The sequence below is a fragment of the Centroberyx affinis genome, unplaced genomic scaffold, assembly GCF_046629955.1.
Source record: "Centroberyx affinis isolate AG114_WGS23_722 - 3 ecotype Tasmania unplaced genomic scaffold, CSIRO-AGI_Caff_v1 ptg000129l_1, whole genome shotgun sequence".
Taxonomy (NCBI): Eukaryota; Metazoa; Chordata; class Actinopteri; order Beryciformes; family Berycidae; genus Centroberyx; species Centroberyx affinis.
In genome coordinates, this window is record NW_027278829.1 from 145,843 (window position 1) to 217,220 (window position 71,378).

Sequence of the window (71,378 nt, forward strand, 5' to 3'; positions counted from 1 at the left end):
TACGAGGAGGTGTAGTTCACGCCTCCCGGCCCCCGCACCCCCCCCCCCGCTATCAGATGAAAGGATCTGGATGTGGTTAAATTCAGAAACGGGGGAGACAGTCTAGGCTTGGCATGCATGATTGATGTCGAGTTTTAACATTAGGCTTCATAAGGTGTAACAGAGGAGGCGGCATGAAGTGTAAGATTGTATGTGAGTCGTGCATGTGAGGTGCTGAAGGAATTGAAACTATTTGACACCTCTTGGTTTTAAGTGGCTACCTATTGGCCTTTTTTCTGTAATAAATATCTGACCATGGCGGGAAGAAAAAAAGATATGCCATTCATTCGTGTTACGCAATGCTGTGGTAACCCAGTCCTTTTCTATATCTCTGTCAGACTGCCTGCCTGTCTGACTGACTGTCTGTTTATTTGTATGTCTGCCTGTCTGCCTTACTTTTTGTCTGCCTGTCTCTGTTTTTTTGTCTCTCTGTCTTAACCGTTCTCAAAGAAATCACACACTCACATAGACAATTCCTTGCAGACTTTCGTGTTTCAATTAACGTTTGATTGAGTTATGAAATATACAAGTCTTGGAACCAAACCATGACAAAATGACATACATTTTCCTTGTTTGTGACATGACTCTACTCAGATTTCTGTGTCTCCTACATGACATCCTATTAATTTTGTTTATATCAAGGCAGGTGGTTGTCAGTAAAAGTCATTTCGTCAATCAATTTTTTTCGGACTGACTATTTTTCAAATGAAAAAATAAGTTGCTAATTTTGTCAGTGCTCTTTCTAGACACTGCAGGTTTAATTGCTAATTGTTAACTGGGAATGAATGCATTTGCATATTAATTAGTTAGCCCATTTGCATTTTTAATTTGCTGCCTTCAAAGGGGGTGAGATAAAAGGTCGCACAATTCTGAATAATTTAAATAATTTATGCTCCATTGGTGAAAAGAAGCTGAACAGAAGTGTTCTGCGGATATTAACCCCTGAGAGCTTTTACCGAATAAAGCACTCCAAAAATTGTTTTAACAAATCTAATTAAACGGAAAAAGGTCTGAACACACAACCACCCAGAGCACTAGGAGCTAGAGTGTGTCCTCGGGAACAAAAAAAAACGCTCAGGAGAGAGTGATAGAGGGAGTATGGATATGGAGGACGAGACTTCCAGCCCTCCATCCGGATATGAAGGCCTCTCTTAGTCTTTTCATCATTCAGATTGATCAAATACCCCTACAGGAATGCTGATGAAGTCAGTACTTGCTGGTAATAGTAATTCTCTCTGAAGTTAAGCTGCTCTTTCCAATGTGTCGTACTCCATAAGCAATCAAAGAGATGCATGTTCTGTGGTGGATCCTTGAAAGTTACCCGTGACTAGCTGAATTTCAACTAGACATCCAGTTCTTCATCCTAATGCATCATCAGCACTATCACAAGTAAATCCATCAGATCATCAGAGGCATAGTCAGGGATGGCCAAATGCCAGAGAAAGTAACTACAAATAGTAATTGTAGTCGTGTGTCCCTCACTCTAATTTTCTTCGGCTCTACCAACTACTGAAGTGTCCATTCTTTTCCATTTTTGGGTGCAAGGAGCTGATATTTTCTCTCCCACATCTTCAACCAGGTCCCGACTGCATTGTGAGACTGTCTCCTCTCCTTTGTCCCAGTGATCTTAATTACAGGCCCTGGGCCCTGAGCAGAGAGGCCCATTTAAATCAGAACACATCCAGCTTCCATTATGGGCTTGGCATTTGGTCTTTGTGCCCATGCTCTTAAATTACATGCTGCCAATCCTAGTGGGCACGGGCAAGATGAGGAGCGGAGGATGGGTGAGAGATGAGGTGAAAGGGGGATGAGAGAAAGGAGAGAGGGCTGAGAGAAACAGAGGAGGGGGCCAGTCTACTCTCTGCGCTTGTCGACAGATAGCCCCCCCCTTCTCCCCTCTTTATCACCAGATAACTTATGTAAAGTAGCAGATGAAACCCATTCCCATTCACGTCGGCCTGATTGTCAGAATAAGCTTGCATTCCTTTGAAAAGTGATTGACCGCCTGAAAGGGTACAAATTAGGGGCCTGTTCGTCTTTTCTTCTCCGGTCGTGGGGCTTATTTGCGGCAGATTCACCCAGGCCCAAAATTAAGTGAACTCAGGCAGGGATGAATGGGAGAGCTCTGATTGAATAATTGATTTCCTTTGTGCGGCCTGTGTTTAAGAGGGATAACTAGACATCCTTTGGAGTGTAATGATTGTAATTACTGCGATGACTGGTCATGTCAAATATGACACAGGAAAGGACTGTTATTAACCTTTATTATCCACATAGAAAAAAAAACTAACCCAATATCCTCTTGTCTCTCCCGTCTGCGTATGGGTTTCACCTCTGGTGGAGGCATGGCTGGCGTAGGTTGAATGCATGGATGAACTCATTCCCTGTCTTCTACTCCTGGCCCATGAAAGGTAGATGGGTAATTGACTGTGCAATCGGAGTCACTGATGTGTCAATGACTCACACAGCTAGTGAGCCTTGGGGTAACTCTCAAAGTACAATACATTATAGCTCCAGAATTTAAGTGCAGGAGATAGGAGTTATAGCCTCATTCATGATATCTGTCAGATTCCCATATGCCTTGACCTCTCAAGCAGTGGGGCCTGAATTGCACTTTAATGCACTTGACTCATTTGAGGGCCTCAGTGAAACAGACACTCATCACATAGTGATCAGACACAGTCTGCTGAAGTTGCTGGACGTGTGATCCATATGAATCACAGATACCACCAATGCATTAAGATGCCGAACCAACTTCCTGCCCAAACAGCGAGGCACAATCCCAAGCTTATACTCCAGTCCCATCCCACGCCATTCACAGACCCATCTAGCTCCAGGAAAAACCTCTCCTCTATCCCAGCACTTACTGCTCCTCTCTCACCTCTCACCAAACACCCCAAGCCTCGGTGCCCTTCGGATGAACCTCCAGAGTCAGAGCTGCCAGCCTTGCCAGCTGTGGAGACAACTGCAAACTTCATTTGCATATGAAGGCCTTAATTAGGTACCACAAGCATTTGTACAGGGGGAAGTGTGGCCAGTGAGCATGAGGTGGTATGAGACATGGGGAAGTGGGCTGGGACTGCAGTAGAGGTGCGGCAACATGGAGCAGAGGGTTGTGGCACAAGACATTGAGGGGAAGGAAACAGGACAAGCGAGGCGTATCAGAGCCAGTGCTAGATCAAATTGTTAAGTATACCAAAGAACTGAAAGTATTATTTTTTATTTGACGCCATAGGCCAGCTGACAATTCATATCTTTTCAGAAATGTTTTGGGGTAACCTTAGCCCAAATGGCCTCGAGATATTGCTGTCATTCATTTGCATTTACTTGCATCTTGAGTCCGAACACAAACCATTCAAAACCTTGGAGGAAATCTTGATCACATACCATGCGGCAAGAAGCAGCTGGTTGAAGATGGGTTTTGATGGGATGGCTCCCTCCTAAAGTATACACAACAGCGCTGTTCTCCACGTTTGTGTGGCTTCCTCTTGCACGTCCAAACCAAATCAAAATTAAGCGTGACATGTGGATCAAACAAACCCAATAAACAGCATTGTGGATTTACATGTTTGATATGTGTATCATTCCTATTCAGAAATGTCATTTTCTAAGATGTTCTAAGTTGATTTTAACAACAAAACTGAACTTTTGCACATCCATTTTTCACATATAACAATATTTTAAGGAGGAAGCCACCGCATCAGAACCTGTCTTCAAAAGTAAATGCAAATGAATGACAGCAACATCTGGAGGACATTCAGGCTAGGTAAACTGAGTGACATGAGTAGGCCCTTGCTGGCCCTGTAGGGGTAACCAGGCTATTGTTTTTGGGTGGGGGACAATTTGGGTAGGGACAGGCTAGGATAGACATGGGACTAACAAATTTGGAGATGATTCCTTCCTCTTTTTAAGAGACGACTGTAAACTGCAACATGCAAAGTTTTTGTTTGATTTTTATTTATTTATTCAACATCATTACTTGCACACCAAGGCACTTATTTCAATAACAGGATGTAATGGCAGACAAATGCATACATTACAAAAAAACAAAAACAAGTAATCACCACAAATTATGTATATTCAGAATTTTCTAAATGAAGACACAAATCCTAGTCTGGGGTTGGTTGCGACTCTGCCATCTTGCTATTTGTGTTCCTTAATGACTTTCTAATTCCTCATCAGTGGGTAGCTAGCCTCCGCGCCAGGCAGGCAGAGAGGGCAGTGGCAGGGTGCCATCCTGGAACAGGTGCTCATCCATGTTGTGCTTATGGTGTCCGTAGGCCTCAATTATATCCTTTAGCTCGCTTTTAAATTGGGTGCATTTAAGTCGCCTTCTTTTTATCTCCTCTTGCTGCTATACAGCTGTAAGAAAAGAAAGAATTGGTACATTATGGGGAAAATTAAGCAATACTGTTGCCTATTTTAATTGCTTTTAATTGCAGATTTTTTAAAACTGGATTACTGTTGGATTTTATCGGACTATCTCTCAATTCCAGGGGGATCATTTGAATCTACCTGCATGTTTCTGGGTAGTATCTGCCGGCTAGCTCGACTAGCTCAGTTTTTAGCCTTGTTCTTAGTCTACCAGTAAGCTAGCGAATCAGTTGAGCATCATGGTCTACGCTGCAGCTGTAGCCCCGTGTAGTAACTTCCTCAAATTAAACAAGGCATACAAGAAAATTGATTGTCTCAAGAAAGATATCTGGCGAGGCCCAAAAATGAAGCACTTCTCAACTTCATTGACATTGCTACTGCTCAGGCTAAGCATCTCAGCCTTGAACTTTTCAATAGCCTATGGAACTGATGAACAACAAAATGCTCTACTTCAATGCATTGTGTAGAAGTCACTTGGGGGGTGTGCCTCTTCCGGGCGTTGGGCAATTGGCATTCCGGGTGATGGCCGTTGGGATGTTGGGGAACACCCCAACGCCCATCACATAGACAGCTGTCTCCTCCTGCTGCTATTTCCAATACCCATGTTCCTACTACAACTGCTACCACCCGGCTGCCTCTGCTGCTGCTTCACCAGTGGCCGCTGCTCCTGTAACCTCTGCTGCTTCTACCGCTGCTAGTGCCTCATCTACCGCCTCGCCTGCTGTTACGGGAGCCTCTGCCTCAGTGAGGTGACCAACACCAACCCCACTGTCTTGATTGTGGGTGCTTTTATCTTGCTGCAAGTGAAGGCTTGTACGACCCAGGCTGTTGTTGAATGTTTTCCAGGGGCTCAAAGTACACCCTAGTGTATACAATAGTGAATCATGCTGGCACAAATGACATTTCTTGTGAAAATCAGGCTAAGAACCTTGGTGTGATTATTGACCCCAAACTGACCTTTGAGGCATGTTAAGCATATAAAGAAATCTGCTTTTTTATCAACTTCCGTCCAAGGTACGTCGGGTGCGGGTGTTGAGAAACTAATACATGTTTTTATCACTAGTAGACTTGACTACTGTAATGCCCTACTCTGGTCTCCCAATATCCACTATCAATCAATACTATCAATTGATTGCTTATCAACTGTTACTGAGTACTGATCCAGTTCATCATTTTTACTGAACTAGACCATTATTTAGCTTCACTTGACACAAAATATTGTAAAATAATCTTTTTTTCTTGATTTATGAGATCTAACATTCTTTTGTTGGAAAAGGGCAGAAAATCAAGTTGCTATGCTTTTGTTAGTAGTGGATCTTGGTATCGGATTTTAGTTTTGGGGAAATTCTCCAATACTGATGTCCTATTTTAGCCTGGTATCCGCGTGATGCCCAATACCAGTGTTGATGTTTGCATCCATACCTAAGACGCACCCCACTGAAACCTGCTTTTCCATATTTCCTCATACACGATCCAGAAATTCGACTGTTTCCAGAAATTAAAAATAACCCGCAACACCAAAATGTTACTATTAACAACTAACTCAAGTGCAGACAAAAAATCTTGAGAGTTGACAGCCTTTGCCTAGAAAGAACTGACGCGTACACATCCTGGTAAGTCTGTCTGTCCGCCATGACACTTCTCCTCCACCACACTGGTCAGATCACTCAGAGCAACATAACAGTACACATCTACTGGCCCCCTCTGATCTCACCCGGGAAGGAGACAACACTTTCATATCAATAGCCTGTCATCTCACAATGTGGTGTCTTTCCCTTTGAAGGTACAGTAGCATTGTTGCAGTTGCTCAGATGTGAAACTCTAGCTTTTATCGCCTGTTTTGTGCAAGGAGGAGAAGAGGCGGAGATGAAGGAAGAGATTTCTTTTTAACTTGGACCCACCAAAGTAGAAAGATGCAGGACGTTGACAGGTGTGTGAAATGGGTACTGCTGGGTCAAACTAGGGAACTTCAGAGACCAGTTTAGAAGGCTTCCCAAAGTCTCTCAGAAGAGAAGGAGAAATAGACGGTCCTTGTCAGTGCTGCTTTCACCTTGGGCTCACTGCCAGCAGAAGGAGAACTATTAACACACTTTTACCTATCAGAATTGAGTGTTCAAGGCTACTTTGTATGGGCGCCTGTCCATTTGATGTGATTGTATGCCTGCACATCAGGCTGCCATATGCTCTAAAGCACATGCTTTTACTGTGGGCTATTGTTAGTTCACACAAAGCCACATAAGGCTTGCTTACTTGCACTGGTACCGGCCCTCTACCAAAGGGTCTTAAGACAGAAGCCAGAGAGATTTCCTTCTTGTCCTGAATTACCAGCCAGCTGTAAACTACAAGTCCCATTCCACAGCAGGAGGATCACTCCTCCCATTAGCCTTGGCATGCTGCCGACTACTACTGTGAGGTTGGTGGTAGTCAGGAGGCCCGGTTGGGACGAGGCCCTCTGTCACTCATGGCGACACATGTCATAAACTCATTGTCTTGCCATCAATCGGGGGACCTAACCATCTCCTCAGCAGATGGAGGCCCAGCAGGAAGACAGGGGGCCATGCCCTGAGCCTTCGCCCCACACAGAGTGCACTCGGCACGGATAAGAGGGGCCAGAACTCTAGGGGAGCCCCATACCCTAGACTGGACCTCCCATGGATGCACCTCTGGATGAAGTCCTAATGTTGTCCGTGATTAATGAGAGAGGAATGTAAGTGCGCCACCGCTGCTATTCAAGAAAATAGGCTTGCTTTTGATGTGGACATCTAGCCTGTACAACGGCTGTAGCAGCAGTGGCATTGGCCAAAACAAAGCAACAAAGCAACAAAGCTAGCGGTTCCAATCCCAAGTTCTGCATCTTATTTCCCTAAACAGCTTCCCTTCTATCTCAGCAATTACTTTGAAGCTTTGGTGTCATAACTGCATTTTTCAGTAAATACATAAGGGTCTAAAGTCAGAGTTAGCATGGATATGAAGATAAACATACTTCTTCCCATATTTAAGAGTGGAAACAGTGATAAATATGGTCTGGAAGGGATAAAGGTGTCTTGCCTTCCCAGAATAGGGATATGTAATGATATTCATAAAGAGACCACCTACTGGGGGCACAGGAAAGACTGTTCCTTAGCAACAACATACACGCTCTTACAAGCTACGTCTTGGGAAATTTTGACCGGATTGGGATGCAAACAACAGAAAACCTTTAACTAGGCCATGTTATCAGTCTGCTCCCTGGGCTGAATATCTGGGTGTCTCGTCTGACAGAAATCCCCCCAGCTGATGATACATATTTCAGAGATTTCATCTGGCTTTTATTTCAAATGATTGTGAACAACTCCGCTGCTGCGTTGTATGGAAATATGCAACTTTAATACATGGCGAAATGTCCTTGTTTGAAGAATGAAGATTCTTAGTACATTTCTTTGCAATATCGTAGACCTTTATTTGTGAAAAAGTACAATACCTCGTCCTTACAAATAAGCCTAAGAAAAAGTTGAACTGAGAAGGAGCATTGTAAGAACAAGAGAATACTTCATTGAAAAAGTGATCTATACAGGTAGATTTACGCACCATAAGATGAGTGGTCTTAGTTCGGCTCCATTTTAACATATTCCACATGTTAAGCACAAACAATCCAGACAAAGTCAAAAACTGTTGAGATACATCAACAAAATATTGAGTGAATTTCGTACACCTTTACACTTTCAATACAGTGAACAAAACTAAGCTTGTGTTGCTAAATCAAACTAAAGTCTTAACCTCTTCAATAGTCCTTAATTTCCAAATGTTATGTGACCAAGCAACCAAAAAGAAAAAAAAAATGAATTGGTTTTGTTCACAAAACTTGTATATCACATTTCTTTTGTAATACAAATCACATCATTAATGCCACATTCAAAAATCCATCAAGGCTAAAGCTCAAGTCTTATACTCCACACAAAATTATTCTTTTTTAATTCTCTTTTTTATATTGTACAAGACAAGACACAAAGTTACTGTACAATGGTTGTATACTTAAAAGGTCATGAATCGGTCAGCCATACTATCTTATTCCCATTCTTTTGCCAACACTCAGCATTTGACATAATCAGAGCATTTATGAGACTTATAATTAGGGTCTTCCAGTTGATGAGGAACCTGTAATAGGCCAGGTGCATCAAAGATGTCTGTTGCCTGGCTGATGTTATTAATCTGTGACGCCCCTTTCACTACTGTGCATGGTGGGATTAGCTCACTGGTTTGTTAGATTACCGAGTGTCAAAAATGTTGTATTCGGTGAAAAAAACAAATAATAATGAGGGAAGAAATCTACTCAAAACCATGTGAAAATATGAAACTAGCTTGAAGATGCTTGGCGTTGGCAAGATATTTCACAACTACATATAAAGCAACCTAGCCTGCTTGCTAAATACTCATCTACCTTCCTCTTATGATGCTGTTCCACTGTGGTACAGGTCTGGAGGACTGTATGATGTAAAAATAGACAGTAGATACTTTAATGTACGAGGTCCATCTTACTGTCTGGCACTAGAGTCCCCACAGATGTGAGCACCATTTTGGTCAGTTGTGTACTCAAACCTGAGCTAGTTCCATTAATGGTGTTAGACTGTGTGATTTTTGGTGCAACCAAATCTTGAGTATACTCGCTACTGTCCCCTTCATCCAAAAAAAACAATTAACATTGAATAACCAGCGATGTTCATTTTTTTCCTGTCATAAATTATAGTTAATCGAAGACAGCAAATTACCTAAAAGCATCATTGTGCAAAGAGTTCACAGATGTCCGTCGACAAAACATTATCTTCCGGTTACAGCGCTTTCAGGAAATTTACCCCACAACAGCGACAAAAACATCTCAGTAAAATCTTTATTTCTAACATTTTTATAACGCATGTCTTTGTAGATCATCCTCACAAAGAAAGCACAACATTATTAAGCAGAACCTTGTCACCATTATCTGGTCTCCAAATCAATACAATGAGAAGGGAGAAGGAAAAGTGTGAGTAATCAAAAACACAAATTCACACCGGGGTTTTCTCATATCATATGACATCAACATAAGGGCATCATCATTCTCCTTTCCTTTAAGAGCCAGTCATTTGCGAAGGAAGGGATTACTGAAAATAAAGATGCTCCTTTAACTGTAATCTGGTGCCAGTTTTGCATTTTCATCAAGTGAATTGGTCTTTGAACAGTGTATTTGTGTAACTTCTACCCATTGCTCCACTGTGGTTGAGGAAGAGACCAGCAGAAAGGCTTCATTGCCCTCTTGTGGTGACTGTTGTGTTAATAAGAGATAAGACATTCATCCAGCCCTCAGCTCATTTGTCTGTCAGTCTGTCTTACAACGGGCCATCCATGAATCTCAGTGTGTATATGCGAGGATGCCTATCATAGAATGGGGGTAGACTAGGAGAGAAGAGAAGGGGGGAGGCAGGGGAAGGTGAAACAAGTTTCTATGCACGTGATTCTCTGTTTCTACCTGCTAAGGCGAAGCTTGATGGAGTTCTTCACCACGGGAATGGGGTTGGTGGGGAGGAGAGGCACATCAGACAGGTCGGCAGTGGACAATCTCTGAGAGGGCAGGGGCAGACAAACAGTGAGATCAGTTACAAAATATGAACAACTTCAGACCAGTATTATATAAACTATGGATCAGGGGAACCAGACGGGTCGCGGGCCCATTTCTGTTGGATTCTAACATGACAAGAGTACTAGTATGTTTACAAGTACAATACTATTTGAACAGTGTAATCCGTAAATCAAGCTATTGAGTATCAACAATACCTGAATTTGTGCCCCACTCTTCACTTCACTTGGAGATGAAGGCATGTTCTCAGTCACCTGGAAAACATTTACAACCACATTAAAACACATGACCACAATCACAGAACTATTGTACAGTAATTATAAACGACACCACTGAAAGAGTGACAGCTTCTTTACCTCTGCCTCCATTGTCATGCTCTCATTCTCCTTTGTTGGCTCGGTGAATGGATCCTACAAGGAGGTGAACAAAAAAAGAGACAGAACATGATTGAGTCCTATCAGGATCAAAAGTCAACATGGACATACACTTTCCATTGTGTTTTATATGTTTTAAGTGTTTTGTATTTTTTTTTACAATAGTTTCCAAGAGTTGAACTTCAGGTGTGCTTGATTTATCTTGCCAGATATTTTAACTGCCTCATGAAACAATCACTTACAACATAAGACAAATCAAGCTCTGACTATGTTTTCATGTATGAAAATATAATTAAACTACTATTTTGCTCAGGTCTTGAGGAGTGAATCATAAAACGTACAGATACAAAGTTTCTAGCCAGTCCTCAGATTTTAACTACTACCTCTGGTATGATGACAGGACTGAGCATGACACAGAAGACACATCCAAAGAAAACTAAAGAGCAAATTGTCTTATTGACTTAACATCACAGAACTACTTCAAGCCTAGTTTACCGGACCTTATCAGCTTTGAACTGCTTGGCTAGCATCTCTGACTGGGGAGAGCCTGGTGTCTTGGTGGCTGGAAGGGGGGTCTCGCTGAGTGGGAGACCACTGGTGGACCCTTCAATGCATGTGCTGTTTGTCTCTGACACTGACTCCTGTAGCGAATCACAAAACAGATTTTATAGATACAAAGTTTCTAGCCAGTCCTCAGTGTTTACTGGTTTTGAACAACATCTTACAGCGGGTACTACTTCTGTTATGGTGACAGGACTGAGCATGACACAGGAGATATATCCACAGCAAAATACAGAGCAAATTGTCTCATTGACTTGGTGTCACAGAACTATTTTAAGCCTAGGTTACCGGACCTTATCAGCTCTGAACTTGGTTGCCGTCTCTGACTGGGGAGAGCCTGATGTCTTGGTGGCTGGTGGGCTCATGCTGGGAGGGGGGGTCTCAGTGAGCGGGAGACCACTGGTGGACCCTTCTGTGCATGTGCTGTCTGTCTCTGAAGCAGACTCCTGTAATGAACCATAAAACAGATTATAGATACAAACTTTGTAGCCAGTCCTCAGTGTTTATCTGGTTTTGACTGACATATTATGGCAGGTACTACTTCTGTTAAAATGACAGGGCCAATATATGAAATCCAAAGAAAATAGAGAGTAAATTGTCTCATTGACTTAGCATCACAGAACATCTTCAGGCACAGTTTACTAGACCTGATCAGTTTTGAGCTTCTTGGCTGGCGTCTCTGTCTGGAGAGAGCCTTGTCTCTTTGTAGCTGGTGGGCCCATGGTGGGAGGGGGCGTCCGGCTAGGTGGCACTGTGGCAGTGATGGAGCGCTGGCGGCTCACTGTGGGCTTTGCTCCCTCCGCTTCTATTGTGGCCTCTGTGGCAGGTCCAGAACTGGCCCTAATGGTGGTTACAGAAAACACAATGAAAGTTAACAAATCAAGTAGGCATCTAGCTTAAAGTTTAAAAACACACAAATGACAATGAAAAAGACTCTGTACAATGGTTACACAAATGACAAGTATTTTGAATTCAAAAGCCCTTCTTAATTTCACATTTTGTTGTTTCAAGAGCATAAAAAGCAAGATGCAGGCCATGGGAATATCCTTCAAACAGCCTTTGAGGCATTTTTTACAACATCTAACATAATTTATCTTGTCAAGCAGTGGAAGACACTAAGGAAGTTTCCACATTTTGTAGCTATCCTACATTAGTATTAAAGAACGTTCCAAGTAATTCCTGACAGGGTGCAACAACAATGCAGCAGCAGTTCAGCAAGGAGTGCATCTGTGGCAACACTTACCCAATAGGGCTGCAAGGGAAACCCAGTATGGCACCCTTATTTGGGGTGGAAGAGGGCATGGCTGTAGGTGAGGGAACAGACATGCTGTTGTCGCTGTCAATAGATAGGTCAAGACTGCTGTCATTCATCTGGCGAAGCCCGTCTGTGGAATGCTGCAGAAGACAAGGAGCGGGAACAGGACAGGTAACTCAAACAACTATTAACACAAAACTAAGTGTTGTCAGAAAAAGAAGCATTTCTGAGCGATAACATTGATATTTAAGATGATAACATGAAGAGAGAAGAAAGAAACCTTTCTGCGTTTGAGATTAGGCAGCAGCTGGTGAAGCTGTTTCCTCTTCACATGCATGGCTGATATCTTCATCTCCTGCTCAAACATCTTGCTGCTAATCGCCTGTCTGTAGACTGCAACCATACAAAATGAAAAGGAGAGACGGAGGAAGGAGAGTGTTGTGATTTATATAATCTATTCACACTACACCATTTCTCCACTTTATGCCAATGCGCTAACTCTACTCAATTAAAAAAAAAAACCCTCCTCACCAGTGTCAGTGAAAGACTGGATGTCAAAGGTCAGGTCTATGTTCCGGTTTTCAGACCCCTCCAACTTTTTAAAGACAATCCCAATCACCCACATTGTGCTCAACTCCTCTCTAGAACAGATAGAAAGACAGTTCAATGAGTTGCCAAAGTAAAATGAACTCAATTTCCAATCTAAGATATAAGTTTTGTGCAAACAAAGACTTTTACTGCAAGTTCAAAATTAGTAAAGTAAATAGGGTAAATAGGAAGTAAATAGGAAGTAAATAGGAAGCATAATGAGAAAAACAAAAAAAGCAGGAATGGGCAAAAAGAAAATAGGAATCTCTATTAGAAATGAATATGAGTTGCATGACTCAAAAGCCCAAGAGAAAAATCCCTGCTATGATTAAAAAATAACCATCAAGTCACGTGTCCTCACTTGTCGTTGCCTTCCTTGGGGCCAGGGAAGGACTGTGGATTGACATGGGCCAGGGTAATGTGCTCGTTTTTCTCTAGATTTCCCACCAGGATTCTGATCTTCGACTCTACTAGGCCAACCCTGATGGGACAGACAAAACAATATTTTCACCCAGAGGAATGCACTGATAAACAGTTGGAAATAAAATATTAAACTGTTTTCTCACTCGGAGAGCAGCATGGCCACAAATAAGATGCAGTCTCACCCAAAGATATGAGATTATCTACAAAGACGTCTTCATTCGTTCCAGTTTCACTCACACTTGACTACTGCTGCTTGCTTATTTTCATTTTCTTTGTTCTGGGTACTCACCATTCGAGGTGCTGCTTCTCTGTCGGTGCGCTTGCTAGCAACACAATGTAATGCCTTGGAACATAAGAGACAGAACAATGGGAACAGGGGTCACAGCACTGTACTTTTCTACACAAGTTGGAGCCTCACTACATCAATCACAAACTCTAGCTTTATCTACGGAGATAGTTGTGAATGCATTCCTGATCAATAGTCAAAGCAGGCCAAGCTACAGCACAATGATTAGCATCACTGTACACAGGGAGATGGGAGTCTGACTCATATTTTACTCATTAACCTGTAGTCTAACATTTCTGTATTATGTCTATAAATTTCAACAGTATAAATCTAACAATGCTAAAAGGCAAGAGCTACACTGATTGCTTCAAAATGTCAGTGGTTCCTGTACTGAATCTCTGCATTTGTGTATTGAATGCCAAGACTACACAACAATTAAAAGAATTACCATCGCAAACTGTATACAACTGCTCACTCCGACGTCCTTTGGCATGAGCTTTTAACCAGATAATTTGCCAAATCAAGGATATTGCCTGTGCTGACCTTCCTATCGCTAAATAAATAAGTCAATCTGAAAAAAGAGATGTGGATTTTCAGGCCACATTTGGAAAAATAAAAAATACTGAGCCCGGAACACACAACAGATTTATTCAAATATCACAATACAATGAATCCAATGTAAAAGACAGACGCTCCAGGCTGGCCTCAAAGTAGAATTAAATGAAGACTGTTTAGGAGCAGGATATTGAAGCAACTTATATTAAGAGCTCCAAGCTTAAAACAAAACTCTGAAGGCAAAAAATTCCATCTCCCAAACAATGCTGGAACAGACTATCCACTTCCTCTCTTTCGTTTGTTGAACAGGCTTCAGTCTATATGCTGAATTACTAACAATGAAGTGTAAAAACAGGTCTGCATGATTAATTAAACAATTGGCATTCAACTTCTCAAGTTAGGTAGAACACATGCTCAATTTACAGCAAGGAACCCAAATGAATTACATTCTGAAATTCAAAATAATTAAGAGTCCAATAACTGTTTAAAGCATGCAAAGTACAAAGGGCCTAATTGAGAAGGCTTTCTTTGAGTGAGAATTACAAAATAAACTCAAATACTGATTTATTGGGCTATAATTGACAATAAATACAGTTATGACAAACAAAGGAAAGGAAGTCTGTAAAATCAGACTAAGAAGAAATACATAGTGCAAATTGTGAACTAAATCATTTTATTTTGAATTGAATACAAGATAAGGTACAGGGGAAACCAGGGAATTTTAATATTTAATAGGATTTTTTACAAACAAGTGCCTACCTACCTTTTTATCAAGAAAAGTACAAAACATCAAATATAAAGTTGTGCTTACATTTGAGGCATAGTTAAGGAATTAGAATGATAATGGGCTTCAGGCACTGCTTGAAGTTAACATTGTATAAGCACTAATGATGCTTTGAGAATCATAGAGAGTACTTCGGCAAGAAAGCTTTGTTTGAGTTTTATCAGGAGGAATAAGGTATATATTCAAAACATCAAACTGAATAAATAGAAACATATAAACTGGGGTCGGGGGGGACTTACATATATTAGAAAGTAGTGCGTATGTGTGTGTATTGTGGAAATGGGATTCTTTATTGAAATATCTGAATCTCACCATGTGCGTCCAACAGGATAGGCAGCTTAATACATACTTGTATTTCTGAAAGAAGTTTGGTGCTTCAAATAGTTTGGACCATTCTGCTTTATTCTGCAATATTTCATCAGTGATGGCGAGACCTGTGGAGGAGGAAGGGAAAGCTTGTTTAACTCTGAGTAGAGCAAAATCCCAACTACATTTACAGAATAAAATAAATATCCTCGTAGCTATGAGTTTATGGTGCTTTTGGCCAAATCACTGTCAATTAATTCAAAACTGCAGCACAATAACTGAATTTGGATTGCCTGTTTGTGAATTAATCAATAATGACTTAATGATTTTGCATTAGAACAAACAGGAATGTTCTGAAGTTTCGTTAAATCAACTCTGTCATCGTAAAGTTAACTGGCCTCAACCACGAGGCAGGTGTGAGCCCTTGGTAAGTATCAGCTGAGTGACAACAGACCCTGTTTGAACTCGTCCACCATGACGGCTCGGGTGGAGGCAGACACGTTGTAGGTGGAGTTCTGCTGGGGGTATGCTGGGGTGATGATCGGCATCAGGTGGTAACGGTCACTTGGAGTAACCTGGAAATACAAAGGAATGCAGCATTGTCAGTTTGCAAGGTTACCTATGCATGCAAGGAAATTTGATGATTATTCAAACACAAACCCAACTGACATGACACTATATGTATAACATAAAATCTAAATGCTGCCATACATTTTGCATTTTCCAATTGTGTAATTATAGTGTTATGCGACTTTCCCATTTTATTTGATAAATCAACCATCGGTTGTTAGGACATAAATCATTCAGGATTTGTTTGTTTGATTTTTTTGCTGCTGTTAAGTATGTTTTTTAAGTTTTAAGCACATCTCTGGTATCATAACAACTTTCACAAATTTGCATTAGTCTTTTATGAACACCATCTTTAAAGAGTTAATTTACAGTATTGCATTCATTTGAAGGACAGTGATTAGGAAAAAGCAATTTTACAATTTTGGTTGATCCATATAGCCAACAAAATGTTAGCACCATTGTTGAACTATTATTACTATCATTAGGAACTATTATTACCATCATCACAGTACTGATAGGTTCTGTTACTCCTTACCCTGGGGTCCCAAACTGGAAGGTTGAGGTTGCAGTCCTCTGGCTGCTTTAGCAGAACTGGGTTTGGCCATTCCCTGCCACACAAATAAGATGTCAAGACTTGTTAAAAAAAAAAAAAAACATCTCTGCAGTGTTGTAGGTCAGAACTGGTCTCGGATTTCTTTTTGAGACCAAGTAAAATTATTGTCAAACTTTCAAACACACCTGATTTTACTTTAGCCACTGCTGGGTCTATAGTTGATGTCTGAGTAGAAATGTTATACTTTACATACTATACATTTAACTCAGTGCTCTTTGTCTAGAAAAAATACTGAAATTCTCTGATCCTGGTCTTGACTAGGACCCGTCTTTGGTCGAATAAGGTGATCTTGACTACAGCACTGGATCTCAGTACCAAGCTGTTTTTAATAAGCCCAGTTCACTTTGTTTTCATGTAACACAGAGACTAAAGATATTGGGACCACTCACCACTTTGAGAAGACCAGGAAGAATTTGTGCACGAGGGTGGAGGCTACAGCATTGGGGTAGAGCTGGCAAGTCCTGGCTACCAGCATGGCCCATGATACCCCACCCAGGAAGCCCAGGATGTTAGAGTAAATGTTGTGGCCTGGGGGAGGGAGGGTGTGGGGTATCCACAAAAGAAAGAAAGAAAAAAAAAAAAAGATTAAAACCACAACTTGATCCAATTTTGACAAAGGCCTGCTATAATATGCTACAGTCTAGTGCCAAGTCAGTGTTTTGAAAGTATGGGTGATAAATGTTGAATACTCCTAGATTTTTCAGTCATATTATTACTATTAGTTCAATTACAATATTTTGCTTGCAATTGGTATAAAACTGTGGAAAAGTGTAGACAAAAGTGTGGCAAAGCGCATAAGACAGTAACAAAGCAAAAATAGCTATACAGTCGAAGAAACCTGTGGCTTTTGTTTATCCCCCAAGAACACTGATTGGACTGTGGTTGCCAGGTAGCTAATGCAAGCAAGCCAAACAAAGTCACCATGGCAACATGAGCTGCTGAAAAAAATATGAGCCCCCGTAAAAAAAAAGAAAAGGCAACGACACGCAGGTTTCCTTTTTCTCAAACTAATCCTGTTGTGCGTGAAGGCCAGCACAGGTCAGTTTGGACTTTGTTTACATGCCATTAAGCTGGTTTTGTGGGGAGACAAAGACACAATAGTCCCTCCAAATAGGCACAACAGTCTTTTGAGTGACTACAGTCATGCAGATAGCTGGCTAAACTGACATAGTTCTGCACAAAAGACAATCTTCCAAACAAAGAATATTTGGTATTCACCTTACCTTTCCATTACAAAAGGAATGAACAGATTCAACTCACGTTTAGCCCACAGTTTGATGGTTCTCAAAGTGAGCCTGAAGTTCTCTATATTGGGCACAAGGTGGAGAATCTCATCTGTAACTCTGCAGCCTACAAGAAAAAAAACATAAAGCCATACATTAGCACAGGGATTATGGTCACACCAAAAACAGCAAAGCACAAATACACAGAATAATACTTTGTCCTACATCAAAGAAACTTAACTGACTTAACTGACTAAACAGCTACTACGAAGCTTGAAAGCTCTAGTCTCTTAGTAGTTGTTTTGTTTAATCAGATGGCAGTGCTAACCATTGAGACTCCTTATGCAGCGGATGTCCAGGTTTTTCAGCAGCCCATCGTCCCGAAGATCCAGATTTTCGGGAATGGTTGGCAATGCTAACCGGGCAAACAGTATGTCAATCTAAAACAAAAAAAGGAACGCAAAAACACAACAATTACTATTACTAGTTATATTACTATTACTATTACGATTAGTATTACTTTATTTAAGGCATTGACATTTGAGTTTTTATTTATTTCCCTTTCCAAAGTACCTCAATTGCATCAAAGGATAGTTTGATGACCGGGACAAATGCCTCTTCCACAGCCTAGAGACAGTGTGAACGACAATATTGTCAATTACTTATATAAGGAAGGAAAATCTTCTGTGACTTGTATGCAATGAATAATTTATATTACTCACCCGCAGGTCTTTAACCTCCTCTTGCTGTTTCAGCTTCTCATAGAAAGAAGAGAAGAAGTCTGTTCTTTCTACGTGCCGAGGTGCTACACAGAGGGCATCAATGTCAGCACCTGTCAGAAGAACAGAAATTCATATCAGTGTAGAATTGCTATTCAAATATACCAGTATGTTCTAAATCAGTATCTCCATCATATTCTTTCAGCCGTGGCAGCCCACCAATGAAAAAGCCCATGCCGACAGATGCGTTCCTTGTGAACTGTTAGCTAGCAAATCTATCACACGGCCATTTCATACACACAAGCCTACTGTGATTGTATGTGTACTAATATCATGTGCTGCTCAATTACATAGTTGTCCAAGGTAGTAAACTGAATCGCATGATTCAGCCGATGTGTCTTGATGAATGAGGTCTAATCACATTTTATGAATCACAGTGGTTAAGTTTCATACTATTTAAGCAATATCACTTGAGAAGGAGTGTTGTTCTACTGTATATCACACTATACGTATAAATATCACACTGTGTTGTGTTTTTATACTGTATATCAGCACAGCTTGACCAAATCACATCTGTGCTGATATACAGTATAACAGCACAACCTTGAGTGTGATATTACTTTTATACAACAGTTCTGTAAACAAAGCTTTTTAATCAAGTAATGGCATGAATTTACCTTTATTTTAAGGGGTTGTGAACCAAAAGAACAGCTGTGATAACGTAAGTAAGAAACTGTTAATTACCTTTTGTGTGTACCCCCAAACGATAGGAGCCAAATGTGAAGATCTTGCCTCCAACAGATTCTATTATTGAGGCAGGTAAATTCTAAAATAAAACACACACACACACACAATGTAGTATCTGTGCAATAACATGTTTTGGGATCATATATGCAATTACTTTTACACCAAGGGAGATATAGACGCTTCAACCAAACAAACTCCTACCTTTTGTTCACTGATCTCTTTAATCCACTCCTTAACCAGTGTGTTTAATTTACCCAACACCATTATTCTGCAAAACAAAACCAAACGTAAAAGCACATATGAAAACGTTCTGTCATAGCTCCGAAAAAAGGTTAGTATGGCCGCTTCCACCTGTACCACACGTGTTAACATCATTCATTGAGAATGTTGTTATTTAATTGTTTGCTCTTCTTGCAGCTGTAACCAACACCAGTAAGAGGATTGAACAATGGCATGATAACATCAAGGACACTGGGCCACAAAACCACACTGAAACCAATGTTTTAGGCTGCATATCATGTTGTTGTTTTGATTTCAACATTAAAACAGTGTAATAGAAAACAGATGGCTGTGCATTCAAGCTGTGTTCTTTCACACAGATCCTATGTCAGCCCAATGATTAGTTTCCTTTCAGAAAAACAAAAAAAACTTTCAGAGTAGGGTCAAGTTGCTTGAAAACCACCGATCTTGTGTCAGTTTTGGAACTGCTCGAATAATGACTGTGAGGAAGTGAGCCATGGAAACTGTCCAGCAGTCAAAGGAAGCTTCACCAGCTGGCGGTGCAACATACCTGTGCTGCAGCTCCAACTCCTCCTCAAACACACCATATGGTTTCAGGGTTTCAGTCAGCTTCTGGGTCAGGACCAGGTCAGCCTCCTTGGGCAGAGCCAAGCTGATGGGAGAAGTGATCCCATAGTGCTTGGGGATCTGCTGGGCTGCTGGAGCCTGGCTGGTGAATCGACTGAAAAGGGAGAATTACACGTTTTGCTTAGGTGTACTATAATGTTTCCATACAATAATCAAGTTGAAGACAACAACAAGCAAGTGCCCAAAGTGTAAACGCGAGCGTAATAAAGTATATTACAAAACCTAACAAAAATGGGAGGGGGTGTATGGAGGTGACTTATGCTCCCAAAATACAATGCTTTGTACTAAGTTATTTGATAGCTGATCTTAAACCACCAATTTCTGCTTCATACGTCCTTCCCATCATCCAGACATCATCATAGAAGTAATGAAACCGACGGCTTCAAAACAACAGTCGCACACTTGTTAACGTCATATCGGATTTCGCGAGGCACAGTTCGTGTTAAAAGTACGACAAGTTAGTAGGGGTTATCAGAACGCAAAATGCAGCAAGTGTCTGTCTAAGATCAGGGAACTAGCTAGCGCTAGCCACTTGACCCTTTACTTAGCGTGTTCAGAATTCAACACTAGCGTTAACGTTAGCTTTTAAGCTACGTTGGCTAATGTTTCAGTACACTGGCAACGTGTAAATGACTTTTGTTTCCATCGTTTGTTTTGCATATATTGGAGTTGGTCGTCAATTAGCAAACGGACTAAGTTAATATGAAGCTTGATAATATGCAATTCGCCGATGCCAAATCATAACATGCTAATGCCAGCTAACTCAGGCTCGGCGAGGATTGTGAGTTGAAGAGGCCCTGTACCAGTTCTGTTCCCCCCGGTTCATCTCCCAAAACTCTTGAAAGAAGCAGAGCAAAGACACTTACAATGGCATTGCGGCAATAATCAACCGCTCCGTTTACTCCGTATCATCCTCGTCGTCTTTTCTCTCATCAAAATATAGCTCAATCCTTGTAATACACACTCAAGCAGGGAAATCTGCACCTTTGTGTCCACCAAACATGGCGCGCGTGTAGCTTGGACTGTACTGGAACGTTAGGATGAAAGCCAATCAGCGAACGGCGTAACGTCACCGGGGGTTTGTTTGGGTTTTAATGCTGCATTCAGGTCATACCCGGAAGAACGGAATAGCCTCTCGTTGATAACTTGAAAGCGTTACACGTTTAACTAGTTAGAACGACCTAATCCAAAATCATCTTTATGTATTTGTTTATATTCAACCATAAACGAACTGCCTGACGATATTGGCCGGTTTTCGTAAGTAGGGTTACTTTTTTGGTGTGAATAGCTGATAATTTCGATTACCATTGACTGCTGACATCGGTTGATTTCCCGTTATGTTTACCGCTTGTATTGACACACACACAGTTCCACAATTCGTGACGCCAAGTGGGGGATATTGGAACCCGTAAAAATCCCGCACATCCTGTCTCTAAGATGTTGACTAGAACGTTTTTTCCTCATTCAGTCAATTGTTTTTACTGAAAATCCGATATGACGTGAATGCGGCATAAAGAGCTACGGTTTAAGGATCGAGAAGGACGCGAAAACAAAAATGGACATCGATCGAAAGTAGCCAAGTAAGACTGATTATTCGTCGTCTTATTTGTAAGACATTGGTGCAGCTAGCATTTAGTGACACAACTAGCGACAAACATCCGTGCATCCGCTCAATACTGTGTCGTTTCGAGCATCAGCTGCTAGCTTGATAGCTAGCCTAGTAACGTTTGCTAACTTGACGTTACTATGTATCTAACGTTATAGCGTAGTGTTATGACATTGACCACTAAGGCTAGTAAAATAGCGTTTGTTAGCTAACGTTAGCTAACCTGTTATCAAACCATTGTTCGTTGTTGTAACTCCAGCTGATAGCTGCTACAGCAATTCTCCTAATTCCGTAGATTCCTCAGCTAGCCATATAATGGATGTCATTGCTTGTGTTATCGGTCCTAAAGTCAAACAGCTGGGCCGGTGTGTTGTCAATCGTACCCTGATTTAGCAAGTACAATTGTTATAGTACCTCTGCGCCAGCAATAGTGCTTAATGGCACAATACAAAATGTGGAGTTTGGCTGTAATTGATACATTTTTTGCAAGTGATTTATGAGAGAGCTGTGGTGCTGCTTGCGCTGTGGCAGCCTGAACGGCCTCAGGATGTCGCTGCAAGTCCTTGTATTTAATTGCATCTTGAGTCAGAACGCGAGCAATGTAAAAACCTAGGAGGTAGTGATGGAAAGACCGATTCTTGTAAATAACTCGATTCTTTTGGGCTTCCATTGATCACAACTTTAGAAGTAATGCTAAATAGCTAATAGTATAAGGTCAGCTTAAATTAAACCGAGGCTAACTTAACTTTTCTTTGCTTTTTCATTAGGCTTGGTCAAGTCCAGTCTTAAATAATAATACATCTGAGAAACAATGTCTACCGTCATGAATAATTCGCAGCTATACAAAAAAACTTGTCTCATATAACAAGTGGAAATGGGCTAAATGCTTATTGACTGAAATACAGAATTGGCTCATTAAAGAGTAACTAAACCCCCACCTAAATCTGTGGTGAAGCCTGACACCTAATGGTGAAAAGTAGGGTACTGAACTGGTCATCTGCTATTGGCTGGCCTTTGGTGCCAGGTAAGGTCATCTTCTATAGAGTACAACAGTGGTGACATCACCTCGCCCTAAAGGCCAGCCAATTTTGTTATGACTGTGGTTGCAGATAACAACTGTCTTTGTGTCTTTGTGTTTTGTGTTTAAAATTGCAGTCAAACTGCAGGCACTGAACCGAAATTTAGATTTACCTCCTTTGGCCAAGTGAGTTGACTTGTTCACTTTATAGTATCATTCAAATGAATGATGTATTTGTGAATTGACCCATCACTACTTGAAGGAAATGTTGACCAAAAATGGTGTGACAAGAAGCGGCTGGTCAAAAATAGATTTTGATGTGATACCTCAATCATTGTACGTTGCTTTGGATGAGCGTTAGCTAAACCTTGTAGCACTCCCTCGTAGCACCTATGTCCTGTTGGACCAGAACTTAGCTTGTTGCACTGTCTCGTAGCACCTTTGTCCTGTTGGACCAGAACTTAGTTCTATACCACTTACTCTCGTTGTTCTCTCCTATCTAGAAACTTGCTTGTGTTGTATGCAAATCTCATGTGTAAGTCGCTTTGGATAAAAGCGTCTGCCAAATGTGAAATTGTAATTGTAATTGTAATTGTAAATGGCCAAAATGTAAATGTAGGTGTTTGTTGTCTGTTTCCATAACAGGCTGTCTGTGTCAGACTGCTGGCTGGCATTTAGCCAAGGACCTGAAGGGAAAGAGGTGAAGAGGCCAAAGCCCAGAATCATGGAGGCTCGGTTTGGCAATGTGGTGTTCAGCTCCAGCTTCGACTCAGGGAACCTGGCACGTGTGGAGAAGGTGGAGAGGGGAAACTCCTGCCCTCCTGCCGACACGCCCTCCACTGGGAGTGCCCCCTCAGGGCCTAACCTCACCCCTGACTATGAGTTCAATGTATGGACGCAGCCAGATTGTGCTGGGACAGAACAGGAGAACGGAAACAGGTAGCTGGCAGCTCTCCTTTGCTTGAGGCTGCCATTTTACACCCTTGCTACTAAGCATTTTGTGTCATTCATATGGGTGCAGGAAATGGTGTGAGCAATGGTACCTCATAGATAGTTGTCCGTTTGCTTGCTGCACAGCCTGTACACATAGCTCCATTGCTTATGGTGTCCCACATCATGTGTTTGTTTGTTAGGTCATGGTTTTACTTCAGTGTGCGGGGTGCAGTATCCGGGAAGATACTGAAGATCAATGTGATGAACATGAACAAACAGAGTAAGCTCTACAGCCAGGGCATGGCTCCCCTCGTACGCACTCTACCTGGCAAAACCCACTGGGAAAGGGTCCGGGACAGACCCACCTTTGAGGTATACACACACTCGGGCGGCTATTTGGAGGAGGGTGGGAGGAGGGCTAATCACCCACCACAGATACAGACACATATGCACACAAACATACACTGTGTCATGTGCTCAGTGATTTTACCTCATAACCACCACTTGTAGTAGTGGTAATTTTGGTCCTGGGACCCAGGTTTGCTCCTGGGCCCATTTCAGGATGATTTCCTTATTCCAGGACTTTTTTCTCTTATATGTCTTCTCCCTCTGTTATGTTGTTATCCAGATGGTGGATAACCAGTTTATCCTGTCATTCACCCACCGGCTGTTGGAGGTGCGAGGGGCGACCACCTACTTCTCCTTCTGCTACCCTTTTTCCTACAGTGAGAGCCAGGAAATGCTGCTGCAGCTGGACCAGAGCTACCCCAGAGCTGCTCAACTCAACCCCAGCAGGTAGAGCTGAACACACACACACACACACGCACACACACACACACACACACACAGTCTTACTTATGTCACTTTTGGGGTATTTACATAGACTTACATTCATTTCCTGGAGACTTACCCTAACCATAATCACTACTTGCCTAAACCTAACCCTTACCCTAACCCTAACCATAACCACTGACCCAAAAATCAGCTTTTTACCAATTGGGGACATGGCTTTTATCCCCAATTGCACAAGCCGTCCCCAATCAACTGGTCTTAAGTCTGGTTTGTGTCCCTGAAAGTGACTTAAGTCATACCCCCCCCCCCCCCCCACACACACACACACACACACACACACACACACACACACACACACACAAAGAACATGTTGTTTGGTACCATTTTGTTCATAAAATTATGTTACTTGCTACTACTCCGTCTGTCTATCTCTCTCTCTGTCTCCCTCGCTCTCTCGCTCTCCCCTCTCTCTTCCACTATTAACTTTCTCTCTCTCCAATTTCCATCCCCAACCCAGTGCACCGGGCAGTGTGTATTACCACAGGGAGCTGCTGTGCCACTCTCTGGATGGCAACAGGGTGGACCTGCTGACTGTGACCAACTGCAGTGGGATGCAAGAGGAGAGAGAGCCCCGCCTGCCCAAGCTGTTTCCTGACACCAATACTCCGCGACCTCACCGCTTCACCGGCAAAAGGGTATCGCTTGATCACAAACACCCAATCCCTAACTCTCCCCACTCTATCTTATCTGTCTGCTTATCTGCTTCCCCTTTCTCTCTGTCACATGTTTTTTTCCACCAAGTATTGCCTTTCGTAATGATTGACACCTTTATGTCTTTATAAGTGTTTGATAAGTAAGTACCAGCCTGTAAGTATATCAGTTATTATGAAAGTGATGTGGAATCTTTTAGCAATGCTCTCGGTGAAGCTGACTGAGTATTTGTGTGTGTGTTTGTGTTTTTTCCAGGTGTTTTTCCTCAGCAGTCGAGTGCACCCCGGGGAGACTCCCTCATCCTTTGTGTTTAATGGTTTCCTCAGCTTCATCTTGAGAAGGGACGACCCACGCGCTCACGCACTTAGAAACATGTTTGTCTTCAAGCTCATTCCCATGCTCAACCCAGATGGGGTGGTCCGCGGGCACTACAGGTATGACTAGCACGTGCACACGCATACACTATCCTCACAACAGCGTAAGCATCTTCTGGCTCTGGGATCAGTTAGCATCAGTACAGTCCAGACTCTTCTATTGGGATTGAATGGTTTGGATTATGCACTGCTTGTTTCTTGTAAGTTTTTGTGTTCTTATTTGTCCATGGCTGTTAAACAGAATTTTTCAGTATTTCTCAGTAATACTACAATGCTAGTAAACCAGGTAAACCAGGTTTTTTTATGAGCCCATAAAGAATGCCTAGTTATGGATTATTGATTATTTGCTAACTAAACCAATTGTAACTGGACAGCTAGTAAGATATCGTTCTAGCCCTCTCTTGTTTTTTTTTTTTTTCTCATGTATGTATACTTTGTTGAGAAAACAAATTGACTGCGCAGAAATGTGGGTAACTGCTACATAAACGTCACACCTTTTGAAAATGTTGTGTATTTAACATTACTGCTAGACCAATATTCACAATAAATTTGATGGTCAGACTGAAAGTGTTAAACCTGAAGCACACCATTCTGCTTGCTAGCCAGCAAGTACACTACTTAGTGGTTGTTATTAATGTTGCCATAGAAAACCAAGCTTAAGCATGGCACATAGCATGCTGAAGTTGGATCAAGTTCAGCTTCAATTGTGCGCATTATATAGTGTTTCTGAGAAGTGTTGGCTGTGCTCTGAAACTATCAGAACAGAAACAATGGGGAAGTGTGTGGTAAGGTTTCAGTTTCATTGTGAGTCGTGGTTAGTGTGATCATTTCCTAAGACTGTTATTGTTGTAGTAACGTCTCTCTCCGTTATGTAGGACTGACTCCAGGGGTGTGAACTTGAACAGACAGTACCTGAACCCCAGCCCTGAGCTGCACCCTTCCATCTATGCAGCCAAAACACTGTTGCTCTACCACCACTCACACAACCGCCTGCAGAACACACACTCCAGCACTCACGCTAACAGCCCAGCACACACCCACACGGTTCCCCTCAACGCCAAGCCCACCAATCAGCATCAAGCTCCTCCCCTCACTGCCCTTGAAGTCAGCCTGAACCAACGGAACGCAGAGAAGGACGCAAATCCTGCCCAGCCGGAGGTTCCCATGGTGACAGAGGAGAACGCCTGGGTCCCCACAGAGATGGGGAAGGGGGACCAGAACAGTTCGTCAAGCTCCTCAGAGACGGTGGCCCCAGTTACTGTAGAGGTGTCAGTCACACAAGAGGTGGAAGAGGAGCCAATCCCACCCCACGAAGGAGGTGTGGCCTATTATGTGGACTTGCATGGCCACGCCTCCAAACGGGGATGCTTCATGTATGGAAATAGCCTTCCCGACGAGAGCCAGCAGGTGAAAATTATTTTATTTATTTAGCCCCCCCCTTTGCTTCCATATTTCAGGAAAACCATCAAATTACATTCAGATGTCATTGTTTTTGGTTAGTCATGCTTTTAATAGTATCCTGGATTCAATGTTTGTTTTTCCCTATCTAGCAACCACAGTTGATGGGCTATTAATATCTTATAGCCCTGTGCGCTCTGCTTCCTCCCTCTGCAGGTAGAGAACATGCTGTATCCAAGGCTGATCGCCGTGAACTCTGCCCACTTTGATTTCCTGGGCTGTAACTTCTCAGAGAAGAACATGTACGCAAGGGACAAGAGGGATGGCCAGTCTAAAGAAGGCAGCGGGCGGGTGGCCATTCACAAGGCCATAGGGCTGCTGCACAGGTCAGAGAGCGGTGGATACACACCACAGATGAAGACAGTTCTTGTTCAATTTAGTCAATTCAAATAGCTTGTGGAAACCTTTTACCTATTTTCACCACCTTTTTTGAGTTTTGGAGAGTAAGCTTTTCAAGACTTCAGAGATGATTTTTTATGCCACTGTCATTCATGTATCTTTATTGTTTTATAGTGCATTTTGCAGTGCATGGTTTGGCTTGATCCCAAGGTCAAAACACAGTTTACATGGCAGTTAAAAAAATGTGCATGTAGTGTAAAAAAAGTGAGGGGAAAAACTGGATTACCAGGAAACGGATAAGGTTCAATCCATCACCAGCTAATGACCTGTAGGCAAAATTCAGATGTAATGATTTTTGTTTCAGTTATTGAATTGCTCTCTCAATTAATTCACTCAATTGGAAATAAAGTCTTATATTCTCTATTTCTCTCTATTAAACTTATTCCTATAATCATGCTTGTGTTGTCTGCTCTCCACCCAGCTATACTTTGGAGTGCAATTACAACACAGGAAGAACAATGAACACCATTCCACCTGCCTGCCATGACAACGGACGGGCAACACCCCCTCCACCTCCATCATTCCCCCCAAAATACACTCCAGAAATATTTGAACAGGTAGGAACACAAGTGCACTGCAAAGGATTGGTGTTCCTTCTCATTTAGTCAGAAATGTGATTTTTTGTTTTTTATCGGTTTCAAGATTGCAGGTTTTTTAGATACACACACTGATTTCCACATGAGCAGCTATTGACTCCCTGTCTAGTTTTATCAACTGCTGTTTATACATTACGGTATATTTTGTGATTATTTTTTTAAGTATTGTATTTTTGGTATATGTAATATATATTTTTTATTCTCTGTTTTCATTGTAAACGCTGTCTGTAAACTGAATTGAATTTAACTGTATTTTGCATGTGCGTCAGGTGGGGCGTGCCGTGGCCATCGCGGCCCTGGACATGGCAGAGTGTAACCCCTGGCCGCGGCTGGTGCTGTCAGAGCACAGCTGCCTGACGAACCTCCGAGCCTGGATCCTCAAACATGTCCGCAACACCAAGGGCCTGAACACACACATCCACGCTCACGCTCCGCCGCGAATACACCACAGCGGCAGCAAGGCGTCGCCACCAAAGAGCTTCAGCAAGTGAGTTCGCACACACAGACACATTATAGAATAGCCGTGTGTCCTGTTGAAATGTCCATGAGCAAGACACTGAATCTCGATCTAGATCTGCTCATGTATTGTAGGTTGCTCTGGATAAGACTGTATGCTAAATACAAATATATAAAATCCAATTCTTTCCTCTCAAAAGGATACCACAGCACTTGTGGTGATTTGTATAGAAAACACCTCTTTATTGACCCAAACAGCCACAAATGACCTCTTCTGTCCTCCTCTTTGCTATTCACAAATAACCTTTTCGAATGTGTGTTGCGTGTGTGTGTGTCTTGTTTTTCCGGGCAGCTCTCTGTCCAGCTCGGTGTCGGAGAACGCCCTGAGTCGCGTTCGCTCCAACAGCCACAGTAGCAGCAGTCAGACGCCCTCCCCGAAGATTCACACCTCCCCCAGCTTCACTTTTGGCTGCCCCCCACCCCGGACGCACACGCAGCACAACACGCACACCAGCGCCCGCGGAGGCAACAAGACACTCGGCCCAGTCAGGGGTAAGATGATCTGTCCTCCATCTGCCTCTGTCGCTGTCTTCTCTTGCATTTTCTGTCCCTTCTCTCCCTGGGTGTTCCTCCAGTCTCCTCCTGTTCTTTCTCTGTATCACACATCGTTTTTTTCTCTCTTTCTCACTATCCATCTGTCTTCTTGCTATTAGTATTGTTGTGAAAGCTGATGACTGCTTATGTTGGTGACTGTTGATGTTCTTTAGTGAAGCTAAGACCAGTATTGAAGCTAGATTATCTATGTGATAATTGACTACTGTGTCACTGTGGTGGTGATGTAACATCAGTCCAAGACCTGGGATTGGCTTGATTTTAGAGACATTAACGAATGCGTTCATATCTTGGGTGTCTCCAGCCTCTAACCTCAGCTTGACCCCTGCATGACCTTAGCATGGCCCCAGGGCCTCTACTTCTGCATGCATTTTGTTACCTTCAAAGTTAGCCCTGCCCTGACTGAAGATGAAAACTTAGGACCCATGGGTTACAGTCTTATTTTCTTCCCCGCCCCCCACATGACAAGAGCACTTGAATGGTTTAATGAGCCCTGTTTCAATGGTCCACGACTAAATTGCTAATTTGGGTAGAAAAAGGCTTGAAGCGTAACTCTATCCATTTTCAACCAGGACCCTATTTTCTCTATTTTTATCTTTTTCCACCATAAAGATTGATTCTGACCAAAATCTCATCAATTGGCTTTATTTAGAATTTACTTATGTCTTGTTAGCATGGCTGTGTATCTCTCCAGTACAGTCCTATTTGGTCAGTGGACCCTCCAAAACTCAATCCCAAAAGCACCCAAAGATTTTTCAACACATTGAGTTGAAGGGCAACTTGGACAGGTAGCTATGTGTGATTGTGTGTATGTGTGTGTGGTTGTGTGTGAATGCACTTCCCCTGCATGTGTCTGAGCTGGTGTGTGTGTGTCTGTGTTTGTGTATGTGTGTGTGCGTGTGTGTGTGTGTGCCTCTCTCTCTGTAGAAGCTAAGCCTCAGGAGAAGAGACGCCCCCCCCACCACCGCTCCGTCCTCCGGTCTCCTAGCAACAGCCACACACCCGCCCGCCCCCCACTCTCACCCCCTTCCTCCTCTTCGTCCTCGTCCTCCTCCGTCTGTGCAGCAGGCTCCTGTTCCCTGCCGCCCTCCGTCAGTATGACAGGTCTGTACTCCCTCCAGCCCCCCAGCCTCTCCACCCTGCTCCCCTCCCTGCAGGCACTGCCCCGCCCCGGGCTGCTCTCCAAACTGAGCCCCCTGCTCATCCAGGGTCTGCCGCCCCCGCAGGCCACCAACTCTCCAACTGGGCCCACCCAGGACTGAATAGAACCTACCGTATGTGTGCTTGGGCATGTGTTGATGTGTTGATGTGTGTGTGTACGTGTGTATTGAGTGAGTGTAAATGCTTTAAATTACTTGGAGTACCAGATGAGTGGGATTTGCCACATTGAACAATTATATAGAGAGCAGACAGAACAAAGTTTAGATTGTTTAAGTAGGATTCTGCAATTCACAACTTAATCTGAAACTCTCAATTGTCTTGGATGTAGTAAACCCCACCCGCCTGGTGTTCCAAGGAGATTAAATCAAGCGCTAACTAATACCTGGTCTGGTGTGCGTGTGCAGCTGAAAGATAATTGGTGCTAGCCCTAACTTTTTCTCAACTATTTTACATTCCTCTTTTTTTTCCTTTTGCCTTTTCACATAATCTGTGTAATTATATCTCTACAGTATCTATTCTGCACCTTAGGGTAAATAAATAAAAACACAATAAAACCATTGCCAACCTTGCGCTATCAAGCTTTGGATAACACACTACTGTAGAGATTTTGTGGGTTTATTTTCTGTACATAAAGCAGACTGGCCAGTGTGTGTGTTAGCCTAGCGAAGAGCGACAGACGCTGGGCTTCATAGCCTTCACTGTCTGGTAGCGCTAGCAGTATATAAGAATACTAGAAATACTATACTAATGGAATACACTCAGAACAAGCCTTCTTTTCAGTTTGTAGCCAAGTAATAAGCTAAGAAGAATTACTAAGTTACTGTGTAGATATTTGGTAAATAACATTTCTAATGGGATCAAACTGTTTCCTTGTGTTTTATCCTTGGTTTTTCTGTTCATGATCAGATCCCTGTTAACTTGAAGGAAGTGGCTTTGCTTTTGTCATGTTGTTCTTTCAATACTCTGTGAGTGAATGAGTGATCAATTGCATTCTGAATGCACTGTATATTTCATTTTTCTTTTTGAGAAAAGGGGTTTTCAGAATTGGCATACTGTGGCTTATAATATGTTTCTGTAAAATCTTTTAATGCACCTTCTGATATTTTGAGTTATTTATATTTTTCCAGTGTATTTTATTTTACTTTTACATGTTTATATATACAACAGTGCAAGGCAGAGGCCGCCAACAGCCTGCCAGTACACTCATATTTATAGCTAGTTTCATGGAGTAGGACTGAGCATACTCTGGATTTACTTGTTAGAGAATGAAAATCCTGTTCAAAAAAGGACCGCCGTTTTATTTTTGTATGTAAGCCAATGATTCATTTCTATTATTGACTCGTTTCATAGATGTGAAACCTGTATCATTCCAATGTCAGTCCAATCCTGGCTTCTGAAATTAGCTAATTTTGAAGGAGCGTCACGGCGACATCATGACGGTCATAGAATACTGCCAGAAACATGTGGATCATCAATGGCTTTAATCCTTATAAGGAAGGGGAAACCTTAGAGTTGCTGTGTAAAGAGTTTTGAATTTTGAAGTTGCAATACAAGCAATATAATCTAAAAATAATTAGTTTGGTTCAGTGTTCCAACAGTTTGACTAAGTTGGTGTTGGGTAGTGTTTATATATATATATATATATATATATATATATATATATATATATATATATATGTATATAGTATATATGTAGTGTTTATATATATATATATATATATACTGTGTATATATATATGTAAAGGAAAATGAAACTAAGGAAAACCCCAATGTCATGTTAGGTGTAAATAAAGTTCTGAGGTTTTTTTACCCACATATCTCTTCAGTAAACAGCTGAAGAAGCGGTTAAATTCCTCATTTATAATGTTGGTGATGTTCATTATTTATTCAAGCACATCTGTGTGTGTTTTCTAGTGTATATTGGGTGTATAGCAGTTCAAGGTGGATTTTTAGTAGTATCTGAACCACAAAGTTCATCATGGCAGGTATGTAGTAGGCTATAGATGGTTAAAGCTGATATATTCTGTGGTTAGCAGAGATGAGAAACTTTATCTCGTAATGTTCATTGAGTCTCAGTTGGACTACATATAGGCCTTGTGGAGTGTGATCATATGTGAGATTATAGTGTCTTGTCTATAATCTAGTTCACATGCTGTCATCCCAGTACTTGATGATAGTCTCCAGATCTATACGTCATAGAGATTTGATTGGCCTAAGCAGAGATTGTCTGTGTTTTAGGAGAGGAGGTACTGTGTCTGTGACCTGGAAAAGTTTATCTGACCAGTAGATAAACTAGCCCAGTCATTTCTGTGATAAATATAACATTCAGATATACAGTATCTGGCTCATGAGAGAAGTTTTAGAGTGAGCACATTCTCAATGGCCTTTCCTTGCTGTAGCTATCGTCTGTTCCAGTGCTGTGTGTCAGTGTAGCTATGGTGTGCCTTGCTCTGGTCTTTGTTGTAAACAGTAGGTGCTTGAGTCTCCAGCCATTCTCTTTGCTAGAGCAACTGGATTCCAGTGTGATCTGATGGTGGCTTCCCTCCCTTGCCTCCTCATCTCCTCTGTCCTTGAACCGGAGAAACTTATCCTCACAAGAGGCAATGAAGAAGTGAAAACAAAAGTGACTGAAAGTTCATTTCCAATTTACTGGGCATTTGAGTATACACGCCTAGAACAATATCAAGTTTAATGCCAGTTAAATGACTCAATTTTGGGACATAATATGACTACAGGTAATAATGTTTGGATTATGGATTAAAGGGGCATTAAGTAATTTATGACTTTTATTGACCTGTATCAGCGACCGAGGAATTGTGACATCAATAGGTCTAATTGACAGAAATACAGAATAAGAATGAATAAGCTAGCTAATTAGAGCAGAGATCAAACAGAAACTTCCTAGTGAAAAGGTAAAATGTCACATTGCAATATAATACTGCTTTGTTGTGTGCTTTTTTGGCTTGAAAAAGAAATGCATTGCGACGGCAGTTGCTCGCTCCTGGCATCGTCCTCCATCTTTGAGTAGTTCAAAATGTTCCAAAACAGAGAGTACGGGCCGGAAAGAGAGTTTTTGAAAGCTATAAACCTGATGAAGTAATCATTGAGTCATTGGTATTGATCAACAACCCTATCAACCCCCGCAGATATGGTTATTTTGTGCTGTGGGGCAGTAAAAATCTTACTTAATGCACCTTTAACATTTACTATGTTGATAGTTCTCATGTAGCCTCTGCTCACTGCATACACTGTAGTGGGGAGGGTGTAGTATGAGCTTTCAGTTCAGAACCAATGTCCCAATAACTATTCAGAGTGTAGTTTTAATCTGCTTTTGCACTGTGAACTTTGATGTCCTGTTTCCAGATAGTTTCAGTCCTAAAGCTTGTGGCTTCATTCAAAATGACAGGAAAAGCTTTGGGCAGAAACACATGCATATTCACATTCTCACTAGGTCTTTCTGCATTATATTCCTTATGAGAATTGTGCCGTTTCCTTCAACGTGGTGCTAAACTTCTATACCAGACTATGGTTATGTGTTTGTCTGTAACATCTTTACCAATATCACCCTCTTGAGTGTGTTGCTGTCTTTTACCCCCTCTCTGTTTAACCTCTTGAATAAAAACTATCCCTTTGTGGAGAAACTACCGTGTGTGGGTCCTCTACTCTCTGTTGACGCTGTGTGTGTATGTGTGTGTGTGTCCAATTAGTTTGTTTCAGATTATTTAGATTGTTTAGACACTCTACTGATAAATCCGTCTCTATCTCAAACAGTTATGTATGCTGCACTCTCAACAAAGTGAGCCATAATCCCTCTTTTTTTCAGCTTCTGTCTAGAGTGTAGTTGGTAACAGTCATGTCAAAGCTGCTTGGAAGGCAAATCTCTCAGCTAGTATTGGATGAGAAACCGTCAGTCAAACCACTAATGTATATCAGAGGAAGGGAAGGATCTGTTGTAGATACAGAACCATAGGTGCCACAGCTGTGTAACCACATGTTGCAGCGATCAGGAGATTAAAGTATCACAGCATTTTCAGCTCAGGCAGAAGATTTACACTGACGCCATGTATTGTAGGCACATGCACAGATGAGTAGGCACGTTATCTATAACACTGTACTGTTATGACCATTGATGCATCATCAGCAGTCAGTCAACAGCGCATTGCAGTTTCACAAATATTTCAATTTCCTTATTTTTTGTTTACTTGGATTAGGTGTCCCATCTCTGAATGATGTGTTATTCATCTGTCGCCCACTGTTTCTCCTCTCTTCCCCCTGTTCCTCGTTGTGATGTCACTTCCTCTGGTTGACAGGCCTCAGCTGCCCAGACCTTCAGGCCGGCGGACCCAGTTCAGTGGGTCGGTCCAGGAGGCTTTTCCCCATGCGGCCGGGGCGAGGGGGGAGAGGGGGGCGGAGTCTTACGTTCACTCATCACCCTGCAGAGGCGCACACAGAGGTTAGTTTACCTGGCTGAGAGCAAACCACCTTCAACTCATGTATTACCCCTTTGTTCTGCCATACACTGTATATTATAGACTTTAGTCCTAATCTCACTCTAGTCTCTCCATCTGTTGCAGACTGCTAAAAAAATGGGGCCCGATCACATCCTTTCCTCCATCGAATTCACCAAGTGAGTCAAATGTTTTGAGTGTGCTCTCTGTTATGGAGCTGTTTATAATCCCACAGGGAATATTTTGATGCAAAGGAAATGAGCAATATGGTCTGCAGCAAGGATGGGAATTGGCAAATCGGATGAAATCGATGTGGAAAGCACAATGCGCAATGAGGAAGAAAATTATGATGATGATGATGCATTGCCTCAGTTGTAGATTGTGAATCATGGCCTTTAGTCTTCTCCACACCCTGATTCATTAATGGGTGGTGAAAACGCTGATTTACACAATAACCTTTTCTGTTGCCTGCCCAGGTGTGAGCTGCAACCTCGGATGAGCCGCATCCCCATCCGGAGGGTGGGGTCAACAGAAACCCCTCCCACATATGACATGAACTCCTCCCCTTCCAGCAATAACCCCACTTCTTCTGGAGTCAAGGAGGAGTCGGCTACCATGAGGGTCTGGAAACTCATCAAACCTGGCCTCCGCCGACACCTGTCTCTGTCAGGCATGTGTACAAACTCACACAAGTTACTGACATATTACCTCCGTCTGGCCTAGAGAGAGTTATCTGACCTGTAGACAGGGATTCCACCATTCAAGATAGTCAGTGGAAAAAGTACTGGGGTAGTGAGATAAAATGAAATGCAAATGACTCATCTAATATAAGATGGATTTCACATGAACTTGAAGCAAGTTTCTGATTATATACCTTCTTTGTCCTCATTGTTAAAACAATCACACCAGCCAAAAAACAACTAATTTAACTTCTCAGCAAAGTCAGTTGTATTTAGGCGTACAGGTGAATATAGTCTTTATGCCCTAGAGGTAGATATACTGCATATAATGATGGATTGATCCCAAGCAGTAATTACAACACAATTTAGCCTTGATCACAGGGAGTCACAATTTTTTTATTTATTTTTTCTGTGAGCCATTGAATTTTTTTTTTTTATACAAAGTTTGTAAAACTACAAACTTACTTCTGGCTGCCCTTCGGTCCACTTGTTTTTTCCTTCGAAAATTCGACCACATTTCCTTGCTTTTCACTCTGATGCAGGCAATACACCTGAAATATTGATCCACAAATAAGTGCCACAGCATATAGAGAGCATGTGGGACTTTTGCCTTTGTTCAATAAGTTTCCAGTACTCTGCAGCTGATTGCTTTTTAAGTGACGCTTTTCCTAAACGCACAGTGCACCTATCCACAGCTCACGTGTTTTCTCTCTGCAGGTGTATCAGGAAAAGAGGGTCCCATACAGCTGGCCTCTAAAGCACTTATGAAGAGCACAGACAGGAGTTTACTATATAAAGGAGATGCTATCACAGAAACCACAACAGAGACTGAAGAAAAACTGCAACAGGTGAAAACAGATACACACACAGCATTAACTTAAACACAGACTGTACTCAACAAGAATACATCAAATGACTAAGACTTGACGAGGCTGTGCCTTGTTGTTTTCCAAGGTTGAAGGAAGTCCAGTGATCTCGCTGCCCGAGCCTGTGAATGTGTGTGAGACAGCGCCCCTGTGTGGAGAGGCGTAGGAACTGCACACCTGCTCTCTCAGGAACTGAGACGCCGGTCTACATGTCTGTTTGTGGCTGCTTACTGTGAGACTAAATGGCCATATTGTGATCAAAACCATTTAAAACTAGAAAATGTGATATTCAAGCTAGACAGGAAGATAAGGAGAGGATATTGTCATCACAAGAGGGCAAATTAGGGGCATGATACATGTACAAGTTTTTTTTTTTTTTTTTTACATTTATCCAGGTAGGGTTTCCTGGACATGCATGCTTTTTTTTCCAGCAGCACCCTGCTTCACATCATACAGCTGCTTGCATTCACACCTAGCAGCTGCCCGGTCTTCTACTGTTGGGCACTGAGCTACTCCACTGGAGCAGGTGGAGGTCAAGTGCCTTGCTCAACAACGCTAGGTGTTGAGGTAGGGGAGAGGAACACATTCACTTTCCCCATCTAGATTTTCCAAACCACAACAGATACTTGAAGTAGGGCCTATCTGGTCACAATCCTTTAACATTTCAGCTACAATCACCCACGTTGTACCTCTTGTTTGTGCTCTTTTAATTTTGGTGTCCTTTCCTTGTTTTTTCCCCTCAAAGTTGTGTTAAATGCACTCAGACCTATACTGTTTTGCACTGCTAAGTACCTGTTACTCCAGACGGCCAGACACTTTTCAGAGTAGAGGGCTGACCTTTATTCACACCGGTAAGCACCTTTAAAACTTTTTCCTCCCAGTTTAACTGATTTTTAAACTGCGGCTTTTTAAAAGAATGTGTGAGTTAATTGTGTATTTCCTCTACTTATTCCAGTGTGCTAAGAGCCTCTGCATAAATTGTATGCAGAGGCTCTATTTTCCCTGTCACACATTCCTTTGGAGCTTTATGCTCAACAGCACACCAATATAGCAACAGGTCCTTTATAACAATAAGATAAAAATATAAATATTTTCTGTCAGGCAAAGTGTGTTGCAAGCTTTCTTGTTGTGTTTGTCTTAATGTAATGAGCATATCGTTACACAATAAGTGGAATGGTTTTTACCAAATTACTGAGATACTGTGACTAAGATAATACTGTGTTTGAACTTGAAATAAACGTTCTGGTGTTACTGTGCTTCGTTTTTTTTTAAATGATTTTGCACATTGTAGCCCAATAAGGATGCATCTAGTGTGCATGCATAATATACATACTTAATTAACTTAATAAACGTAAATAATTTACTCATGCAGTGATGCAAATGGCATTCTCACATATTTTATTAGAAAAACACTCTTGTGCAAGCTTGACAACGTGGAAATTCATCTATAGGAAAGAGGACTGGGAGGAGGGGAATGTTGTCTCCAGGGTGGTGACACTCCTCCTCTCACCTGTGGAGGAGAATGGAAACAGTGTTAAAGAGGGTACAGGGTTCACAGAAGAGTGGGCAGCCATTATAAACCTTGGGAACAACGGTCCTATTTGTAGCTGAAAGTGCTACAGAGTATGTGTTGTTACAGCTATGTAAAGTCACCAATAAATATTCATGTGTGACCTTTCCACATTTTTTATTGATGTTCATAACGGAGTGTCAACTCAACAGTTGTGGATATTTAGGAGCAAGTCCACAGACCAAAAACACCATTACAGTCAAAAGAAGGTGTGTATTAAAGGTGATGGAAAAACAGAAATATACATGGAGAGAGCTGGAGCAGTGTGGTGGGTCTAGTAAACTGTGATGTGCCTGAGCCTCAGGGTGAGAATAAATTTACTCAGTTTGGGACCAAGACTGAAAAAGTTCAAGAACCCCTCAACTAGAGCATCAGTTTTCAACCATGTGCCATCATAACATAAAAGGATGCAGGTTTTCATTCCAACATAACACTACACCAGCCGATTTCGCTGATCAGCACACCTTCAACCAGAAGTGGAACTAGTTAGCGAAATCAGCTGCTGTGGTGTTTGGTTGAAATGAAAACCTGCAGACTTTAGGGTCAAGATGGCACAGAGTTGAGCTGAACGAGAGAACGGCAAATTGTCCTAAAAAATATCAAAGCGACGAACCACTTTGGATAGCCATCGCTCCCTATGAAGGCAAAGGCTTTAAATCAATCTGGTCCAGAGATTGCGCTCACCTCTCCACACATACTGGGGGGCATGGTGGGAATCTCTATTCCTGTTTCTTGGGGTTGTTGACTGCAACGTAGTGGTATAACACAACCAGTAGGAACAATGACACGCCAAGCATGTTGGCAAATATGGCCAGCTGCACGTCCGTCACCATTCTGCAAGGGATGAATTCACAAATCGTCATTGCCAATGAATAAATGGTAAGCCCTGAGGCTTGACAGGTGGACAGCCGAAAAATCAAAGTACTCTCTGGAAAAAGTGTCTCTGGAAAAACATTCTCTGGTTTCTTGCCATTAGACAGTTGGTGAATGGCTATCAGCCTGTTAGAGTACTGATTTTTACTGAGCCCACAATTGCTGCCAAGTAACTAACACTGCAGAAAAATGCAATGCTAAGTAAACTGGACAAAAAATCTGCAACAGCCTCTGCGCTGAGCACATACTTGCTAGCGCTAAATTAGCAAAGTAAGCTAGCTAGCTGGTAAGACTCACTAAATCGTGACAAACTATAACCTAACCATCACAATTGCAACGCTACATTTGACGTCTGAACAAAACTACAACACAAAACCCATTAAAAAGGCGGTTTATCCAACGTTAACACTTACATTATCCCTTAAATCAGGTGTTTTTCCTCGGTCAGAGCGATGCTTTAGCTGCTCAGTAGATAGACCTGTCACTTCCGCCGGCGGTGAATTGAAGGCCACGTCACTTAGAACAGCACCATAGAAACAGTTTCCATAGAGCAGGGATTCTTTCTGTCAAATACCAAGAATAACCGCAGAAGAAAACACATAAACAATTTCCAGCTATATCGACATTATCAAAGATAACATTGCCTCAAAAAACACAAGATATAATTTTGAGCAACGCTATAAAATTTCGTGCACTTTCATCTTTCAATCACCGTCCTCCTCGCCGGAGGAGGCGGTAGCGGGCCTCGGGCAGCAGGGTGTTTGCATCCCGTAGGAGTGGCCCAAATGTTTCGACATCGCCTCACCCGGCGTGAACGACAGCGGCTAAAAAGCTAGATGGTACTTCGACTCTGCAGCTAACCGTGGGATTTCCAGTTACACAGGGGACAGATATCCAGTTATCTCATCGTAGAGCCAGACTATACCAACTATGGCTCTTTACGAATATGTCACTCAGGAGCAGCTCTCGGGCTTCGACAAATACAAGGTATGATTGATAGATAGCCTGCTGGCTAGCTGTTGTTGAGCCGACAGCGTGTGAGTGCAGCGGCAGCTAGCTGTCACGATCCGCAGGGTAACGTTACTTCTCTGGCAAAGGAGAGCTGCGTCAAGCTAGCCAGAGACAACCAGAATCATACCGGACACTGGTTGAATTAGCCTTCAAAATAAAAGCGTGAAGTTTGTTGCTACGGGTTATAACTGACTTTTTCGAGAAAACTAACTAGACGACTGCCGTTTGTGTTCTGCTGTATGTTTAGTGGTTGATTCTTTGTTTCTTTTACATATGGCATTTTACACACGCTTGTATGGATATCAATACAAACTAATACTTAATTGAGCTCTGTAGTTACGTTAAAGTTACCTCCTCAAGCTCCTAAGCTGTGACAAGGTCAGAGGTTAGGCCACAGCAGCTGGTAGGAAGTCAGTGCTTTGATCAAGGATAGTGGAAGGGCGTAAACTGACGTTGTCTGGTTGAAGGACAGTCTCTTTAACCTTAAGGCCGTTATATGCTGTTAAATGTGTGCGATATTTTCATTGTGGGTCTTTGGAAGTCATGTGAAGGGGTAAGGGGTTTATTTTGAAAAGTGTGACCGGACGTCGTATTTTTTAGGATGTCTTACTTGACACTGGCGCAAATAGGCTAATGGTTAGCTAGCGACTCTTTCTTTCTGGCCAAATGTTAGGTTCTTGAGCTTGGCTATAGTGCTGTCACACATTTTGACAGATCACTCTGTCTCATTTTTGTCGAGTTAGCCAGCTCGTTAACGTTAGCTAATATCACATCCTCAGAAGAGCAAGAAAGCAAAGTAGCTGCTGTTAAGGTTAGGCAGGGGGAAACCACTCAACATGGGAACCAGTTGTAAGCCACACACCGGCCATAAATGGGAGATTGACTAAATGGGAGATTGACTTTGTGAAATTACATATTGTTTATAGCCTTTATACACTCCAGTGAGCTTGAAATGATGGTGCTAACAGCTCCAAAGCAGAAATTGTTCCCCTTCCCATCATCAACTCATCCTGATTAAGTTGCTATCACACACACACACACACACACCCTTTGGTGTTGTGTTGTCCAGTCGAGTCTCTATAATAAAGATGTGTATCAGTGTGTCACCACAGATACAGACAGTCTGCTGTCTTGCCTTGCCATGGAAGACTGTAGAAAATAGATCTGACTATTTCAAGGACCTCACAAGGCAAATCAATTTTGTTGCCAATCTAGATATATTGTATCTAGCAATATTATAATATATAATATCTAGCAATATTGTATCTGTGCATTCTGATATAAGACTATGTGCATTGCATACAGTATAGGATTTTGTAGTGTATTGACTCCAAAACTGCTCCGGGAATATGACACTTACAATTTTGCTGCGTGCTTATGGGACTGATTTGTCCATAGTGTTGTAGGCCATGCAGATTGAAACATTAGTTGAGCTATTCATCAGATCTTGACCCAATAACTGGAAAATTATTCTGTGTCAGTAATCCAGGGCACAAGGCCTGTGTGATAAATAAAACGGGTGACTGTAGCTAATATAAGACTATGAGAAGTCATTTTTTTGCACACACAAGTCCCCATTCATTTCTAATGAATGTGCTTGTTTTCCTGCATTTCTCCCCCATTATCTCTGGCTTTCTTTTTTTAATGTTTTCCTGATCACATTCCTAAAGAGCTCTCTGTGAGAAGAAGACACAAGCATAGGCCATTCAGACTTACTCTCTAACACGTCCTTCCTTGATTACTGCGTGAAACAGCTCCCTCGAGCCGTTTTATCATAAGAAGCCTTCTTGCAATAATTGCTTTTAAAGTGGAGAACTCCATGTGCTCGCTACTGTGCCTTGAGCATCAGTGGCTGGAGAGAGAGGGGAGGGGGGCGACGACAGTGAATGGAAGGATTGTAGCTCTATGTGAGATGGCTGTTGTATAGATAAAGCTTGTATGCATATTAAGCCAAACAAGTGCGGTCACCACACACACACACACACACGGTCGGAAAACACATGAGAGCGAAGGCCTCGCTCTCTTTTTCATTCTGTCATCCCTTCTTCTTCCTGCTTTTCTCATCCTTTGTCATCACCAAGACAGTGCCAGCTCCCTGGGTGTGAAAGTACTGTGTGTGTGTCTGTCTGTGTATGTGAGTGCTTGTGTGTATGTGGAGTGTGTGCGTTCATTTGTGCTTTCGTGCAATCTGGGGCTGTGCGATTAGAGTTAAAGTGATAATCCTGATTATTTCTGCTGTCATGATCATGATGATTAATCACAGTGATTAGTCTTGATGATTTGAGGAACAAAGTGATTGTACTGCACTTTTGGCATTATACAACATCTTGACTGTATTCATGTACAGTGGATCTTCTGAATGAAATGTTAATATATTACCGATATGTCAGTAGGCTATGATTTATTAATTGTGATATTTAAAACCATGATAAATGATCATACACAAGTAATTGTGCAGATCTATGCTGTATGTATAAGAATGGATTCTGTTTAGCAGTATTAGTCTGTCCTTGTTTGGTTGTTGTTGTATTATATGAGCTATATTTAAAGATGCGTTCATACAAAGCATTTTTGGAGCAGTTTATTTGAACTCTGGAGTGTTTACTCTTGTCGGGCAGTTCATTGAGGCAAGTGACAATGATGTCATTCGAACTCAGGTGGCACCAAATAGCCTCACCTCAAAATGCATGTCTCAGTCCTCTTCCAAGCAAACTGCGGTGCGGTTTGTTATAGTGACAACATAATCCAAACCAACTACAGGAAACAACCCAAAACATGTTGACATCTGATAGCCAGCAGGAAAGCCTAGCGTAACAAAACGAACCGAGGGCAAACCAGAGTCTCGACTGATGCTCATACTCAGCTATTTCTTGATGTCTTCTTAACTGGTATGAACATCCAAGTCCATGTGACTTTTGTTTATAGGCCCTGGTTCGCTTGTAATGAACCTAAACAAGTCAAATACAAAAATGCAACAAACTAAACTTTTCCACTATGGTTCGGACCAAAGAAAACAAACTGTAGGTGTGATCTCACCCTAACTGATGAAATTGTTTGTCTCTTTGCAGTACAGCGCAGTGGATTCGAACCCCCTGTCTGTCTACGTCATGCACCCATTCTGGAACTCTGTGGTCAAGGTGAGGAAGACCTGTTTAGCTGTGTGTGTGTGTGTGTGTGTGTGTGTGTGTGTGTGTGTGTGTGTGTGTGTGTGTGTGTGTGTGTGTGCATGTCTGTGACGTATGCTAGTGAGAGCTACATCATTAATGAGGTTTCCAACCGTCTGCTGAGATACTGTAACAAGACAGACTCACTCAGCACCACCACCTCTCTCTTTGTCTTAGTATAGGCTAGTCTGTTGATCCCTAACACATCAATCTCTCTCTCTCTCTCTCTCTCTCTCTCTCTCTCTATTCTTTTAACTGTGGTCTTATGTACACTGATGTAAGAAGCTGGGAGTGAGTGGGTGTGAGTCACTCTGATTGTAATAGTCTGTTCTGGACTATGGATATACAGTGTTGTTTTAAAACCAGTCATACACAGTTGTCCCTGATAATATGTGCTGATTCTACGAAATAACTTGTGTCCATATCTTGCATAAGTGGGTCGCCCAGTCCTTTGTGAACAGTATGTTTAGGCACTGATGCGTTTATCGAGCCTATGTATCAACCCATGTCCCTTTTCTCCTTTTTCCCAGAATTGTTTTCTCTGACAGTCATGTAACTGCCCAAAAAGTGTGGGAGCAATTGCAGAACCATAATTACCATAGTCTAATCATTTCATTAATGTGTTATTATGATGAGAAGACTTGATTTAACAACTAACCAACACGTTCATTAACTGTTATTCACTGTGTTTTTTTCTCTATCCATCTCTCCCTCTCTTCTTCAGTTTCTACCTACATGGTTGGCTCCAAACCTCATTACATTCACAGGCTTCATGTTCCTTGTGTTGAACTTCCTCATGTTGGCCTTCTACGACTTTAACTTCTATGCCTCTGGTGGGTCCACTGCACTTCATGTTTTTCAGGTTTTTCTCTCGGTGTTTGTCTAGTACATTGTACGGATTGTTGAGCAGCCAGTTATCCTTCTTATTTTCCCTGTTACATATAGATAACAAGGGGAAAGCGTTGGCATGCTAACAAATTATCCCCCTTTTAAATTGGGCCTGTCTGCCTGACAGAGGGAGAGAATTGTGGGGAGGTCTTGTGAGTTTGTGCATGAAAGGCAAAGTCCATTGCTCACTGAAACATGACGACATGAAGGCTCAAGGTTTATGGCTAACTCATCGCTTCCTCCAAAACACACACACACACACGTTATTATGGTTCATTGAAAAAGTAGGCTGCTCAACAATACGTTTACCAGCGAGGTGTTGCAAACACTCCCTCCATTTTTAGATTTGATGAAACTTTAATGATCCCCGAGGAGATTTGGGTAAAGTTAAAAAAGGTTGAAATTTGCTAGGCTAATCTGAGGCTTTCTATGTTTTGGTGCTCTGAATGTGTGCGTTATTTGCATCTCAGGTGCAGGACACGAACACGTGCCGAGCTGGGTGTGGGTTGCTGCAGGGATCTTCAACTTCTTGGCCTACACGCTCGGTGAGTCCCGACCCCTGCAAACCACACTGTTTTAATTTCATGTCATTTTATACAGTGTGATATAGCACATCACACAAATCTGGCAGCGTTACTACAGCGCTAGAGTTGGGTTGTGTGGATGATTGTGTGGGCATGTGTGTGTGGTTTTCTCTCACTTTTGGAGAGGCTCAGGGGAAAAGGTTTCTAATGGGATGCACTTTGGACAGTGACTCAAAATTTTAGGAGCAGGCATAAGGCTATCGAACCCTATTCAGAGCCCATATGAGTGGGAAAGATGTACTAGAGGAACTTTCATGCCCTCTTCAAGGATAAGAACAAAAATACTGTGCTTTACATCCTGGGGGTTTGGATATTTCCCTCTCCTTACATGGTCAAATAAACCACTTCGGTGTGTTGCGTGTTCATATGTGATTGTAGTGCTAATAAGGGAGGTTAAATCCTGTATGTTTTGCATCAGATAAAAATGGATGCCAGCTCATCATTGGGTGTGTTCTTACATTCAAGAATAAACTACATTACTTTCACTAACAAAACATGTAGACAAATGGACGTGTTTTAAATTCATGATGTCCTATAGTTTTACTGAAGACAGTGCCAAAATATCCATCAGATACTGTATCATCATTGTCAATCCTCTGCCTGTACTGAACGCCACACTAGTCATACTGAACGTGACATAATTTAAATGTAAAACTGTAAAAAAATATATAATTTATATGGTAAAGAGCAGACAGGCCCTAACCGTTTTGAGTAAAAACGGGTTATCCTGGGGCTTGTACTCCTCAGTTAGTGCGCCTCACATGTCCCAGCACAGCAGCATGGAACTGATATTCAAACTCTGTGGTTTTCCTTACTCAAACACACGCGTCACCCTCTGGTCATGCTTCTACAAACCATGTAAGATTGCTGGAATCCACAGGCACTGAATATGAAGCAATAGATTGGAGGGAGATAAATAACACAAAACATACATTGACTCTTGACTCTGTGCTGTTTGAGTTTCTGTGCTGCCTGTATAGGAGTGAGGCAAATACCATTGAATTCACAAGCAAAACAGTGGGATAGTTGGCTGTCTTTGTATTTTTTGTTGTTGTTTCCCTCAGTGTCAGGCTGCAGTTTACAAGTGATAGGACTATAATAAGATAGCTCCACTTGAAGGTGAAAGTACATATTCCTTGATAACTTAATTGTAGAGTCCATATAATTGGTCTCTAAGTAACTGCCATGGGAGCAGCTGCAATCTACACAGTATGATTCACATGTTCATCTCAAGTTGTCTAGTTTCTAGCTTTGGGAAATCATTTTTGATGATGTTCACAAATACTAAGTGGGATGTTGCAGGTAATGAGAATAATATAATCTACAGCTGAATGGTAGCTTCATTTAAGATTAATTGGTGACATAATTGGTGTTTTCAACATAGAGGGGAGATATTGGGTAATTTCAGTAAGAGTTGCATTAAGACATTATTTAACGAGGAAGGCCACTGAAACATTTGAAACTTTGCTGTGTTGTCTTCTACAAAACACAGTTGTGGGTTAGCCTATGTTTCTTACATATAATCCCATAAGTAAAATAATTTTTGGTATAATACAATTGTGTTGATTTGTCACAAGTGTAGTCTAATGATGTATCTATTTTCTGTTCATCTCATCATTATTGTTATTATTATTTGTTTTTATTTTATTTACTTGATTGTCTGTTGCTGGTGTTTTATCTTGTTGTGTATTAATGTTCAGGACTCTTGGAAGAGCAGCCCTTGGTCTAAAAGAGGTCCTAATAAAACTCCTAACTCAAGTCTCAACTCAAACTCATAATGATGTTTATTTATAGAGCACTCAAATCAAAACATTTATAGACACTTAAATCACAAATTTTTTACTGTGTCTTTCACAGAATAAAAAATGAAAGCAATAAAAAACAAGAACAAAAAAGAATAACAACATTTACCAATATAGGGTGGGGTGGTGTTGGGATTGATCCCAGTAATAACATGGACCCTGGTTAGGGTGCGGCGAGGATTAGGAATAAGATTATGAATACCCACAAAATCAATGTACCAACAAAACACACTCTTACAAAACACACAAAAGGGCGACAGGATAATTAAAACAACAGTGAAACAAATACAGAACATATTTGTCCACCATTAGAAAGGAAACATGAGTGGCAGTAGCCTTGAGGTTAGAGAAGCAGGCTGGAAAATGTGGGTGGGGAAAGTGAATGAGAAACGCTGACTCTACCCTCATTCAGCAACTACTGTCGAGGTGCCATTGAGCAAGGCACTGAACCCCCGACTGCTCCAGTGGAACCTAACCCAGTGGCCAACAGTAGAAGAATATGCTTTACTGGGCAGTTCCCAGGTGTCAATGTGAATAAGTTAACTGTGTGATTGTGAAGCAGGCTGTTGCTGAGATATATTCACAATATTCAAAGCATCAAGTACAGGCTGCAGCTAAAATACCTTTAATTGAGCATCAGCAGGGACACTCAGGTGGTTGCACATAATACACATAATCAGTATTTATTTATTCCCTTGTGCGTCATTTATTATGCCTGTCTGGTAGACTGGTCAGTTGGGAGGTCTGGAGTTCAGATAAATAAGGTTCTGCTGCACAATTGTGTGTGTATGTGTGTGTGTGAGTAAATGTGCATAAAGTGGAGGCTGTTGTTGCCCACGTAATCCCTGCCCCATTTGATTTGATCATTCTTGGCATCCAGATTCATTTACTGTGAAATCCCTTCTCTCAGTTGCGTGTGTGTTTGTGTGTCTGTGCAAACATCAAGGCAGTCAGGAAAAAAATATTTTCAAAATACTGTGAATAAACTGTGTTTAACCTTGAACTTCAGCCTTGCATCAAAGAAGAATCAACCCAAATCAATATAAAAACTTTATGGGCATTGAAACAAAACAATTGTGCATATGTGTGTTGTAGCAATTTCCATTGAGACTGGGTTCCTTGTTCACAAAACATTTCCATATGTGGATAAGATGAGTCCAGCCCAGATTAGTTGCTGTGAAAGCCAATTCAATGATGGGAAGTAGGAATGCATCTGTTTTCAAGAACCGTGTAGTTATGTTGGTCTGGGTAGCTAAGTAGAAATTTATATAATTTGGTAACGTTGGCATGAAACAACATTTTTGAAATTCACCTTCCACTGCGCTGCATCCGTTTTCAATGGACTAATATTTCAATGGGCAAAGTCACAATCTATCTATATGTTGTTTTAGGCCCTTCTTCTCCACTGAGGGGGGAAAAAAATCATAAGAATTACAAATATACATGTTTGCGTTTTCCTGCATAGATGCTCACATATGCATGTATTTAATAACCTCTGTCTGTGTGTTTGTTTTTCTTTATTTTTGTACAGACGGTGTAGATGGTAAGCAGGCACGTCGCACCAACTCCTCCACGCCGCTGGGGGAGCTTTTCGACCACGGCCTGGACAGCTGGGCCTGTGTGTTCTTCGTGGTCACCGTCTACTCCATATTTGGGCGTGGGGAGAGCGGCGTGGGCGTGCTCACGCTCTACTACATCCTGTGGGTGGTGCTGTTCTCCTTCATCCTGTCCCACTGGGAGAAATACAACACTGGGATCCTGTTCCTGCCCTGGGGGTACGATGTCAGTCAAGTGGTAAGGACACATTCACACACACACACACACACACACACATACATACACACATACACACAGGGGCTGTCACCTTTTCAAACTTTTTCATTCAGCGTGTTGAGTTGCATTTGCTGAGAAATATTAGGCTATTTTGACTGTCTTGTTTCTATGTTATCATATAGAACAAACCCCTCTGATAGTGGGGAATCTGATTATGAAGTACATCTGAGACAGGTGAGACAGGAGGCAACAGGGCTTATGGGAAATGTGGTCTTTATTTTGAGAAACACTAGCACTAACAATAACACTGGCATGAGATAGAGACTTCCAAACATCTCGAGCATGGTCCCATTTGTTTATGGTAATTATGCCAAGGTATCACAATTAATTTGATAATGATACACGTAGCACCTTTAAATGGTAATTTAAATCATAATAATTTATCTTTCTCACACACACACACACAAGTTTATCCAAACACAAGAGTATAGACATACAGAATCTATACCCCAGATGCACGCACACACACACACACACACAGTGACATGGAGCGAGATGCGAAATAACCTGTAATACAAAGCCAGATGATTACCATCCAAGAGAACTCTGTCAGTAAACGTCAGTCGTCTAATAACTGTTCCCATCTCTTGCCAGACTATCTCCATTGTTTACATCATCACTGCCGTGGTCGGCGTGGAAACGTGGTATCAGCCAATCGTGTGGCGCTTCCTCTACAGAGACCTCTTCACGGTTATGATCCTGGGTGAGCTGCGATTGGTCATTCTGTCCCGCTGTTGGTCGCGGTGGCCTCTCATTGGTCACTTTTAAAATGAGTTTTTATTGAAACTTAGTATGTGAGAGATTCATTCAGTCGTTCAGTCGTGCTCCTCTAATAGCTTGTCTGCTGATTTCCAGCCTGTTCCTTCGCTGTGACCTTACCCATGAGCCTCTACAACGTTCTGAAGTAAGTGGAGAAGTTTGCGATATGTGCTTTCCTTTAGTCAGAAGCTTTTATTATTTCCCACGGTGCTGTGAAGTGTGTCCTCACCTGTCTGTCCTTCTGCAGGGCGCACCGCAGTAACACTCTGAAGCACAGCAGTCTGTATGAGGCTTTCCTGCCCTTCCTTTCCCCCGTCCTCCTCTTCGTCTTCTCCACCGCCTGGGTGGTCTACTCTCCATCCAACATCATCCAGCAGCAGCCCAGGATCTTCTACCTCATGGTGGGGACAGCCTTCGCTAATGTCACCGTGAGTCTCACACACACACACACACACAACACACACTGTCTCTCTGTCTTGCTCTCTTTTCCGGGCTCTAGACAACATAGCACACACAATCCACACACTCCCGCACGTTACGTGTAAGAAGCTGTGTTGTGTTTTTAATTGTTTATGTATTTGTTTATCTTACAGTGTAAGCTGATCGTGTGTCAAATGAGTAACACGCGTTGCCAGCCGCTGAGCTGGCTATTGTTGCCCATGGCAACAGTAGTGTTGTTAGCTGTGACTGGGATAGTTGCCAACGAGTCTCTGCTGCTGTACCTGTGGACGACTGTTGTCGTACTGGCACACATACACTACGGTGTATCAGTGGTGAGAACACACACAGACACACACACACACACACACACACACACACACACACACACACACACACACACAGTGGCTCTCTTGGATAAAAGTGCATTACCAGAAAGTCAGCTGTTAGGAATTGAGCGAGCCATTTTATATTCAGGTTGACAACCATGTATTTTTGAATTTTTAAACTCTTAATTCAACCAAAAAAAATGCACTCTAAACTGGAGATATGACTTCAAACAACAGCAGAGATAGTTTACTGTGGTGGTGAAAGTTGCTTTTATCTCCATTATTATGTAGATCCTTTCATTTCCTTTAATATATTATGGTCGTTTTCTCAAATGGGTTGCAGGCCTTCTTCTGGTGGGTTAGTAATTACACGTTTTAATGAGACTGGGTTCCAGGTTGAGAGACAGAATTTCTCATTTAGGTCCTGCGCTGTAAATATTTCCAGAACCCCTGATGTAGATTACACAAAGTCCTTGTCAAATGCACACACATGCATTTGAACAAGGTGGAAAATAACGTTCTCTCCTTCTCTTTCCCTTGCTAGGTGCATCAGCTCAGCGACCACTTCAACATCTTCGCTTTCTCCCTGAAGAAGCCCAACAGTGACTGACAGGAGGAGGAGCGAATCGGCTTGAAAGGAGCGGAGGTTTAGGCTCCTCCCTCCGAGGCTAACCGACACTTCACTCTCATCACCACGGAAACCGCATCCCCTCCCCTCCATCCACAAGGACACTTCAAGTGGAGTGGACTGTGGCCCCGTGTTCCACTGTACCCAACACACACACACACACACACACACACACACACACACCCTATGACCCCCAAAACTAAGAACATTCCTAACCAACCAAACTCTGCTCTTGGCCATGGGGTGGGACCAGGGGCTCTGGCTTCCGTCATTGGTGATTGGCTAATTTGGTTGAGCCAATGAGGTGCGTTTGTTTCCTACGGAAATGTGCTTCAGTCATGAGGACAGGAGCCCAGACCAGCCACACACACACACACATACATACATGTACATATATTATTCTGCTTTCATGCAGATACTCTATATTTAGTGGCACAAACATAGCCACATACACACATGAATACAAACACATTCACACAGTTGCACTCACATAGTATTATGAATGTACAGTATATGATTGCCTTGGGGAAACGCCATTTCAGTTTGATTTAGTTAAAGAGAAAGGGCCTCTTGTAGCGCTGTTCAAACCTGACCAGACCTCTAAATCCTGGCCTTTGACCCGGCTCACACAGCCACAACTGTATCCAGGGTTTGAAGGGTCAGTCTCTCTAATCACCTTTTATGATCGGATGATTTGCTGGTGGAAAACGCCGGGATATACAGTACTGTGCAAAAGTCTTAGGCACCCTACATTTTATATATTCATTTCTTAGAAGTCTTAGATGTTTATTTGTTTTCTGCCTTAGTGTGTCAGTAAATTTTTGATATTCAGAAACTTTTCACTTCATTAGTTTTGAAAGCATCTTCGCTTTATGGATTTCTTTGACATATGCCTAAGACTTTTGCACAGTACTGTATCTAATTAGTATTTAGCTATATATACATATATATATGTGTTATCATTTAAGGGGTTTGGGGCATTTTATTTTCAAAACCGAAACGAGTCTTGACTTTAGAAAAATGAAGATGATTACTCCTGTAAAACATTGTAATAAGTTCCCACTTATTAATTACACAATCTGCTCTGTGGTGACAGTTGTCATGAGTTAACAGCGGTAGATATTGACTAATCAGGGCCAGAATTGACCAGGGTAACCTCTGACCTTTTGAACTCTACTGACCTTTGACCCCTGTCTGAGCACTGACCTCCAGGCTCTCCCTACCCTCTGAGGTGTCGTGTCAACATGCTGATTCGTTCTTGTTTTATTTTTTTTTTATGTTTTTTTTTTTTTATTTTTTTTTAATACATATATTTGTTTTTATTTTTTGTTTTTCTGTTGCCTGGGCAAGTGTGTGTGGTTTAGTTGCGCAGCGCTTGAATGAAGAGTGCGTCCAAAAGCCGTTAACGGAGCGGACTCACTCTGAGGGAACAAGCCGTCGCACAGGACACCGCAAACGCCACAACCCCACCTGGTGTCACACTCTTCTGTGACCCCAGGCGGCGTCACAATATTACTATCACATCTTTTATACTGTCTGTCAAATACCTGTACTTTCTTAACTTTTTTTTTTTTTTTTTGTCAGTACGTTAAACACTGTTCTCTTCCTTTTTGTGATTGTTCAACACTGTTTCCACGGCAATGGCGGCGATACGGCTGCAGATCGGACCTAATGAGTCAAATGAGGCAAGCCAGGGCTTATAATTGTCTATGTCACTCAGCTTCTCTACAAAATTCTGTGGTTCACTTTGATGTTCCTTATTGCCAACATAGACAATTTGTCAGTCTGGTCGTAGTTTGGAGAAAGTAATTTATTTTGTGTAATCTCTGGCCCTCGCAAGTCCCTCTTGGCCCTGCTGTGGGAAAGGGACTAGCCTGTCCGTGTGCAAGGACTCTCCCTCTGCTTCAGCTCTCCTGTATCTGTTGGCTGGAGACAGAGGACAGAAAAAAAGGAAAGGGCTGAATGTTCCAGCTACACTCTAGAGCTTGACTGGGGCCTCAACATTCGAGCTTGGCCTGATCAGAACATGAATCATCTGCCCAATCCTGAATTTAGCCCAAAGGATTGAGCATTTAGTGAGGAGCCCAAACCTGACTAAAGCCGGGAATTTCTATTAATTTTCTAATCATAAATTGTTACTAACTTTATTCTTCAACAATATTTTTAAACCCCAGTCTACACCCAAAAATTAAGCTTATTGAGTCCAGTTGGGTTTGGGCATAGATGTCAAGCTCCAATAGACTCCTCACTTTTTACCAGTGTCATACTGCGGACCGGGTGGGCACAGCAGGACTGCCCAGTTAGTCAGATATCCATGGGGTAAAAAAAATCCTGATGTTTTGAAATAAAAATGTCAAAATGAACCTGAATATTGGTTCTTGGGAATGTCTTGCTCTTGCATATTAATGTCTGTGAACAATAAGATGGGAGTTATCTCATGATGTTTTTGAATGTTATCCGGCTGTGTGTAATCCCCTGTGTATAACGGTTACAATCGTAACCAGTCTCTTTCAGATTGCTACCGTGAAAAGTGAGGTGATAGGTTATGAGTACAGGAAGCATTAGAAATGTCAGACACACGGGGGCCTCATTCACAAAAATGTACTTTGATCTTCAGCTTGATTCTCTTAAATTGTGCTTATGCGTTTTTAGAAATGAACTGAAACTTGCATACATCAATTTTACACACCTGTTGTTGAACAGTGGGAGCACCCATTTGATGTCATTGCAGTGCTCCCTTATTGAGATACAGATGTAGACACAGCTATCACCACTGGGGGGGGATGCAAGATCCAACTTTACTGCCATAATACCCAACAGAGTAAGCCAGGTTTGGTTTGCATGCTGCACACTCCTCCCTCAAAAGTTGCAATACCTCTGCACTGCAACTGGGGGAAGCCTGTACACCAAATCTGTTCCCTGGCATGGAGCTGGGAACTTCCTTGCCAGGCTACACCTTTTCTATTTTAGTACTTTGTAGTCAGTTTCCACATAAGCACACTGTAAGTATTGAATCTGATTTGAGACCTTTTTATCAATGAGGCCCCACATCTGTGACTTTGAAGACCATAGGAATAGTTTGTAGCGACGTGACGACAACTGTGGAACTGTGAATGAGATTTTGCCACCGAAACGGTCTCGCTCAGGCAAGCTGTTTTGGCGGCGGGTGTATGCACTGTTTGGGTATGCATGTCTCGTAATGTATGGGTGTGTATTCTCTGTATGTGTGGATGTCTGTGTAAATACAAATATTATTTCATCATTTTATTTTATTTTGTTTTGTTTTTGTTTTTTTTTTAAACATGAACTATGAGTGGGATTGTAATCAGGTGGGCTGACCTCTCGACTCTGACATGGGGCTCAGATGGGACTGGTGAACTGGTAGACCAGGGGGAAATGCCAATCAGCAGCCATCATCATCGTCAGCCTCGTACCCTGCAATGCTATGTTTCGTAAAAAAAAAAAAAAACTTGTCTGGGGAGCAGCTCTCAGACGTGACAGCACACTTATTTTAAACCATACTTGAAATACTCTTAATATGTTGTTATGGCATGGTGGGAATTTCTCACCTCCCCTGCTTTACTGGCTGATTGGGATGTTCCCCAGGTCTTTTCTCTGGGATGGGTGGGAGAGGGGACCAGTCCTGGGTGTGAAGACCTCCACCATGGGCTAATAGTGCACTACAGAAAATGTTCAATGTAACAAGGGATTTCATATTTTATTAAGAAAAAAAAAATTTGCTAATTGGGTGAGAGTCGATTCAAGAATTTTCTTGAAACAAGTGAGAAAACGTACCGAAATCAGGCACATCGCTTTCTGAAAACCAGTGAAATTCTGTCACCCAATTAGCAGATTTAATGTTTCATTAAAATAACATTTCTTCACAGTTGATTTCATGGACATTTTTTATAGTGTGGTCCTCGCCTTCACCCGCCACACCATAGAAAAACAGTCTTAATCACCCTGGATCAATGAACCAAGCCGTTCAATCTGTGACTGTGTTGTATAACGCTGCCCTGGGACAGACTCCAGGGCTTCGATATGGCTAATTATGATGTTGTATTTAACCAGTGAAAGCAAGGACTGTCCAGAAACAAATAAAAGTACATTTTGTTTAACCACTTCTCTGTGTGGCAGCCAGAGGTTTGAACCAGCTCTTGCTCAAGTCGACTGATGAGGGTCGATTAATGCATACAGTTCCTGTAAAGTCCACCAGGGACCAGCAGAGAGCAGCTTTGAGACTCATGTTATGGCACACTCCTTTCATTGACTAAACATCCACATTTTAGGGAACTACAGTACCAGTCAAACGTTTGGACACACCTGATTGAATATGTAATGTTTTTCATTATCTTAAAGCCATTTTGATCTAAAAGCTTATGCTTAAATGCTTGGAATTTGTTTCTTAGACAAATATAAATAGTGAAGTTGATGCCTATGTATGAATTTCTTTCCAAAGCCTTTGCCTTTCCATCAAGGCTCCTTTAAAGAATCTAAAATATAAGATAGTTTTGATTCGTTTAACACTTTTTTTGCCCACTGCATAATTCCATTTGTGTTATTTCATAGTTTTGACATCTTTACTATTGTTCTAAAATGTGGAAAATAGTAAAAGTAAAGAAAAAAAATGTGGTGTGTTCAAACTTTTGCCTGGTAGTGTATAAACTATAAACTTCACCAGCTGTGGTTACCTCCTGGCATTTGGGGTAAAAAATCGTGAGGCTCCTATGTAACAAGTCTAGTGGATACAGAAACTGTCCTTTAACCAAAGTGCTCAAGTGCAAATGTCCATGTTAAGCATCTACCCTGCTGAAGTGTCCATGAGCAAGACATAGAATCACTACCAGTTCCATGGTGGCAAGCAAAAATATAGTTTGCCTATGGGGATCAATAAGGAATCACTTTATTATCAGAGAGAACTGCACTGCATCAGGCCTTCAGCAGATGGAGCTGTAGCTCAATGGATTTTAAAGCTACATGATTTTCTACTGTATGTTGGTGGTTTCTTTTTAGTTGAGAGCCAGTCCACTAGTATAAGATTCAACAGGAGGAATGATGAAAAGGTGAAGTGTCGTTTCCCCACACATTTCCCCCCAAAAAACTGTATTCTATCAGGTAACATGATCCATTGTTATGGTTTTATCCTGAATGTGAACATGTGTTATATATCGGTGCTAAACTTAACACCTGTGCCTTCCCTCTGACTCATGCAGCTCCGCTCTCTGTTACATAGACTTCATTAGTAATTGATTGTCTCCTCGCCCGCCACGTTGTCTTGCAGAAAATGTTAATGTGCGTTTGTGTTTTTTGCTCACAGCAGCACTTGGTGATATGCAAGAGTCTAATGTTGCCTCTGAGGGGATGGATACTTTTAAATGGAGTCGAATTAAAATTCTTCAAATCTTGAAAAGCTATTGCTAATGAACCTCAAATGGGAAGTTGTTTGAAAAGTTTGCCTCAAATTATTGCTTGTATATCATCGAGTCAAGATGTTTGAATGTGTATGCCCAGTAATGTTTGTCTTGGAAAGGCCTTCTATTGTGTGTGTGTGTGTCTGTGTGTAAGTGCTGAGTACCGCCTGTCAAAACAACTGGCAGCAGATCATGACAGTCACTTATCTTGTTAGAATCCTATTCACCCAGAAATATGACTCTCATCAAGCAATGATTCATCCAACCAGTGTATTCTGAGGATGCCAGATTTGCCTGTCCAGTAAACATGTGATGCACCTCATTGTCTGGGAATGATATGCAGTGGGTTCAAAATGTCTTAATACAATAGGTGTTATTTACCAAGCTTCTTATACAGGCAACATTTTGAGGCAATATACTGTAGATGGGTAATTTAACCAGAAATGACCAACATTATTTTGTCTTTATATGTTTTGTTTACCCCACTGTGTTGCCCACATTATTCAAATTTACCTCTATTTATATACACTACCAGTCAAGAGTTTGGACACATTTTTCTTTATTTTTACTGTTTTTTACATTTTAGAATAATAGTAGAGACATCAGAACTATGAAATAACACAAATGGAATTATGCAGTGACCAAAAAGTGTTAAACAAATCAAAACTATCTCATATTTTAGATTTTTTAAAGTAGCTGCCCTTTGCCTTAATGGAAAGGCAAAGGCTTTGGAAATAAATTCATACATAGGCATCAACTTCACTATTTATATTTGTCTAAGAAACTAATTTCAAGCATTTAAGCATAAGCCTTTAGATCAAAATGGCTTTAAGATAATGAAAAACAGTACATTCAATCAGGTGTGTCCAAACCTTTGACTGGTAGTGTACATATATGATCAAAGATGATGTAGAAATTGTTTCTAGTGGTTAAATTTAAAGTTATTGCATTTTCAGAAGTTCAGGCTGTTTTGCAGGCTGTTTCAGACTAACTCCAGTCAACACATCACACCTGGACTTGGTCTTGACTGTCCCCCCTCACTGAACAATTGCTAAAATCCTTCCAATCAGAAACGTTTGCAGCATTTGAACCGACAGCCTCACCTGGAGAGCCTTCACTCTGCAGGTTTGCTTAAATCAGGGTCCAATATTGGGACTGTTCTGCCTGTGAGGATTTAGTCTTCAAATTCATTCAATAAATGACTTTTAACTAAACTACATTTATTTGCAAAAACATAATGACGAACATCATTCTTGCCCTGAGCCTACCTAGGACCTTTAAATTTGTCCCATTCACCAATTACCATTCACTCAAACAGCCGTCCCTGTACCTATTGTTGCCTTCAGCGTAGGAGTGCTGTTCTGTGATCAGTGTTCAGACCACTTTGTTCTCCTCACAAATAACAATCTCACAGACAAAACTTTGAGGCGCTTGATAAAATAACGAGCTTTTGTTACCAAGATAACTCTCCTGTTTTCAGATAGCCTTACTTCTTTTTGTGTGTTAGCTTTCTGCAAGGGTTAAGCTCCCGTGTGTTGAGGTTAAGGTGACATAGTGGCCCTCTGGTCAGGGTGTCTTTTAGTGAATTGGCTGGTGTTGATCCTAAACTGACAGTTAATCAGAGGTGCCATCAATTAAACAGTGTTCGGCTCAAGTTGCTGCCCTGCGCCACTGGACGTTTTGTGCGCCGCTGACCCCCGTGACTCATACACACGCTGTCATGGCGGGCAGCCGGAGCTGAGTTAACCACCACGCCACCCTGGACCGCTCCCCTGCGAGGTGACGCTCAATTATGGATGACCATCATTAGAAACCAGACACGCCGGAACAGAGGCTTGCCCAGACTGACACACACACACACACACACACTGGCACACACACACACAAACACTGTGATGGGCACGGCGATTATTCTCGGAGACACCCAAGACTATTGAAGTGCTAATGGGGTAACACCATCCATTTCATTCCATACCCACTGCACCTCTAACCCCTATGGCCTCGATGTGGCCACCAGTATGGATTTTCCATATCAATATCAGTATCAGTAATCTAATATCAGTGTCGTGTTATGCAAATACCCGCTACTAATTACAAGCCAATGCATAAAACACATTTAAAATTTTGAGGAATCCAGGGCCAGGTTTTCATACAAGAAATATTTCTATGGCGTTCCTATTTGTTATAGCTGCTGGTGTGTGTGTGTGTGTGTGTTGTGTGTGTGTGTGTGTGTGTGTTGGGTGGGTGGGTGGGGGGTAATGGTTGAAAGCTCTGTTCTATTGGTTCTTTTGTCTCGGCTCTTAATCCTGTATCTGTTCTATGGAAGAGCTAACACAAAGGACACGTCTTTCATCAGTCATTAACACAGGGATTAAGCTGCAATATGTCAAAATGCTGGCATACAGTCATGCATCCATGATGTGTGTGTGCATGTGCACATGCGCACGCACGCACACACACACACACACACACACAGTGGGTTTCTTCTTTCAGAGTGGAATCTGGGTCTGTCAATTTTCAGCACGCTTCATCGCTGCCTCTCCATCCACATCTCTATTGCTTGTTCTATCTTTCCTCCTCATTGCGTGTCTCTGCATCTGCATCTGCTGAGGTCAGATTTCTCTTGGGTTTTCAAACTATTTTACCTCCAATTTAAAAACATTTCTGTTGCAATTCAGAATTAATTTTGCATGTTATTGCGTAGGATAATCAGTCAAAAATTAACCTGTTTTTAGGCAACTAACCTTCGAGCCAGTATACAGGACTCTGGCAATCAAGTTATAGATACAGTATTTAATTTAATAGGACCTTTAATTTAGGACCTGTTTCAATCTTTCTGTTTTAATGTACCTTCATTTGGATACTGACCCTGCCTTTGTATGACATTACTCTGGGCTTGGTGGTTTCTCTAATGGGTAACTAGCTCAGCCCAAATACAATGAGCATCAATCTCAGATGGAGCAGTTTCAGTTCTATACCAAGTAGACAAGTCCAGGCATGTCTGGTGTCTTGACCAATGCTAACACACCCAGGTGAACCCACAGATGACTAACTCCCACCTTGCACGTGGGCTAATCAATGACCACAACTGACCGTCTCTATAGCCGCCAAGCTAACGGGGCGCGACAGCGGCTGAAACTTTAATGCAGCTTAGCCTACATTCTGCCTTATTAGTAACTGAGAGCTGGAGGAATGGAACCAAGTTCGTACCGAGGGAAGACATTAGTCGCAAAAGGTCAAAGGTGAGGCTGACTCGGAGGACAAGGTTCACTTTACTGCATTCCAAAGGAGAAAGCAGGTAGAGAGGCGTGGTGAGGTGAAAAAGCGATGCTGAATGTACAGAATTCCTCTCAGCATTTCGGGCTGGTCCTCGGGGAACAACTCTGGGTTCTGCTAAAAGCACTGAGCAGCCTGCAATCTGATTTGGTCTGTGCCACTGAGTTAGAATAACACTGTTAATGACAGGTTAGATTGAGCCGGCTGGTGTATGGAAGAAACCATGTTCATAAAAATAACAACCCTCCGATTCTCTGCAAACGGAATGGCCTGAATAAAACATATTGCTGATATTCCTACTGAATGAATAGAAGAGGCCCAGGAAATGTAGGAAAGAAATTCCAATTTCCACTGTCAAGAAGCCAGAGACCTTTTTAATATTCTCAAGTTTATCCAGATAGCTTACCATTATGGCTCCCTTCCTGGATATTCAGCTTTCATAGATTCAGCTGAGCACCTCTTATAGTTTCAAGGCCTCATGAATTGCTTGTTCTATGGAGCCTGTGACACATGAACTCTGAGTGACCCCAGCAGCCATGACTGGTACCAGGAACCTGTCTCCATCCTTCTCTCAGGATGCCACTGGGTCATATGTCGCTATACAATACTGTAAGACAGATGGAGCAGCCTGGACCACCCGCTGAAACGAGTACATAGTGATGGTACACTGATGTTATGCAACGTTCTCTCTCTGACACACACACACAGGCAAACACACATGCTGAAACACACATATACAGTCACAAGCTGACTTCCAGATACCTCACCCTACGCTTGCTTTCTTTACTTATCCTGGAGGGCTTTTGAAACAGGACAGAGGAGTGTATTGTGGTAGATATTGATTCTGCATAGCAATAAAGCGAGGCCTGGATTGACTCATCAGACAGTGGCGATGGAGGTGACTGAGCTACAAAGATCGTTCAGGATCTATAGTCCTAAATCTGACTCACACAGCCAGGGAATGCATCTATTACGAACCACGACTCACTCACGATGCCCTTTCTATTTATTGTCTTCAGATAGAGGAGGTCAGTGGGTAGACAAGTGAGAATAAGTAAAGCCTGACATGGAAAGAGCATTGGGGCAAAATAAAGATAGAATTAAAGTTTACCCTAGTTTAGGTGTTGCTTTGAGAATACGTGTTCTCAATGTAACAAAACTACTCTTCACGGCATGCACTGTGCAACAATGAATTACTACTGTACTTTTGCCCTACTCAAGACAGGCATTTTGTTTTAATTACTGCCATGAGAAGGCACAAGCCATAATGAGGCAAACCTCTGATTGAGAGATTTGTGTCACAATGTGCCATACAGTTTTTCCTTGAGAAAGAATAGGTCCCAACAGCTTCTGCAGTACCAAGGCAGAATAGATGCATGATTGAGGACAATGGCTGAATTCCAATTTCAATTGCCAACTCCTAATCTGTGGATTGGCATTCTTTGCTTTTGCTTTTGTTTTGTATTGGCTCTCATAGGCCGGGACTCGCTGCGAGTAAGACCAACGCTTAGAGTGGCAACAAATATATCATTGGTATCCAATGGCGAACACATGGAAACATATTTAGAGGCACCTCTTGATGTTACCACTACACACATGCTTTTTCAGCAGGAGGCATGTTCACTGAAGCTCGCATGTAAAAGCAATGTTCTCTCTCACATGTAGCCATGGATACATCTGTATGTGGAACATGCATAATTAATCTCTTTTCCATACCTTATTTGACCAATTGCTCATATAACACATGCACCACTCCAACTCGGCCCTCAGCTCACCTCTCAACACAAAGTATCTCCTACCCCAGCGTTTTTAAAACTGTGGGTCGGGACCCAAACGAGGTCGCAGGGTTTTTTCTGGTGGGTCCTCTGCATGAGCGCTAATTGATGAGACTGAAATGACCTAATTTCGAGTCTGGGTTGAAAAGAACCACTGCCCAATGCCTACAACAACTTGTTTTTTAGGCTTACTTAACCTGGCAAATTGACTATCACGCAGTCTTTCTTGTTTAGTGTATTGGTATTGTGCAATGTGAATGTGTGTGTGTGTCTGATACAGTATCAGAGCTTACTGGTTCATATCACTGTTAAGTAGCCGGAGAGGTAACTGGAGTGACGGCTGTATACACCTCAGTGGGTTCAATCTGTCCTCACTGCGCACAGACTGTACATGCACACACACACACATGTAGGTACCACAGACACACGCACGCAAACAGACCACACACACACACACACACACACACACACACACACAGTATCAGGTGCCACTACAGGCCTTGAATTATTCAGTGGCCTCTGAGCGCCACGAAGCAGCAACCAGATTCCTCTACCTCTTTGCAGCCCAACTCATTATTATTGATCCAGAGATGGTGAGATGAGGAAAGAGGAGGGCAGAGAGAGAGAGAGAGAGAGAGAGAGAGAGAGAGAGAGGGAGAGAGAGAGAGAGAGAGAAAGAGAGAGAGGACTGTTAGAGGACACTAGTCAGAGATTTGGGCTAAGATTATTTAAGCTTGAATTTTTTAGGTATAGAGGCTTTGCAGTTACATCACAGATCTTGTAGCAGCCACGTCTGTCGCAGTCCTGGATCTCCACTGGAGACTTGGATTTGTGCACATAATAGCTAAATACACAGTACGGTGCAAAAGTCTTAGGCACATGTAAAAGAAAAATATGTAAAAATTAAGATGCTTTCAAAAATAATTAAATGAAATCTTTCTAAATAGGAAAAAAAAAAATATAAAGAGCAGTCTACTGGCACACTAATGCAGAAAACAAACATACAAAATGTATCTAAAAAATCTAGGGTGCCTAAGACTTTTGCACAGTACTGTTTACTGTACTGTACTCTAAGTACAGTATTTAGACAGAGTTAGATACCTGAGAAAGATTGTTGTGATGTGGGTTTGGGTCAGTTCATTCATGTTATAAATGAGTGAGTGAAAAGTCTAATTTGTGACACACTTAAGCCTTGCTTAAGTAGCTAGCCCCAGCCTATTCCCTACCACAAAGCACTACAAATTGTAGCTTGAGAGAAGTCAGCTCATCAGTTTATCTAAACAGACAGTTGGTTTTTGGCTTTGTCAGCTAGCTAACTAACCAGCGGGCTAATTTAGCAAAACAACTGATGTTAGTGTTAACATGCAACTACAAGCCAGTACTAACACTAGCTTCTACTACATACATGGGTCAGATGCATTTACAAGACAGTGATGGTTAGCTGAAAAGATACTATAGCAAACTCAATCAGATGTCCTGTATCAGTGGTGCAATTATCACTTCCCATCCAAATACAGCATAGAAATTAAACATGTCTATTAAATTCTGTTGAGACGACCACTTCGTATCATTAGAAATGCAACTGTTCACAGTTACTGTTGCCGAGAGCTATGGACCTCCAACATGGCTGCCAGAGGGTGTGTTACGTCATCTGAAAGCGAGGGTATGAACCTGTTTTCATGACTTGCGTTCATGTGTGAACTGGAACCGGGACAATCAAAGGACACATGAACTGGGGCCTGTTTCAGTGTGAGTACAAAAATGTATTTAAGAACAGTAAATGCAAATGGAGCCATAATTCAAGGTGCATCCAGCACTTCACAATGTGACGGGGGAGATTAACAGACATTGAGATTCAAGAAAAAAAAACAACAGTACAGCCAACTACTGCAGGCCAAGTTCCCTGACTCCCCATCATGTCTCATGCTCTCAGTCAAAGGTTTATCTTATTTGGCACTATACCATATAAATGATGTGCTTTGTTGTCCAGGCCAATATTTACCACCATACCACCTTATTTCAGCCCCTATGTCACTAACCCCAGTCCTATCTCCCCTCTCTGTTCACCCTCCTCCCCTCTTGTCTCCCCCTGTCAGTAGTCCATGCCATGTACCCTTATCTCCCCACTGTCACCCCCTACTCTGACTCTCTGTCAGTCAAACCAGGCCGCTGTATGCTGTCTGTAGTCTGTGTGTCAGTAGTCCATGCTGTGTAGCTGGTTCTTCCTGTCTGATTTCCCCTGCAGGGCCGCGGGAAGCAGCGGGAGGTTCAGGTCCGCCACGCGGCGCTGGAGAGACGAACGTAACTGAACAGAGTTCCTCTTCACCCCACTCATCCCTCCTCCTGCTGTCACTCTCTCTCCTCCTCCTCCTCCTCCTCCACCTCCGCCTCCTCCTCCTCCTCCCGACTGCTCTCTTCTCTTCCCCCTCTCCTGCCTGAGGCTCTTCATGACCAGAGTGTGTTGTCTCTGGGAGGGAAAGGCGGGAGGTTTGGACCCGTTCACCAGGAGCCCTGAGGGTCCGGGTCGGGTCAGCCCCACCCATGTCATTTTCCTGCCCCCTCCGTCCTTTAGCCCCACGTTGCGCAGGCGGGGCAGTGGGGCGGAGGGTGAGGTCTGGGCCGTCTCCATGGCGCCCAGGTGGTCTCGGTCCGGGGAGTGTGCGGCGTGCGCGTCGGCCTCCAGGAGCATCCTGGGAGAGATGCCGTTTTTCTCGGAGGAGTAGAATGTCTGCAGCTTCTCCAGACGCTCGTTGATGCTCAGGTGATGAGGATGGTCGTCCTGGTGACGGCTGTCGTGGTAGCAGTCCGTCCCGGGGTCCGCCGCCGCCCCGTCCGATTGCGTCGTCCTGAGCAGGTGTGTGTGTCGGATGGGTCTGACTGAGCTGCTGTCTCTGATTGGCTCAGCCGTTATGGGGACTTGGCAAGGGGCGGAGTCACACAGTTGGGAGGCAGAGCTTTTGGGAGGAGAGATGTGGACGAGTTCCCGGTCTCCAAACACAGACACTGGAACACACACACACACACACACACACACGCACACACACACAGATATAGTGAGTGGCACTATACTGGACACCGTAGTTCCATACAGAGGAAACAGAGGTATAAACATGTTTGTGTGTGTTTGTCTTTGTGTGCTTAGGTTCTAATGTATGTATGCATATTTGTATGTATGTGCCTTCGTGTCTGTGTGTTTTGTAGATCCTTACCCTCAGGAAACAGCACCTCCCTGGTGTCCAGGGTGATGGCGATCTCCTCATCAGTGATGCCGTCCTCTGCAGACAGAGGAGCAGGGGAGGGCGAGGGGAGGCGAGGGGGGAGAGAGGGGGAGGCGGAGCCAGGAAGCTGGGGGAGGGAGGGAGAGGGGGGCCGGTTCTCCTCATCATCCTCTCTGTGGTCCTTCCTGGGCGGGTCCTCAGGTCTCTTCCTGGTGCTCTGACATTCTGTCGTCTGCGGTTGGCTCCTCAGAGGCTTGTTGGACTGCTTAGGGTTTTTTTCATTGGTTGGTTCATTCTAAAACAAACAGTGATTGGTTGTCAGGAGGCCCTAAAAATGTATTTTACTGTCACAAACGTGTAACACTGTTATCATCTCATAACACCTGAAATAGTAAATTATCTGAGCCTCCCTAACAAAGCCACAGCACTTTCTCTCCCTGTACACACTTGATCGGTTGCTTTTGTATCTGGCAAGTGCAAGCAAGGATGAACTAGGGACTTATAAACAGACTGTCCTGATTTATGTGGTAGATTAAATGGTAGATTAGTTAGCTACAGAGATTTACCCAGAAATACCCAAAACAAGCCCGGGTATAAAACAGCAGAGGATCCAGGTTTGTCCAGCAAGTGTGCAGAGAAAGACAACTACAGTAGTTTTAATATGCAAGTTAGCTTCAAATAGATAGATACTAACTACCTAGCCTTAAACAGGGTGGTTTAGTTGCACGCATTATTAACATTAAAGAAGGATAAATTCAATGCATGCATCATCTTCATTGCAGTGCAGTGTACCTGCAGTGTAAGAGGCAATGCAATAATGCAGCGATAATTCACTCTCTCATTTGATATGGATGGAATTGGATGGATGGAATCTGTATAGATTGAGTGTGAACCAGGTACATAACTGTTGGGAGCAGCTTCGATATTCTGTGTTTTATTCATGTTATTATTAACAGTTATTAAAGTGGTGATCTGCAAGTTCCTCATTTCTTTTTATTTTGGCGACATGTATGGTGCTAAGTGGTCATTACTGTGGTGTTTTTGCTGTCATAAATCACGCAGAAGTCACTGCACAATCAAACTGCATGGCCAATACTGTGACGTCTTTTTCCTTGGATTTTCTATTGATAAGTTTCTGCCATGACTGGCTATCACTGCTCATGCTAACTAACCCAGTTCTTCTTCTGTTTATTCCAAACAAACTGCTGTTGCTGCTGCCAGAAAAGACATTTGGGCAAACACCCAGGAGAGAGCAATTAGACACCGGGTGTTTAGAACAGCACATTTAAAAGCTTTCATGTAGTGGGTTGAATCACTGTTGTGTTACATCAATCAGCAAGAGTATCAAAATGGACATTTATTTATATGAAAATGATTATTTTAACATCACTCAGTGAGGTGAACAATGTATTGGTGTTTATAGTGCTATATAGACACAGTCTACAGTACCTGTTGCTGAGTCTTGGATCCAGTGTTATTCCTCTCTCTCCATGTGTTCTTACTGGGAAGACTCCACTCACTGCTGTCTAGCTTCTGCCAAACCAACACAGTCATCTTCAGCTGTGTGAACCTTGTAACAGAACATCTGAATACTGTTGTGCTTGTGATTTGTGTTTGTATACAGTCATAACTTACTTGCGTGAAAGTATTATTACTAACATCTGAAAACTTGTGTTTATGTGCATGTCAGTATGTGCAGGTGTGTGTGTGTGTGTGTGTGCGTGCGTGCATGCATATGAGCTCATGTCTGTGAACCTTGCTGGCCTTGGCTCCTTTCTGGCTCCTGCTGAGCTTGTTGAGCAGCAGGTGATATGAGGCCATGATGGCGGAGGGTCGGTTGGTGGTGAGTGTGTGTATGACGTCAGGGAGAGAGTAGCCCAGGGTCTCTGTCATGTACGCCAGCACAGACGAGTTGAGCTCCTCAGGACGCAACCTGGGAGATAACAAGAGAGAGAGGGATGGAAAAAGCGTGGGATAGATAGACAGAAAGACAAATAAAAAAGAGACTGACAGCGAGAGAATTCTGCTTTCAAGGGTGATTAAGGATGTGTTGTTTGGATGGCCAAGGAATGACCAATGATTGATGATGGTTTGATGATTTTCAACTGTGAGAAGTCCGGGGTTGAAACAGTTCTGGGTAAATTCATGTGGATTTCAGACAACACATTACTGCCAAGAGGAGACATATCAGATTGCATTTCCACACTCTCTCCCGAAAGTGGTAAAAGCCATTTAGGCCTAGAACAATATACAAAGCCATTACACTGCTAACCACAAAAATTTTCATTTTGTTAGAAAATTCCTCATGATTTCCCTCTTGGTTCTTTTTCCCACATTTAAGAGTCATCATAACATTTCCTGCAGGACTTTCATCTCTTCGTCTTTGTGTCTCTCTCTGTGTTGGTACAGTATGTGGTGTGTTAGTATGTGTTAGTCAGAAGTAAGTGTAGTCACATAGTGGATCTCTACCTGTTTTTATGAGCGAGTGCGTGTAGTGGTTTCTTGGCATATCCCTCATTGATCCACCTCTCCTCCATAGCAGCTCTGATGCTGGGTCTCTTAGCTGGGTCTGGCTCCAGGAGAGACAGCACAAAACCCACCGCACCTGCAGGAGGAAGACGGACGGATGGAGCCATTAATGCATGCATGGGGATGGAGAGGCGTAGAGGGTCACAGGGTGCGATGACACCGGTTTGTTTTCTTTAGTACAACCAGCAAACCAAGGCTTGTAAACAAAAGTCACATGGACTCACAAGTCATTTACTGGACAGTTTTGGAAACCCATCATCCTGCAGATCAAAACAAATCTGATTTCAGTCCTTGTAACTTAATTTACACATGATAGACTTGCCTGCGCTCTTTGCCATAATTTACCTTGTGTGCTCTTCATACAGTTCAGTTTAGAATCCATGAAGAAATAGCTGAATATGAGCATCAGTCCAGACTGCGGTTTGCCCTCGGTTTGATATGTTTTCAGAGCAAGAGTAACTACTGGCTATAAGATGTCACCCATTAAACTTTGCGTTTTGGGGCCGTTTCCTGTAGTTGGTTTGGATTACGTTCTCACTCTTAACAAACTCTCCTGCATTTAGAAGAGGACTGAGATTTTCTTGGTGAGGTTATTTGGTGGCACCCGAGTTCGAATGCTCTTGCTCTCACCTGCCCAAACGAACCAAAAGAGTTTGAATAAACTGTTCCAAACATGCTTGGTGTGAACACACCCTCAATTCATTCATTCAATTCCCCTGTATCAGAGAAGACGGCGTGGTGAGAGGAAGGATTTCCCTTCAGGAAAACTAATTCAACCCATCTGCCTGTAACTTAGTGCTGTCCCGGAGCAGGAGGCAGTCAAGCAGGGTTGGTAGTTTGGCTACAGATAGGGATTCCAGATAAGCTGTAAAGTCTGGAGCAGCAGACGGCTTCAAACAGGACGACTGCCGCAGTCTCAGACCTAATAGCCAGTTATCACTATCAGTTGCCACTCTTTCATGACAGGGCCAAGTGGGGCTTGTCAGGGCCAGAGATAGAATCAAAAGCAATATTTGGTGATTTGAATGTATAAACATAAAAATGGAAGACATAACAACAACACTGCCATAGAAATTTTTTTATTTTTTTATTATTATTTATAATTTAGGACCACATTGGAAGTAAGTCTGACTTTAATGTGTCATCCTTGACAATCTTTTAGATGCATTGTATATTGGTGTTTTGCATTTTATATTTGTCAAACTAAACTAAACTAAACCTCAGACAGTAGCAGAGGAAAGACTGAATGTTAATATTAATGTCTCAGACGCCTGCCTGTGGGCATCGGTACAGTGACTAATCTGATCTTATTGCCGTTTGAGAATCAGAGCCGTATTCGTTTTCCCCACAGTAACAGGAGCTATGTTTGTTTGTGGTGACATGGCGCCATGACAGAGTGTAATGGAGTGACTATGTGTGAGAGAGAGAGAGAGAGAGGGAGAGAGAAGGAAATAAAGCAGAGAGAAAGAGAGACACTGAGGCTGCGATTGTGTAATCTCTTTGTCCAAGTCACATTTAGCGTTACTTGGTGTAGAACCAGTCAAAAGTGGAAACTTTTCTTTTTGGTCATTGAATCGCCACCCTCACCTCACTTATCCAGACTTGGTCAAAGCAATTAGATTTTTATTGTAAACTGGCTCCTCTTGCGCAGTCAAAAGCACATAGAAGTGAGAGAGGTTAGGCAGGGAGTTACTGCACCTTTGCTGATATCACTGGGGATGCTGCTGATCTCTCCGTTGACCATCTTCTGGTGCAGCTGTTTGATGTTGAACGGCTCAACAGTGAAGGGCAGAGTCCCGGTCAGCATGGCAAACATACTCACACCCCTGCACACACACACACACACACACACACACGCACAGGCACAATGTGCACAAACATATACACATTTGCACGCATACACATAAATGCAAACGACTGCAATTAATTTCAGATCAAGATTTAGCACCATGCAATACCACACCAAAACAACCATTACATACCGACACTTAGCCCACAGCGAGTCCTACTCCACATGAGAAAACTCAACATTTTGTAGTGAAAAGGCAATCATGCAACAGGGCAGACAGCAAGGCCCCTCAACAGTCACACTTTACATTTCATCACGACACTTACACGGACCAGACGTCCACTTTGGGTCCATACTTCCTGTGAGCCAGCAGCTCAGGAGCGGCGTAGGCAGGACTTCCACACTGGGTGTTCAGCAGCTCCAGAGACAGAGATTCAGCCTTCAGAGTGTTACTCAGGCCAAAGTCTGTGTGAAATATTGATTTTTTTTTCAGTGAATTCTTGATATTTTACATTTACAGTTGCATTTGTTTGAATTTGTTGAAAAATTCTTCAAGCGAGAGCTATGAGTGCCAAATTCTGCAATATGCTGATCTGCCCTACAATAGGCACTAGTCTGACTTTGACTGCACATCTAGTCGGAAAGCTGCTCACTTTGATCACTATACAGTACAAATGCAATAAGTAATAGTCATATTATTAAGCCTAGTAGATAATGTGACACAATCTCTCTGTCACTTTCAATTTCAACTGTCAGTCTTACTGCTTAATTTCACTGATATTACTATGTAAACCCTATTGCAGGTGAAAAGTGTGCTGTCAGGTATGAAGACAGGAGGAGGCAGGAGTCAACATACCCACAATCTTTATGTTGTTGTGTTCATCCAGGAGGAAGTTTTCAATCTTCAAATCTCTACAGAAAGAGAGAAGGGAGGGAGGTGTTAAGAGATGAGGATGGAGAGAAGAAGAGGACAATTTTTCTTTGGTCAAAAAGGAAAAAGTTACAGTAAGCTTTATTCTCAATTAGACAATCTTACATCTTTTGCTCTCAAATGACCTTTTGTAGCATTTTGCTTTGACAGAAACAACCAGATGGGACCAGACTGGACTAAATAGGCTCTGCACAGATCTGGCTGATTTTTTTGTGGCCCAAGCACATAGTGCTGGAACCCTGCTTTCTTTCTTTCTTTCTTTCTTTCTTTCTCCACTAAAAGTGCCTGCAGCTCAGAAACCATAAGTCCAACAGCAACCATATTTGGCAGGTGGGCTCCTATGGCCCCCCACTACTCCGGCAAGGCAGTCCATGCACATTGGCCAGATGGTGGCACTATAACAAGCAACTTTATGTTTTGGCCAATAACTTCTGAACCGTGTGTCATAGAGAAAAAAATATTGTATACATAGATTCTTTGGACTTTGCTGAGTCCAATCCATCTCCCACTTTCAATCAATGTTTCGCAAATCCTCCTAATGGTGGACAATTTTGGGGCTGTCCTCTTTCCAAATTGTATAAAGTTTCCCATTCTAAGGCCAAACAAAGTTAATTAGGTGTTTAACGGATTCCTGTTTCAGAAATGTGAAAAAAAGGACTTGTGTTCAATCTCTGTGGCACATTTTAAATTGCCATGCAGGCTCTGTGATTTGTGAACAAAACAAAATGGAGATGAAAACTCAGAAATGAAACATGTGAAGTACATCTTCCTTTTGACATTCTTTATTCTGACCACTTTTTGTCATGGAAAATACTGAAGGTCTACACACAAGGGCTAAAATGAGAACAATGATAAAACAACTGAAACTGTTAAGTACATAAAATCAAATCAAATTTTTTTTGATACTTTATGAGTGTAATGAAACATAATTATTAACATAAACATGATTGAATTTTTTTTTACATTTGTAATGAGATGCCCTGATTGTTGCGGGTCAAATTTACCTGTTTAAATTTTTTAACAAACTGGAAAGTACATTTTTCTTTCAGTTGAATACCTTGCCTCAATTACTGTAACGAACATGTAAAAAGGAAAAAAAAAAATCTCATTTTGAGTATAGGCAAGCCGCCACAGCATTTTTATGTCTCAGAGATAATGTTTGGATCAAGTGACCCAGTTAAGTATATAGAAACTAAATAGAAGTAAAAGGGTCAAAATTAGGCCAAAACATCTTTGCAAATGTTAGAGATAAAGTTGATTGCCAATTTCCTCCTTAATTTTTTCTTTCTTTTCTCAAATTTCAAAATGCAATTCCAATTTAACTATCCATTACTCTTGCACTGTAAATTCTCTGATCAACTGAATGAGTGGAACCATGTGGATCCAGCTATTTTGAAATCTGAGTGCTACAAATGAACGGCCAAAACATTTCTGGAACCTTGATGATGTTGGGATTACCATATCTCTATGGGGATTACCTTGTGACTAGCCAGCTCTATAACAGAAGATTCTTGCCTGTAGTCCATTCTGGGATTTGTCGTTCATTATCTATGTATTTGTCTATCAATATATATGCTTTATTTCCATTGGCCTATTCCATTGTGCTATTTTGACATGACCGAAAAAAAAGGGGTCAAAACAAAAGAAAACTATTGGAGAAAACTACTGTTTCATACTTGACATTCATAGCCAAATACCAGCCTTCATCATAGTGAATAATAATAATAATTTTATGTATTTTTTTTTTAAAGCAAAATGGTCTCTCAGTGAAAAAACAGCCACATTTAGAATAAATATTGATTATATTGTTAGTAATAGAGGTAAAGAAAATGTTAATGGACAACATTCAGTATATTTACTAATTCCATTACACTTTCACTACTTTATGCTACAGGTTACCCATAACTGCACGAATAAAGGTGTGCAAAGAACACTGTAACAATAGAGTGCAAATAAATGTATTCAAATAATATGATTCAGTTGTTCATTATGTGTAAAGTGGATAGGAAGATGACAGTTCAGAAGTGGACTGCAGATCAGAGGGAGTTCAAGAAGGGCTTTGGTCTCATCTGGTGGAGTGGAGTGGAGTCTCTGCTGTTGTAGCCATGTTGTCAGCCTAAGAAGAAATAAGAAGTGACATTAATATATAGTTTTGGTTACAAAATAATTTTGCACTGGATGCCATACTATTTTAGGTTAACCAAATTGATTGAACTGTGAAAACAAGCATGAAGACTGAAACTGCAACTTACATCAGCAGATTTCTTGTTCTTCCTCTGGAATATGTGGGATAGCCAAGAAAAGAAGCCACGCTTCTTCTTCTTCTTTGGTTTTGTTGACAGGCTGTCTTTGGCACTGGAACTGTAGGTTCGACCGGTTGGATGGGTGGAAGAGCCTTTTCCAGGGTCAGACAGGACAGATCCTTGGCGTCCTTGCTCTCATGGAACAAACTGCTAGACGCCTTAATATGAACAACAGCCTCACACAGATGGAGAAGAGTGGATGAACATGAAGCTTCGGCCTCCTGAATGGGTGGAGGGTGGTCAGTCTGGTTGTCTTTGGTGTCATGGACTGCACTTGTATACACTG

At 42.1% G+C, this 71,378-nt stretch overlaps 5 protein-coding genes across 5 annotated transcripts in view; 2 read left to right on the forward strand and 3 right to left on the reverse strand.

Annotated features, from left to right (window-relative positions):
• Nucleotides 1-7,843: 7,843 nt before the first annotated feature.
• Nucleotides 7,844-20,872, reverse strand: papola (poly(A) polymerase alpha). The gene is made up of 23 exons (XM_071529873.1): nt 20,738-20,872; nt 19,795-19,965; nt 19,206-19,272; nt 19,002-19,083; nt 18,261-18,370; nt 18,112-18,165; nt 17,867-17,978; nt 17,576-17,665; nt 16,705-16,843; nt 16,238-16,310; nt 15,587-15,707; nt 15,176-15,260; nt 13,491-13,544; nt 13,140-13,259; nt 12,722-12,831; nt 12,471-12,583; nt 12,179-12,330; nt 11,583-11,775; nt 11,229-11,381; nt 10,875-11,015; nt 10,357-10,410; nt 10,198-10,254; nt 7,844-9,984 (listed from the first exon to the last, which is right to left on the reverse strand). The coding sequence occupies exons 1-23, from the start codon at nt 20,743-20,745 to the stop codon at nt 9,889-9,891; spliced, it is 2,355 nt and encodes a 784-aa protein (XP_071385974.1). The 5' UTR covers nt 20,746-20,872; the 3' UTR covers nt 7,844-9,888.
• Nucleotides 20,873-21,406: 534 nt separating this feature from the next.
• On the forward strand, nt 21,407-37,262 carry agbl5 (AGBL carboxypeptidase 5). Its single transcript, XM_071529867.1, has 17 exons — nt 21,407-21,451; nt 23,141-23,434; nt 23,629-23,800; nt 24,057-24,223; nt 24,738-24,915; nt 25,187-25,365; nt 26,181-26,712; nt 26,920-27,089; nt 27,584-27,719; nt 28,028-28,245; nt 28,567-28,766; nt 29,754-29,930; nt 34,298-34,440; nt 34,562-34,614; nt 34,912-35,105; nt 35,833-35,963; nt 36,070-37,262. The coding sequence occupies exons 2-17, from the start codon at nt 23,220-23,222 to the stop codon at nt 36,145-36,147; spliced, it is 2,943 nt and encodes a 980-aa protein (XP_071385968.1). The 5' UTR covers nt 21,407-21,451; nt 23,141-23,219; the 3' UTR covers nt 36,148-37,262.
• A 100-nt stretch (nt 37,263-37,362) lies between these two features.
• ost4 (oligosaccharyltransferase complex subunit 4 (non-catalytic)) lies at nt 37,363-38,384 on the reverse strand. Its single transcript, XM_071529869.1, has 2 exons — nt 38,236-38,384; nt 37,363-37,491 (listed from the first exon to the last, which is right to left on the reverse strand). The coding sequence occupies exon 1, from the start codon at nt 38,382-38,384 to the stop codon at nt 38,271-38,273; it is 114 nt and encodes a 37-aa protein (XP_071385970.1). The 3' UTR covers nt 37,363-37,491; nt 38,236-38,270.
• Nucleotides 38,385-38,843: 459 nt separating this feature from the next.
• selenoi (selenoprotein I) lies at nt 38,844-53,978 on the forward strand. The gene is made up of 10 exons (XM_071529868.1): nt 38,844-39,411; nt 42,504-42,572; nt 43,324-43,432; nt 43,958-44,032; nt 47,405-47,667; nt 48,301-48,409; nt 48,562-48,610; nt 48,713-48,893; nt 49,059-49,238; nt 49,777-53,978. Exons 1-10 carry the CDS (start codon nt 39,355-39,357, stop codon nt 49,882-49,884), a joined length of 1,200 nt encoding a protein of 399 aa, XP_071385969.1. The 5' UTR covers nt 38,844-39,354; the 3' UTR covers nt 49,885-53,978.
• Nucleotides 53,979-62,253: 8,275 nt separating this feature from the next.
• The window catches only part of LOC139652861 (hormonally up-regulated neu tumor-associated kinase homolog A), a 16,518-nt gene continuing 7,393 nt past the window's right edge, over nt 62,254-71,378 (reverse strand). Inside the window, exons 4-11 of the mRNA XM_071529875.1 lie at nt 68,715-68,770; nt 68,185-68,323; nt 67,768-67,895; nt 66,010-66,145; nt 65,296-65,473; nt 64,990-65,073; nt 63,532-63,835; nt 62,254-63,325 (exon numbers count right to left, since the gene is read on the reverse strand). Of these exons, the coding sequence (XP_071385976.1) occupies nt 62,517-63,325; nt 63,532-63,835; nt 64,990-65,073; nt 65,296-65,473; nt 66,010-66,145; nt 67,768-67,895; nt 68,185-68,323; nt 68,715-68,770 (1,834 nt within the window). The 3' untranslated portion in view covers nt 62,254-62,516. The remainder of the gene's footprint in view (nt 63,326-63,531; nt 63,836-64,989; nt 65,074-65,295; nt 65,474-66,009; nt 66,146-67,767; nt 67,896-68,184; nt 68,324-68,714; nt 68,771-71,378) is intronic.

Excerpts from the sequence above, each read along its gene's own strand:
- papola (XM_071529873.1), bottom strand. Across the intron at positions 16,844-17,575 it reads CATCAAACTGTGGGCTAAAC|GCCACAACATTTACTCTAAC; the intron begins GTGAGTTGAATC and ends TCCCTCCCCCAG. Across the intron at positions 11,776-12,178 it reads TTCCCTTGCAGCCCTATTGG|GGCCAGTTCTGGACCTGCCA; the intron begins GTAAGTGTTGCC and ends AACCACCATTAG.
- agbl5 (XM_071529867.1), top strand. The coding sequence starts at position 23,220 with ATGGAGGCTCGGTTTGGCAATGTGGTGTTCAGCTCCAGCTTCGACTCA. Across the intron at positions 27,720-28,027 it reads CTCCAGAAATATTTGAACAG|GTGGGGCGTGCCGTGGCCAT; the intron begins GTAGGAACACAA and ends CATGTGCGTCAG. Across the intron at positions 35,106-35,832 it reads CCGACACCTGTCTCTGTCAG|GTGTATCAGGAAAAGAGGGT; the intron begins GCATGTGTACAA and ends TTCTCTCTGCAG.
- ost4 (XM_071529869.1), bottom strand. The coding sequence starts at position 38,384 with ATGGTGACGGACGTGCAGCTGGCCATATTTGCCAACATGCTTGGCGTG.